The sequence below is a fragment of the Salvia splendens genome, chromosome 22, assembly GCF_004379255.2.
Source record: "Salvia splendens isolate huo1 chromosome 22, SspV2, whole genome shotgun sequence".
Lineage (NCBI taxonomy): Eukaryota > Viridiplantae > Streptophyta > Magnoliopsida > Lamiales > Lamiaceae > Salvia > Salvia splendens.
The window spans coordinates 6,815,116-6,870,774 of NC_056053.1; the positions used below are offsets into that span (position 1 = coordinate 6,815,116).

General features: G+C 38.2%; 3 protein-coding genes across 3 annotated transcripts; 1 reads left to right on the top strand and 2 right to left on the bottom strand.

Annotated features, from left to right (window-relative positions):
• The first annotated feature begins 30,302 nt into the window (after positions 1-30,302).
• LOC121785752 (receptor-like protein kinase HSL1) lies at positions 30,303-34,090 on the top strand. The gene is made up of 2 exons (XM_042184173.1): positions 30,303-32,969; positions 33,554-34,090. Exons 1-2 carry the CDS (start codon positions 30,362-30,364, stop codon positions 33,943-33,945), a joined length of 3,000 nt encoding a protein of 999 aa, XP_042040107.1. The 5' UTR covers positions 30,303-30,361; the 3' UTR covers positions 33,946-34,090.
• A 5,722-nt stretch (positions 34,091-39,812) lies between these two features.
• On the bottom strand, positions 39,813-40,421 carry LOC121786448 (glutaredoxin-C9-like). Its single transcript, XM_042185097.1, has one exon. It carries the CDS (start codon positions 40,418-40,420, stop codon positions 39,980-39,982), a length of 441 nt encoding a protein of 146 aa, XP_042041031.1. The 5' UTR covers position 40,421; the 3' UTR covers positions 39,813-39,979.
• Positions 40,422-48,654: 8,233 nt separating this feature from the next.
• On the bottom strand, positions 48,655-49,226 carry LOC121786194 (histone H3.2). Its single transcript, XM_042184773.1, has one exon. It carries the CDS (start codon positions 49,150-49,152, stop codon positions 48,742-48,744), a length of 411 nt encoding a protein of 136 aa, XP_042040707.1. The 5' UTR covers positions 49,153-49,226; the 3' UTR covers positions 48,655-48,741.
• Between the last annotated feature and the right edge of the window lie 6,433 nt (positions 49,227-55,659).

Here is a 55,659-nt window from a genome sequence, read left to right on the forward strand (position 1 = left end):
TTGATAAGTCGTATTCTAGGCCTAGGTTACTGGTCAGTATGATGTGCGTAATTGAATTATATCTGCAAAAACTAGTTGCTTAAGCGTGCAGGGTAAGCATTCTAGCCAGTAGGCAGAGTTTCAGACACTTCAAGTGAAAAGGGCGTCAGGACGATTACGTACTGACCAGTATACATGCAAATATGGCTCGAGATGGAGAAGGAGGATAGCTGGGACTGCTCAATCACAATTAAGGGCAAAGAAGTCATCTCACCGCAAGGTCTTACCCTAAAAATCAAGGGTAAGCCTCCCTATAAAAGGAAGCCACGGAGAGGAATCGAATCATCATCATCACTCTTAGGTAGAATTCTCTCGGAGTTCAGTCCTTCAGCCCAGTCCAGAATCTCGTTTCTCGCCACTGCCATGGTCACTTGAAGATCTAGATGTTCCCGGAGTTCCAAATCGTCCGTTCCAGCCAGCAAGACCGTAGTTAGAGATATCATCGCCCGGAGTGGCAAAACACTTTTATTCGCTTTCGTAGTTTAATTTACTTGCTTTCTTTACGTTGGATCTTTGTTGCTTTTGGATATTTTCTGCTTTTGAAGTACTTGTTGAAGATCTGAACGTGTTTATGCTATGAAGTTGATTTCCGTTTCGGTTATTGTGTTGATTTATTTTCCTTCCTATTTCGCCTAGTTAGCTTAGATCTAAGGTTCCTTGGTGTTTTAAGTGCTGAATCTTTCTTTCTTGTTTCCATCAAAATTCCTTTAGTTAAGTGTGGAACTGTTGATCGTGAGTGAATCGCTGCATGTGAAGTCTTGTTTGAGTTCGTTTTCGTTTTCCTGCTGACCAGTACGCGGAGTTGCATTTTCTGTGTTTTGATTTCAGATTTGGTGTTCTTATTTGTGGATCTGTGTTCGCGAATTGATAAACTGTGTTTCCGTGTTGAATCTGGAATTATTTTCTGATTTTAGTTTGTGTTGTTGAAGAAGATGATGTCCCTGTCTAATGTTGGGGACCACTTTGCTTTTTAGATGCTTTTGCTTTTTGTCCTTTACTTTTAGTTATAACCTGCAGATCTGTCAGCCTAGTCACCATGACTACCACTACCCTCTGAATATTCTGTCTAGCCCAAAATAGAATCCCGTACCTTCCAAATATTTTCTGTTACAAAAATGTCTCCCCATTTCCACGTACACAGCTGCACCCCTACACTCCTTTCCCCATTCTAGTCAGTAGGAAATTACCTTTAAGTTCTTGCCTAGGTAGAGACTCAACCCGAGCGTGGTAGCTAACCAAACCATCCAGAATATCACCACAATAGTTTTAACGCACCATCTCTGTGGGATTCGACCCTTACCACCACTATACTGATCAGTAGAAGTGGGTTGAGGAATTTTTGAAACCAGGGTCTAGGCTTAGTTAGGATCTCTATCCTGACCAGTAGGATATATCCTTGCTTGAACGACACCTAAGCACCCTGAGGAGAAATCCCATCGTTTCAAATGGCGCCGTTGCCGGGGATGGATGGCGTTACTAGTTACTTTTGTGTGTGATACTTTGGCGTATATATTGTGCATAATCTTCTTTTCCTTTTCTTTCCATTTCAGTTTATGAGAAGCAGTTCGGCTCCTGACCAGGGGAGACCGAAGATACTTCAGCGAGGATCTATACTCGTAACCACTCGTTCTGGCTTGTCGACCACCTTGTCTGACCTAGGGACGAGTAGTGACGAGGAGAAGGGCACCATAGAGGGACCGATACCAGAAGAGATACCACTGTTGGAAGGCAACCCAAGGGAAATGGCCAACCAGGGAGATGAGGACCCGGAGATCGGGACGCTGAACGCGCATACTGAAGGAGAGCCCCCGCAAGCCATAGTCGTTACTCCAGGCCAAACCGCCTGCGATGTGAAGCCTCATGTGATCGCAATCCTGCCTACATACTGTGGGAAGAGCTATGAAGGGCCGTATGAGTTTCTTCATGAGTTTTGCAAAATTTGTAGGGCGCAGAGGAGACCGGCAGGAGCGACGGAGGATGATTATAGGCTGAAGGCTTTGCCATTTGTGCTAAAAGGGGAAGCTAACACCTGGTTCATGCGCCTGCCCCCCAACTCCATCGAGACTTGGGCCGATTTCAAGTCAGCATTTCTGGGCGAGTTTTTTCCGTCATCCAAGACAAGCGCGCTGAAGAGGGAAATAACTAATGTGAAGCAAGGGTATGATGAGCCCTTGAGTGATTATTGGGCAAGATACATGGGTCTTTTGGAATCGTGTCCCAACCATCGCATGGCGGACATTGAAGTACATCATACTTTCTACGAAGGCATGAACGCGGTAACCAAGGACCTGGCAAATTCATCGTCGGGAGGAAGCTTCACGCAATTGCGGGTTAGCGAAGCAAAGAGAGTCCTAAGGAAGCTACTGAATGCAAAGAAAGAGTATGACCATTCAAGGGAAGGATATAACCGAGAGCGGGCTGCTGTTGCCTCGGTTACTGATCAGGAAAATACACTGGAGCAGAAAATGGATTTGAAAATGGATGAGCTGAAGAAGTCACTTCTGAGTGCGATCGAGAAGAGCACTCCACCACCTCCCCCAGCTGGGAATTACAAGGGTGCAGAGCAGGGAAATCAAGGACCGAACTATGATCAGCCTAATGACTTCGGGAATATGGAGCAAGTTAATGCTGCGGGGTACTTCAACTCTAGTGGGCATTGGATTCAAGGTAGGCAACGGGATGCACCATGGAGGGATCATCCAAACTTCCGATGGGGTGACGGGAGCCAAAATCAGAACCAAGGTCAGAGCCAGTATAACCCCCATCCGAACCAAAACCCTAACCGTGGACCAGCGAACCCAGACTACCAGCCCAACTGGTCAGGAAGAAACCAACATTCCCAAAACCAAAACCCACAGAACCCGAACCCTGTCTATGTGCCACCCCACCAGAGAAACTTCCAAAACTTCCAAAATCAGCCAAAACCAGGACCCCAAAAACCATCAGAAACCAAAATCAATTCCAAGGCCCAGCACCAGAATCAATATCCTCAAGATCAGTACACCCCTCCTGCCCAGTATAACCAATACCCGCCTAATCAAGGCCAGCAAACCTCCCAGAACTATCAACACCAAGGGCCAAGTCACTTCCAAAACTCGAGCAGGTCAAGGAGATCCGTTGAAGACATGATGGGTGAAATGCTAGCATCACAACAGAGCATCAAAGGAGAATTGCAATCCCATAATGAGGTCGTGCAGGGGATGCAAAACGCCCAGAAGGAACATAAGGCGAACATGGATATGATGAATAGGCAGTTAGCTCAACTGGCCAGTTCGGTGGGTGATTTGAAGGGAAATGCAGGGAAACTCCCATCTACAGTCCAAATGCCCGAAAAGGCAAATGTGAGTAAGGTTACGTTGAGGTCGGGAACCACTTATGACGCGCCTCAACCGAAACAACCTGGTGGAGGATCTAATGGAACGAAGATAGGAGGTGATACCATTCAGTGGATGAATTAGGGAGAACTATGCCTCGGATGAAGGATCCATTCTTCTTGGATGATACACCAAGTTTACGAGGTGAACCCGACACCCTATTGACCAGGAAGAAACCCCCTCAAGAGGTAGAACCCAGAATGGAGGCCCAGACCCAGGAACTACCCAAGAAAAACTCCAAGAAGGTTGCTGAAGAACCAGTAGAGGAAAAAAAAGGGGAGAAACCGTTCCCATTCCGATTTGTTACAAAGAGGAAGAAAGAAGACCCGGTTGACTACTTGTCGATTTTTGGGAAGTTGGATGTCACCATACCATTCCTCCAAGCCGTGAAGCTACCCCCTCTCGGGAAATTCATTAAGGACTTCATAGCCGGGAGAGCCCAGAAGGATGGCAAGATTATGGTGGAAGGAATAGCGTCAGCAATAGTGCAAGAGAAGTTACCACCCAAGAGAGCCGATCCAGGTATGTTCACTTTGCCTATAACTATAGGAGATGTGAAGGTCAAACATGCAATGTGTGATTTGGGGGCGTCCATAAATGTTATGCCATTGTCTATCTATAACCGATTGAAGGGAGTTAGATTGTCTAATACTAGGGTGTTGATCCAACTGGCTGATAGGTCGTGCATAAGTCCTGAGGGAGGAGTTTTAGAAAACGTGTTAGTAAGAGTGCATGATTTTACCTATCCTGCTGATTTTTATGTGATCAAAATGAGTGAGCATGAAGCTAGGGAATCTAGTGGAGTGTTGTTAGGAAGGCCATTTTTGAGAACGGCTAAGACAATAGTAGACATGGCCGAGGGGACAATTTGCATTGATTTCCATGGAGAGAAATTTACTTTTGATATCAATGAAGCCATGAAGAAACCGATTGATTCTGAAAATTTGTGTTATGTTGACGTGATTGACCCCCTTGTCCAAGATTTTCTTGAGACCGAACTATTGCAGGAGAAACTCCAAGCATTAGATGCTTATGAGCAGGCTGACGTCGAAGCCGCTGCATGGTGTGAAATGATCAGTAGCCAAGGGTTGACTGATGAAGAAATAGAAGTAGCAATCAAGGGATTCTGTCAGAAATCGGAGTTCACTGGAGCCGCAGGGGTTCAGCTACCAGCCAGTATAGAAGAACCATCGAGGAGGAGGTTTAGAAAAAGAAGGAGAGATTGAGAAAAACCCTCTACCCGAAGACACACTTCCACCTCAAGTTGAGCTGAAGAAGTTGCCACCAAATTTGAAGTATGCCTTCCTTGGAGAGGAGAACTCTTATCCAGTGATCATCAGTAGCAGCCTCACGAAAGAACAAGAGGCTAGGCTACTGACCGTGCTGAGCAAGAACAAGAAGGCAATTGGATGGAGTCTTACAGATTTAGTGGGGATTAGCCCCGACGTCTGCATGCACCACATTAGGTTGGAGGAAGGAGCGAAGGCACATCGAGATGCTCAAAGGAAGGTAAACCCTAACATGCGAGAAGAGATATTGAAGGAGATCTTGAAGTTGTTGTCGCTAGGGATTATCTATTCAGTACCGGATAGTGAGTGGGTCAGCCCGATCCACATGGTCCCAAAGAAGTCGGGCATCCAAGTAGTTCAGAATGAGAGGAATGAACTGATCCCAACGAGGCTAGTCACGGGTTGGCGAATGTGCATCGATTACCGTAAGCTGAACAATGCGACCAGGAAGGACCATTTTCCCCTGCCGTTCATCGACCAAATGTTGGAGAGATTAGCTGGGAAGAAGTTTTTCTGCTTTCTAGATGGGTACAGCGGGTATTTCCAAATTTACGTAGATCCTGAGGACCAGGACAAGACTACTTTCACTTGCCCGTTTGGAACCTATGCATACCGTCGCATGCCCTTCGGCCTGTGCAACGCTCCAGGTACGTTTCAACGATGTATGATGAGCATATTTTCTGATTTGATTGAGGATTGCATAGAGATATTCATGGACGATTTTACGGTTTACGGAGACTCGTTCGACTCTTGCCTTCACCATTTAGATATAGTTTTGGAGAGATGTCAAGCAAAGAGTTTGGTTTTGAACTTCGAAAAGTGCCATTTTATGGTCGCCGAAGGGATAGTTTTAGGACACGTGGTCTCAGAGAGAGGTATCCAAGTGGATCGAGCCAAGGTAGATGTTATATCCAAATTACCATTCCCTACTGATCAGAAGGGAATAAGGGGTTTTCTGGGGCACGCCGGATTTTATCGAAGATTTATCAAGGATTTCTCCAAGATCGCCCAGCCCCTTACTAGATTACTTCAGAATGACGTGGAATTCATCTTTGATGAGCAATGCAAGGCTGCTTTCAACCTTCTCAAGGAAAAGTTGATATCCGCACCTATCATAAGGGCTCCTGACTGGAACCATCCGTTCGAAGTAATGTGCGACGCCAGCGATTTTGCGGTAGGAGCCGTGCTGGGTCAGAAGATCGACGGGAAGAGGTACGTAATTTTTTATGCGTCCAAGACTTTAAATCAAGCCCAGCGGAATTACGATACCACTGAAAAGGAGATGCTGGCAGTGGTGTATTCTTTCGAGAAGTTCAGGCCATATTTGTTGGGATCTAAGGTCATAGTGTATACTGACCATGCGGCGATTAAGTATCTGATTGCCAAGAAGGAATCCAAACCACGCTTGATCCGATGGGTACTCTTGCTACAAGAATTTGACTGGGAGGTAGAAGATAAGCGAGGAGTCGAGAACAAAGTGGCGGACCATTTGAGCAGAATAGTGCAAGATGGAAACGGTGACGAAGTGCATGATAAATTTCCAGAGGAACATTTGTGTGAGGTGATTTTTGTGCCCAGAAAAATTGATTGGGAAGAAGTGTTCAAGCTTACTGGTCAGAATGATACAGCAAAAGGAAAAGAGAAGGTAGGGCAAGAGCCTTGGTACGCGGACCTGGCCAACTACCTGGTAACTGGAGAGCTTCCAGAAGTGCCAAGTGTTACCAAAGCCCAAAGAATGAAGATCAAGAGTGAAGCGAAATACTACTTTTGGGACGACCCCTATTTGTGGAGGATAGGGTCCGATCAAGTGATAAGGAGGTGCATTCCTGACTGGGATCAGCGGGATGTTTTGACCCACTGCCATTCGTTAGCATGCGGAGGACATTTCGGGTCCAAGAAGACGGCTAGGAAGATTTTGGATAGCGGCTTTTATTGGCCAACCCTCAACAAAGATGCGTACGAGTTTTGCAGAAGTTGTGAGCGTTGCCAACTGACCGGTGGAATATCTGCCCGGGATGAAATGCCACAGGTACCCGTAATAGTTTGCGAGTTATTCGACATATGGGGAATGGATTTCATGGGGCCTTTCCCTTCATCCTATGGGAATCTGTATATCCTAGTTGCTGTAGACTACGTCTCCAAATGGGTGGAAGCCAAGGCCACAGGCACGTGTGAAGCCAAGGAAGTGGCCAAATTCTTAAAGAGTCATATCTTCAGCCGATTCGGTGTGCCCAGGGCGATCATATCCGATCAAGGTACACACTTCTGTAATCGCACAATTGAAGCTTTAATGAAGAAATACGGTGTGCACCATAGACTATCCAGCCCTTACCATCCGCAAGCAAATGGTCAAGCAGAAATCTCTAACCGCGAAATAAAGAAAATTTTGGAGAAGACGGTGAACACTTCTAGGAAGGATTGGAGTGTAAGGTTAGAGGATGCTCTCTGGGCGTATCGAACAGCCTACAAGACTCCCATAGGCATGTCCCCTTACCGGATTGTCTTTGGAAAGATGTGCCATTTACCAGTTGGAATCGAGCATCGAGCATACTGGGCAGTACAGAAAGTGAATATGGATGCTACAGCCTGTGAAGAGGAAAGGAAGCTGCAACTGCAGGAGCTTGAGGAACTTAGATTGGAGTCATTCGATTCCGCCATGTGGTACAAAGAACGAACTAAATTATGGCATGATCGAAATCTGAGGACTAAGGAGCTCCATGTTGGCCAGAAAGTACTACTCTTCCAGTCAAGATTGAAGCTTATGCCAGGGAAACTCAAGTCCAAATGGACAGGACCTTACATCATAACTGCACTCCGGTCCAACGGGGCAGTAGAAATTTCAGGGAGTTTTTCTAACTCTGAACCTTTCATAGTAAATGGGCATAGGTTGAAAATATTCAGGGATAATAGCGAGGTGGGTGTAGTGGATGAAATTCCACTACAGCCACTTACATCGGTTTCATACTGATCAGTAAGATAGGAATTTGGAATTCCGCGCGGCCAGTTTCCCTTTGAGAATAGTATGCATATACTGGCCAAGTTGAATTCCAAATTACCTAAGAAAGTTGTAAATATTGTAAATACGTAATTAATATTTGCACGCTAGATAATTCCTAAAAATCCAAAAAAAATATTTTCGGGCCTTAATTTTAATTTGAAGTGCGCATTGACCAAAGGATTGCTTATCTGGTGCTATTTCAAAATGTTATTTAAGTGCCCATTTAAATTAGTCTCTTTTTTAGGCAAGTAGAGGAGGAATTATGGAAAGGACGAAAATTTGAATTAAAGCTTGTGCAGCTTTTGCAGGGTGACAGCAAGAGAAATGGCGCGTGAGCAGAGGGAAAAAGACGCGCGGACCAATCAGAGGCTAGCAACCTCAACCGCCCTTCCCGTCTGAAACGTCGCGACCGGCTACCCCTGATAACCGGTTACAACCACCTGCAACTGCTCTCTCTCACCCGAATTAAACTTACCGTCCCAACACTTTCCCTCACAAACCCTCATTTTCAATTCGCTTTCAAGAAATCCTTGTCCATCTCTCTCGCGGAAACATCATTCTCAACCCTCAACCCTACCTTTTCACCACTAAATCGCAGATTTCCACTCATGGGGAAGAAAGCTTTCGCCCGGAAAATCAAACCGCGCCGCCAAGAAACCCAGGAGGCACAACCACAGCAAAATCCACCGCCACCAGCACCGACCGCTCAGCCACCACCTATGATCTCCATGGATGCCATGATGGCATTTCTTCGTCAACAGGACCCTACTCGGGACTGGACGGCGGCATTGACTGGTTTTGATCAAATGGAGGGCGTAGGAAACCACACCCAGTGAACTCCCGCCTGCGCCGGACAGTCATTGCAGCAGATTCAGTGCCGAATTCGGCAGAGCTCGACGCTATCACCGCACATTACGACTCCGACTCTATGAGGAGCGTACGAAAAAAGTCGAGTCAAGGAAAGGCAACTCCAGAGGGGAGCGAAGGAACAAGAGAAAACCGCCCCGAAGCGGAGCCGGTAGTTCAAGAAGTGAGAAGGCCGGAACGGAAATAGATTTGAATGAATCGGCCAGAAAACAAGGCCTAATGACAGACGAAGAATTGACTCGATTCTGAACAGGGTCAACCAGAGAGAAGAGGACCACTGCACCAATCGGCTGAGGGTCTAGACCTCGCATTGGCGGCAAGTAGGAAACAGGGAGAAAGCCCCATCAGGAGACATTACCGGAAGGCCGCCCTTCCCAGTTGGTAGGAGGGAAGGAGAAAGCACCGAGTAAAGTAAAAGAGCCAGTAGATCCCCGAGTAGAAGTAGGGGATGGTAGAATGCAGGTAGTGAGGAGAGGAGGAAACAGCTGCAGAAACCAATGAACCAGAACCGGTGGTACCTCCGGTAGTGAAGCCCAAGCCCATAAAGCGGGAACTGGTGGTGATGAAAGCAGACCCCAAGGCAGACTCGCCCCAAACCGCGGAGAATTTCGCAGAGATGCTTGGGAAAGTGGGCAGCTAGTAGGGATCAGCCGAACACAGAGGCAGATCCCGTGGAAATCTTGAGTGAAGCTGAGGAGGAAGCCAGGTACCAGATAGAAAGAAAAAGGAAAGGAAAAGCCGTTGTGAGAACAAGCCGAGTACCAAAAACCGCGTACCGTGAACACAGGCATCGTGATCACTGAGGCTGACCAGAGGAACCCCATCAAACCGGCAAACACCGAGTGACAGTGAATATGAGATCAGTGAAGAATCTGAATCCGATAGCGATACGACCATGGAAGATGAGGAGTACATAGGAGCAGGCAACATCCCTAACGATCATCGGGAACTATTGCATCCACATGCAGAACCACTCCGATATAGCGTTGGACGGTGGAGCTCACAGATGACGTGGTGGAGGGGATGCAATTTTTTTACTCCAAGGAGCTCCAATCCATCTATCGCACCAAGAACGCAAAGGCAAGAAGGTTAAGTGTGGAAAGGTTAATTCATCTCCCCTCGTTAGATGAATTGAAGGTTCGGGAATCGTTTCTCGCCCTTTTCCACGAATTGGGTTTTGAATGGCTGTTAAGGAATGAGAATTTGAATGTTCCGGTCGATTTGGCCAAAGAATTTTTCGCGGACCTTTCGATTCAAGGTCACAACAGATTTGGATGTAGAGTGCATCAGTTTCAGAGTATTTGGAGGAGAGATTATGATGAATTTGATTGAATGGACTGTTCGGCTAGGGATATGCAGTTTGGAGGAGGCCATAGGGCCCGAGTGGGAGAGATAGGGAGCGGGGGATTCCCCGCAGGCATGTGGACTTTGAGCCCCATGGTAGCTTGGGAAGAGCTTACTCACCCCGGGGCAGGACAGTTTCAGTCCACTATCTCCCGATCTATCCATCTCAACGATCCTAATCTACGCCTGGTTCAACTCTTCTTGGGTTACAACCTTTTAGGACAGTCGAATTCGGCAGTCCGGACATCGATGACGGAATTGTATCTTATGTGGTGTGCCAAGAGAGGCAAGAAGTTGCACTTAGGGTTCTGGACTGCATACACATGTCACCTCATCGCTACCCACCCAGCACAGAATATTTCCCTCTGCCATATATTGGGAATCTTTGTGAGAAACAAAGTCACCGTTTCAGAGGACGAAGACTTAACCCCCTTGACGATGGTGGACGCCCCAGGATTGTTTGACACCCCCCTATTCGTCCGGACGAATGCGGTATACATGAGGCAAGGCGTGCCACACTTCTACGCGATGGGAGAGGAAGCTACACCCACTGCTCGGTTGGCAGCAGCTCATGAAGCACCGGCACACGACCAGAGACAAGAGGGGATGGAAAAAGCTGTGGAGAAGATAGCGGAGGGAAGCAGACAGATAAGGGCAGAAATGATCGGATTGGCATCGGACCAGGAACAGCGTCAAGCCAGAATGGAGAAGGAAATGGATGAAGTTAGAGAGGAGAATAAGCAATTGAAAGCAGAGATGGTCAAGCTAGCGGCAGTGATGGAAAGGATGTTGGAGAGATCTGCCAGAGCAGAAGACATTGGCTCAAAAGCAAGACGCAATGGAGACGTTAGTGACTACTTTAGGAGAGGAAAACCATCGATTGATCACGGAGATGGGCCGGATGGCATCCGTGATAGATGTGTTGTTGGAAGAAGTGACCAGCCGGAAGAAAGAACAAGCTACAGGAACAAGCGGCCATGGAGGCCAGGACGATGAGACCCACCCACCAGAGACAATGATAGACGAGCCCGAGGAAGAGAACGCCGAGGTGCCGGCAGCAGCCGAGGAACCGGCGAAGGAGAGTGAGGATCACACTGGAACGGAAGAGGAACCCCTGGAAAAGCAGCCTACACCACCTGCCCCACGGAGGAGCAGGAGACTTCGCTAAGACCACCCCCATCTGACCAGTTAGTTTTTCTTTTTATTTTCTCGTTTTTAGTTTTTCGTTTTTAATTGTGTTTTGTGTGTCTAGGTAGTATAATTTCTGTTTGTGCGCAAACCCCGTTCATAACACTTAGCCTATTCTATAGTCTAAGTGTGAGAAGTTAAGGGTTTGTCTTTTGGCGCATGTGTTTGTGTTTTCTGTTTTTCGTAAGCATGTTAACTCACACTTAGTCCGTTGCACGGCCTAAGTGTGAGGAGTTTTGTATATATATGTGTTTTGTTGGTTGCTGTTTAGGTTTTCAAAATCTCACACTTAGCCTATTCCATAGTCTAAGTGTGAGAAGTTTTAGTTTTAATTTGTTGTTTTTGTCTGTTTGTCTATGTGTTCATCATACTGGCCATTACCTTTTCCACTTCACAGCCCTATCTGAGGGCAGACACTTGTGAAGTGGGAGGGGGGACGCAATGACCAGTATGATGAGTATGTGTATATGTGTAGTTTTGTGTTCGTGCTTGTGTTAGTGTCCTGTTAGGTTTAGTTTTTTATTTTGTGTGTTGATTGGGCTTAAAACTCAACCGTCTTGAGCTGACGGTGAAGGGAACTGAGGGAGATAAGACGTGCTGGAAAACCGAAACCACCCTCCCTAGTACCTCCTAGTCAGGATATATGATGTGAGTATGAGAGAAAAGCCCATACTTAGAGCCAAGCGCGAAAGCCCTCTTAAAATATGAGTTATAAGCTTTAAGTGGAACCACTTTCCACATATATGGAAAAGAAAGAGAGGCTGTCACAAATTGCCTAGGAGGAAGTGACCACGGGTAGCAAAGACTGAAGGCAGTAGGAAACCCCCCATCTGAAAAAAAAAAACACCCTTAGAACCTTTCTTACTAACTCTTTACCCAGATAAATACCCCTAGCCACTGGGACTGTGTGTGTGCAAAGCGTGAGGCGAATGAAGCCTACTGGCCAGAAAGATGTACAAGGAAGCAGACTCCAGCTGGGCAAGAAGGTACGGAAGAAAATCGACCAGGGAGTTATCCCGGGTCCACAAAAAGAAAAAAAAAAGGGAGAAGAAGAAGGAATAAGGGTGGCGAAGCCACCAAAAAAAAAAAAAAAAGAGAGAAGAATGTGGAGAAAAATGGTCAGAAACTTGACCACACAAAAAAAAGAGAAGGAATAAGGGTGGCAAAGCCACAAGATGATACTGAACAGTTGGACCCAAGCCAGAAGCGCCAGCTAAAAAGCAACTGATCAAAAGCCTACAGCACACAGTTCTCCCGCATTAATAAAATAGAAATTTTGAAAACTTAGAGCCTTAGGAACATCTACCCCAAAACGCTGCAACCCAATAGCCCCATTACAAGCCTTTAAGTCCTTCAGTAGTTGCACGTGAGATCTAAGTCCGAAGCAAGCGTGGTTGAGCATATTGAGAGAATGCGGTCCTAACATTCCTGGTGAGGTATGAGAGACCGAGTGAATCTAGTGTTTGGCCGAGAGTTTGGGCGATCTTGACAACGGATATACTGACCAGGAAGGAATGGGGGGTGGCAGGAGTTCAAGGCTGTCTAAGGCCGGATTGCACCAGATCCCGAGGTAAGGGATGGTTGAAAATATAGCCCAAATCTTTGTGTTTTTGTTTTATTTGTGTTTGTGTGTTTGTGTGTCTTTTTCTGTGTTTGCCCAAGTGTTTTTCTTTGCGTCGAGTCTAGTTTAGGTAGAGTCGGTCAGGGGAGTACCCAGGCTAGAATTCGACTTATTCGTTTTTGTTTGTTCTTCACGCTTGAGGACAAGCATGTGGTAAGTGTGAGCAGTTTGATAAGTCGTATTCTAGGCCTAGGTTACTGGTCAGTATGATGTGCGTAATTGAATTATATCTGCAAAAACTAGTTGCTTAAGCGTGCAGGGTAAGCATTCTAGCCAGTAGGCAGAGTTTCAGACACTTCAAGTGAAAAGGGCGTCAGGACGATTACGTACTGACCAGTATACATGCAATTATGGCTCGAGATGGAGAAGGAGGATAGCTGGGACTGCTCAATCACAATTAAGGGCAAAGAAGTCATCTCACCGCAAGGTCTTACCCTAAAAATCAAGGGTAAGCCTCCCTATAAAAGGAAGCCACGGGAGGAATTGAATCATCATCATCACTCTTAGGTAGAATTCTCTCGGAGTTCAGTCCTTCAGCCCAGTCCAGAATCTCGTTTCTCGCCACTGCCATGGTCACTTGAAGATCTAGATGTTCCCGGAGTTCCAAATCGTCCGTTCCAGCCAGCAAGACCGTAGTTAGAGATATCATCGCCCGGAGTGGCAAAACACTTTTATTCGCTTTCGTAGTTTAATTTACTTGCTTTCTTTACGTTGGATCTTTGTTGCTTTTGGATATTTTCTGCTTTTGAAGTACTTGTTGAAGATCTGAACGTGTTTATGCTATGAAGTTGATTTCCGTTTCGGTTATTGTGTTGATTTATTTTCCTTCCTATTTCGCCTAGTTAGCTTAGATCTAAGGTTCCTTGGTGTTTTAAGTGCTGAATCTTTTCTTTCTTGTTTCCATCAAAATTCCTTTAGTTAAGTGTGGAACTGTTGATCGAGAGTGAATCGCTGCATGTGAAGTCTTGTTTGAGTTAGTTTTCATTTTCCTGCTGACCAGTACGCGGACTTGCATTTTCTGTGTTTTGATTTCAGATTTGGTGTTCTTATTTGTGGATCTGTGTTCGCGAATTGATAAACTGTGTTTCCGTGTTGAATCTGGAATTATTTTTCTGATTTTAGTTTGTGTTGTTGAAGAAGATGATGTCCAAGTCTAATGTTGGGGACCACTTTGCTTTTTATATGCTTTTTGTCCTTTACTTTTTAGTTATAACCTGCAGATCTGTCAGCCTAGTCACCATGACTACCACTACCCTCTGAATATTCTGTCTAGCCCAAAATAGAATCCTGTACTTTCCAAATATTTTCTGTTACAAAAATGTCTCCCCATTTCCACGTACACAGCTGCACCCCTACACTCCTTTCCCCATTCTAGTCAGTAGGAAATTACCTTTAAGTTCTTGCCTAGTTAGAGACTCAACCCGAGCGTGGTAGCTAACCAAACCATCCAGAATATCACCACAATAGTTTTAACGCACCATCTCTGTGGGATTCGACCCTTACCACCACTATACTGATCAGTAGAAGTGGGTTGAGGAATTTTTGAAACCAGGGTCTAGGCTTAGTTAGGATCCCTATCCTGACCAGTAGGATATATCCTTGCTTGAACGACACCTAAGCACCCTGAGGAGAAATCCCATCGTTTCAGAGCTCAAGAAAGAGATCAAGAAAGGAGCTCGGTTTTGGTGAGCTCGAGCTAGCCGTTGGAAAGTGGCAGTTATAACTGATTTTTGGAATGTGAAGTCAGTTGGTTTTGTTACTTCTTTTCATCTCTTATATAGCTTGATTTCAGTTGTAATGTAGTGCACGAGATCAACACAATACACATACACAATTAGGAGATTACTACTCTAGCTTGTGATTAGGGCTTTTGAGTAGTAGAATTGTGAGAGTGAGTTCCTTGTATTCGAGAGAGTTCCATCAATAAAATTCCGGTCATCTTCTCCGTGGACGTAGGTGTTTCTTCACCGAACCACGTTACATCGTTGTGTGCTTTATTTTTTCGTTCGTGTGCGTGTGAGATCGGCGGCATCTCGACCCAACAGAATATTTATTTATTTTCGAGTTGTTGAAATTAATAATTTTCTTAGTTACAGTTAAATTGATCAATAGTTTAAAGAGTAGATAATTAATTAATTCAATTGGTCCGTTCAGCGGAAAATTGGTCCATTGAATTCTTTCGATCCGGCGTTAAGAGAAACATACCTACAATTTTGTGTTTTCCTTCAACATATTTTTTATCCTAGTACTTTCAAAAGCTAATTGTAGTGCATAATTGGTGTAAGTATATTTGTACTGAGGGTGTGTTAGGATGACACCACTCTTAAAGTGACAATGTGACAATAAGTAAAATGCAATCTGCAATACATATGTATGCAATATGTGATACATCGGCAAACAATTCGGCATATGGTTCCAATAATATGAGATACGAAATCAGAGTACTATCATGACACCATAGTTAAAATGACAACCTAGGCAAGCAATCTGCAATACATAAGCAAGCAACTCGATATATGGTTCCAAGCAATATGTGATACGAAATCAAAGATAATCAATCAATCTACGATACATAGGCAAGCAAGTCTGTCACGTGACAGGCTAAGATTGAATCTGCCCCTAAATCTAACGATTCTCATTGGTGGTACATTGTCATTTTAAAAGTGGTTGTCATCTTAATACAATCATATAGGTATATATACACTAAATACTTTTAAACCGAAACTTAGGGTATATATTTCATATAATTTTTTTATCTCTGTGTACACTTATTTGTATATTTAGGCATAATTTGATGGCTATGATAATTTTCTACATTAGTTTATTTAACCTATATTTTTTGGTCATTTGGTAGTATAGTTTAGTTATCTCCAAAGCCCTTGATTGAGGGCTGACACAATGAAGTCCAAAATAATAAGCTCTAATTTCTCAGATAAATTTTATGGACTATATGTGTGATTATTTTTCTGCATCAATTTTGCAATGTAATTAACCTATCTTTTTATACAAATACTCCTTTTACACAAATACCCTCTTTTTTATTCAAATAGCCTATCCTTAATTCACATAGCATAATTGCTAGGAAACTGACCTCAAAACTCTAATGACAAACGTGTCTTGAAGAAACTGAAAAAAAAGTGTACGAATCTACAACTAAAACCATTGCAATTCTCAATAAATAAATGTATACATATATACATAATTAAATTTTTTAGGTATTCTATATTTCAAATCAATTCATAAATATCATTTAATTTACAATAAATAAATTTGTTGCATGTTTATATTTTTAATAATTTAGAAAAAAAATAACTATGTAAAAATAACTATGTTTGAAAATATAATTATAAAAGTTTAGTAAGAAAGTAACATAATCAATGATAAATTCCATTTGATTTTAGTTTAAAATATAGGAACATAATTAAAATTATTTATCTTTGTTTTTTATATTGTTTACCCATATAATATTTCACCATATTTTAGACAACATCACATTAATCGTTAGCATTGTACTAAGCATTCAAAAAATATGGACCATAACCTAATCCTTACATATATTCCATGTCAGATCCACCTACATAAATTAACACTTGCCAGTTAACTCTTCTTATCTTAAAAAGTCTTAATTAATTAATGCTTTTATTATGTTATCAGAAACAGATGTCAAAATATTGTGCCTATATAATCATGCATGATTTAGACATGATTTTCTTTTAGTCCTTTGAGATTAATTTGGCTGCATACTAAGTCGATTTTCTTAATTGCATAATTATAAGTTGAATAGCATGAGACGTCAATAATTAGTCCCATGATTATAGGTTAAATGCAAGATGCTCTCATCATGAAAGAGGTATTAGGTAAAGAATTATTTGATCTAATTATATATAATTATGCCCCAACTCTATTAATCTTATTCACTTTTTCACGTGACCATCCAACTAAACCCTTCTCTTATGCACGACTCTTTTAAGATCGCAATCTCTTTTAGTTGTTCAATTAGTATTTTAGTATCACCAAATTTCGACTAAATTAAACTAGCTATAAATAGATCTAGATAATAATAAAAGTAATAATAATAATAATAATAATAATAATAATAATAATAATAATAATAATAATAATAATAATAATAATAATAATAATAATAATAATAATAATAATAATAATAATAATAATAATAATAATAATAATAATAATAATAATAATAATAATAATAATAATATGATAGGCTTTCACCTATCAAAGGAATTTCTTGAGAGAAGAGTCGTGAAAATATTTACAGAGAAAAAGATAACAACCCTAGTTGAAGTTATAGGGGGTGTTTCACGCCAGAGAAAGAATGAGATTAATAATTTAATTCTTCATTCTGCTTAATAATAATAAAAGACTCTACACATATTTATACTGAGTGGAATACAAAAAGATCTCTATAAACTAGGAAAACAAATAAAATCCTAACCACTAGGGAAAGTAAATCAAAACATAATAACTAAATAATAAAACATAAAATAAGCTAACTAATTAAACGGAGAGATTATCAGCTCCCTTCCAGAATAAAATAAAATATCAGGTCCCTATCACATTACTATATAATATGATTATATTAATACAAAGTTTGATTTGGCTAAAAAAGTGTTGGAACGATTTGAAAAAGTAATATTTTATTTGTTGTAATATTTGTGTCACCACAACTTAGCAATATGTAATAGAAGTAAGCACTAGTTGATTATAAGAGTTAACTTCAAAATTGATTATTGGAAAATGGCGTTTGCACATAAGATCTTTGAATATGAAAAAATCACACATCATGTCTTTGGAAACTGCATAATAACATTTGAGGGTTTTTTTTTTCTTTTTTACTCGCAGCCCTAAAAAAGTATAAATTTCTTTCTTTTTTTTTCCTTCAATGCAGTGACTCATATTTATGTACTAATTTTTTTTCTTCGGTTACTCTTTCTCCTATTACTTAAAACATATATTTACATAAGTATTTTGAAATACATTTATGCCCTTTTATGTTGACGGATAAAAAAGGAGAAAAATAGTCTAAAATGATATTTTGCATTTTTCAAAGATTTGTAACGTGATTATTTCAATTTTAGGGACCTAAAAAGTACAAACATTATTTTTTAGAGATCAATTTTTAAGTTCACTCTAATTAAAATATTCCATAAGATAGCTAGGTGGATCGTATCATTAAAAATAAAATACAACTTGAAATAATTTCACGCGAACTTTAAAACAAGTGGCATATATCTTTTCCAACTTAGATAAGCTAGGTTGCTAACAAATGGTTAATTGCGTGTTTAAAGAAAATACATGAGCTTAATCACAACCAACAAAGCAAAAGGGCTCAACTAACAATGTTTAATCAAGATGTAATAAGTAGTCCGACTCCATCTCTCAAATCTACAAGCATATGAGATTCTCAAATTGCCATCAAAAAGAAATAAATAAAATTGACAGCTATCTCTCAATTTTTCACTAAAAATATAAAATACAGTCTCAATTTTTCACTAAAAATATAAAATACAGTCTACGGATTAATTAGGATAAGTGGGTTGTTATAGCAACTAACTTAATTGACGTTGATATAATTCAATTTAAATGTTGTTTGCTTACTAGCTACCAATTAGTTTACTGTCTACTTTCAATATGCGACATCTAGACTACCAGCTGTCGTCCTCTAATTAAGTTCATACTACAAATATATAATGACTTTGGTGTATATTAAGTAATAAAAACCATAAACATATTACTATGTGCAAAAGATTATACGTACACTGTAATATATACTCCATCCATTCCACTAAATTTGAATCATTTCTTTTTTAGCATGCTATTTTATGTAGTACTAAATTTGAATCATTTTTTTTAGCATGCTATTTTATGTAGTATTGCGTTGTGAATTAAACGGAGACAGATGGTGTTGTTTCTACTTTTGAAAATGTATCACTTTTTTATTGAGAAAACCCAAACGGAAAAATGTATCACGTCTCCTAGACTCCATTCACTAATCTATTACTTTAACTATTTATCCGTTATATGTTAATTCAGTCAATTTTCTATTTTGGGAAGTTTCAAGATAACTGAGTCGTTTTTATTTTTTGCAAAAAGTAATTATCTCTTACTTTGTTATCTATTCATCTCTCTTACTTTATTCTCTCCTACTTTACTCACTGTCCACTTAACACACTATTTTTAATCTTCGTGCTAAAAAGAAGTGTCTCTATTAACAAGGAACGAAGGTAGTATAATATTTTTAAAATGAGTGCAAAAGAAATGACTCGAGTAATATAGGAAAGAGGAAGTATACTTTAACAAAATTCTAGTACAAACTAGGAGTAATATGAAAAACTAGCCCTTATGGTGGTTATCAAGATGTAATCAATAAATGCGAAATACCATGAATGACAAATTCTTCGGTAGATGGAACTTTCAATCCTTTTTCAGCCCTTCAATGTAGTCTTGTTCGAGGAAAGGTCATTTAAATTTGTTTTAGATTGTATTTATACTTTGGGGGATGAGGCTTGAGTTTTAAGTTGATTCATAGAAGATTTTGGGAATATCAGGGGCGGAGCTAGGATATTATTGGAGAAGGGGCAAAAATATACTCCCTCCGTCCCGTGCTACTCGCACGTTTGCTTTTCGGCTCGTCACAAAGTCCTTACACTATTTATAATTTAAGTTAGAATTAATGCATTTAATTAATATGTTAGTTTAAGTTAAGAGCTCTTTTATTAAGTGATGTCTCATTACACCTAAAATTCTTTTTTAATTACACAAAAAAATCAATCTCAAATTTACGGCCTAAAATGAAAAGTGCGAGTAGCATGGGACAGAGGGAGTATTAGATAAGAAAATTTTATGTATTTGAGAAAGAGCATTTAGTGTGGTTGAAGTATATAATCAAAAATTTATGTATAAATATATAAAGAAATGAGTGGATGAGGAGGGGCAAATGCCCCCTTATACTAGACGTCACCACGGTTCGTGAACCGCCGGTTCTTCCGGTTCAAGAATTGGTGGAACCTGAACCGGCCCGGCCAAGACCTCACGGTTCCGGTTCATGAACCGTGAACCGACGGTTCACTTGAACCGGCTGAACCGTCGGTAGTTATCCGGTTCCGGGCCGGTTCGGGCGGTTCGGCGGTTCATCCGATTTTTTTTTTTTACATTGTAAATTGTAATTCAAGTTAAAAATGTAAAAAAACTTGCGTAAATAAAATTAGAATGAAGCGATGTACAAATGTAATTTTATTGATACAAATTACAACTTCAAAATTACAAATTACAACTTTAAAATTACAAATTACAAGTTAAAATTTACAAATTACAACATAAAAATTAGAAATTACAACTTCAAAATTATAAATTACAAAAGACTTAAAGTCTTCATTACAATTTACAAAATTACATATTCGAAATAAAGGGGAGAAAAAAGAAATAAAGGAAAAGCACTTGAGCTCAGCTTAAATTTAAACTTAAATATAAAATTTAAGTTGAAATATAAGTTGAGATGCCTACGTATCCTCAATGCTCAATTGCATTTTGGAATCAAAGTCCACGTAGTTCTCTTACCTTGCTTACCTATCTGGCTTGATCGGAGGAATTGGCGCCTACTCTTCTTCGTCGGGGAAGTAGTCTTGGTCGGGTTGTACTACTTGATTGTCCCAATCCGGTTCTTGGTCTCTAATTTCGGCGGAGCACCAATCATCAAGTAACTTATAACATATAACATATTAAAACTTATAACGTATTAAAACTTACTAACATATAACATAAAACATATAAAACATATTTAATACAAACGAATTTATTACTAACATATAAATAAAACACATTAAAACATATAATACTAACATAATTGTAAAACATATTAAAACTTATAACATATAACATATTAAAACTTACTAACATATAACATATTAAAACATATTAAAACTTATAACATATTAAAACATATAACATATTAAAACTTACTAACATATAACATATTAAAACTTATAACATATTAAAACTTACTAACATATTAAAACTTAAAACATATTAAAACTTACTAACATATTAAAACTTAAAACATATTAAAACTTACTAACATCTTAAAACTTACTAACATATTAAAACTTATAACATATAACATAAAACATATTAAAACTTAGAAGTTTAGAACTTACTTATACTCGAAGAGCGGCTCGCCTTCCCACCTCCTCCGCAACTTGTGCTCTAGTAGGGGCACGACGACGACGAGAGTCACTTTGATCTTGGACAATTCCCTTGCCCCGATCACCACCACGACGAGATGAAGACATGATATTATGGAAATTGGAAGTAGAGAATAGAGAGTAGTGTTTATGTGAATATGATAACGTGAACAAGAACAACGTGAGTAAATTATGAGCGCAAATAACGTAAACAACTTGAGAGAATGAGGATGGAGAATAGAGAAATTGAGATTGAGAGAGAAATTCTTATTAACACAAGAATGGGGTAAGTAGAAATGAAGAGGAGGGGGGTATTTATAGGGGAAAATTGTGATTAAAAAAATATAAAAAAATCAAAATTTCAAAAATCACGGCGAAACCGCCGGTTTACCGCCGGAACCGCCGGTTTTCGGTGGAACCGGCGATTTTGAGGACCGTTTGAAATTTCAAATTTTTAAAAATGCGGCGGGAAACCGGCGGTTTTGTCGCCGGAACCGCCGGTTTTCGGTGGAACCGCCGGTTTTATCGGTGGAACCGGCGGTTTCCGTCCACGGTTTTAGTCAAAACCGGCGGCCGCAGGAGTGGTTTCTGAAAAGGCTAGGGAGTAGGCCTGAAATTCTGTCGGAAACCGCCGAACCGCTGGTTACGGTTCGCCAAAAATTGGAACCTGAACCGGCCCGTCAGAACCGGCGGTTCCGGTGCCGGTTCGAACCGCCGACGACGACCGGAACCGCCGGTGACGGTTCCGGGCCGGTTCAGCCGGGCCGGTTCGGTTTGGTGATGTCTACCTTATACCCATAAGGTGGCTATGCCCCTGGGGAAAACGCTCTCGTCCCGTCCAGTGCTCTGCTGAGATCACTTGATGCGAACCCAATGTCCCCCAATTTAAGTGGGACATTTCTTATTCGGCACAAGATTTTATGCAATTGTTTTCAGAGAGTTACGTAGAAAGAAAATAAAATATGAGAGGGAACAAAAGTAGAGAGAATAGTGTTTCTATTTTGAGAATTGTTTCATTTAGAGTGGAGTTTCCTAAAGAAAATATGTCACTTAAAAATGGGACGACGAATATGAAAATATGTCACTTAAAAATGGGACGAGGAATATGAAAATACCATTTGAGTAAGTATCTTTACTCAAAAGATGCACAAAATCATTGCACAACAAAACTTCTCCATAATTTAATTCACATCATCCAACCGTTTATGCACATAACCTCCCGACAGGCAAGATATTCAAAGACCATAACATTCTTATAATTGCAAAAATAATTAATATTGTGAATTGATAACAACCATTTCTACTCTATAGACTATAACATTGACATTTTTTAGGAATTATGCCGAAGTACACAATATTTTAAAAGGAAAGCAATAAGTTTGTGAATTGACCTAGTAGTAAAGTGGTTAATGTTTAAGATTAAAAGTCTCAAATTCGAGTTCACGATAATGCAATTTTTAAATTTATAACCATTTATTTATTAAAAATAAAAATAAAAAGAAAGCAACAATAAAAAAAAATATCATCATCAACTATTTGATTTTGTGGTGAATCAACCTTCATCAAACTAAATTGATTTGGTGGAGGGGTTGACATAAACATACAATTATGACTTAATTGGCAAAATGTTATCGTAACTAATGAAAAAAGGGCTGCAGATGGTGGCCAACGGCAGGATGTAGGGTCAGAAGTATAAGAGCATAATTATGAAAAGTGGCTTTGTTAAACCATTAATTATTTATATGTCCATGTTATGTTTGATAACTTATTTCTAAAATGATGTGTGCACTTTGCCTCAAAGTTCGCAACAGGCCTTTTTTTAAATAAGAGTATCCACTATAAGGTGGACGTCCCCAATAGCTCCGCCCTCTTTTTTATCCATAGTCTAATTTTAATTTGTTTCCGCCACTATAGTGGACACTTCCAATAGCTCCAATTTTTTTCATTTATGTTAATTCAATTATAATTAAATTTATCGGAGTATATGTAATTAGAAGAAAATGGCTATATGTGAAGAAATTAAAATTAACCACTAAATTTTCGTCGTATTAAAGTACTGGAAAAATTATACAACGAAAATTTAATCTATTGAAAATCACAACGGTGTTCATACTGCGCCGCCTCCCCTACGTGCCCAAACTTCTTCAATCAAATCGGCCTGGAGTGTGGTATCTGTTGTGGTCGTGCGCATATCACTGAAACGTTGGATCAAATATTCATTGCTCCGGGGTACGCCCATCTGTATCGGCGCAGAGGCAACATCTGAAAATAATGAAAGGAATGAGGTGTATTTATAGGTAAATTAAATTGAATTAAAAAAAATAAACGTCAGCCCCGAACTGGCGCGCCGGGAACCGCCCCGCTATAGGCCGGCGCGCCTATGCCCCGCGGGAGAGGCACCGGCGCGTCCTGGCACAAAAATCGCCTGATGCCCGTCCGCCCCGGAAATTCCATCCCGGACGTTCTCCCCACTATAGATAGCCCCGCCGTCGCCCCCGCCGGGGCTATAGGAGCGCCGGCATTATAGTGGATGCTCTAAGGCCCCACTAAGATCTTATTGGGTACTTACAGTTGCCTCCAATATAGAATGTTTAGATTATGAAAATAAAATATAACTAATTAATAATTGACTTCTAATTGTACAAAATATATAATTAAAAATTAATACAAATATTTTATTTATGGAGACTAAACTATAGACTCTAACTACTGTCTTAACACTTGAAACACTATTTAGATCGTTAAGGTTGAGTTGGTTTAATTATAACTGAAAGCATTTAATAAAATTTTCAAGTGAGAAAGGGTATTCTTTGGAATTGGTTCCCATGATGCTTGATACTTCAGGCGTCTCATAATAAGAGTCTTATTTGGTTTGGACACGAATTTTAAAAAATATAAATAAAAGTAGATTGAATACGTTAATGAAATATGAGTATAAATTATATATATTACTTTTATAATAAAATATCAACGATAAATTGATATAATATAGGGTCTAATGGTAAAAATGAAATAGATATATTATTGTGGGACTAATGGTAAAAGAAAAATAGGACCCGAGAAATGAGTATAATTTAGTTTATTAATTCAATTTTTTTTATTATGACTTAAGCTTTATTAGGATTTAGGACTATGGCAATAATCACTAAATTCCATTTAAGATGGTTCATTGTATCCTTCACCCTATTACGATTATGAAAATTATAACTCCTAAAAAGCTCATAAAATCCTTCATGTTTTCACACTTTGTCTCAAAAATTTCAACCAGTAATATATAATATGAAAATCCAATTAAAATCCCTCCCTGAAATTAAATTCGACAGTATCCTAATATAAGAACGAAAAAAATATAAGGGAATAGAATAATCCCCCAAACTTGGCTTGAAATATGTGTACATTTCAGTGGTGTTCGGTTTGTAAGAATTTACCCATCTCGATTCGAAATTCAGTTAGGGGTGTTCGGTTTGTAAGATTGTATCTCGTGATTAAATATGTAGTGTGTTTGGTTCATGAGATTTAATTCTACAACTCAATCTTAGATGGATAATCATGAGATAATTAGTCATAGCTAACACAATCAAACTAAAATAATCTCACAACTCAATCATAGATTATATCTTGTACTACTATTTTACCTAGAAATCGAACACCACCTTAGAATGTAGAATCATGACTAGCAGACTTAGCCAAATTTTTCAAAGTTAATTAATATACCAAAGTCAGTATAGCAAAATTTACATATATATGTACTAGCCATTCACTCAAGAATGCTTTACCAATATCAAATTCATATTAAACAAGTATTTAATAAAATCCAAAATGGGATGATACAGTAAGAAATGATCGATGAGGAGATGAAGTTAATGATGATAGAGTAAAAAGAAAACAAAGCAAGTTTTACTAGGTCTAGGGGAGTTGATTTTCTTTTATAGCTCCACTTTTGGATTATAACCAATTATAGAGGCAGCTCACGCTGATGCAATTAATCATAAAGCTACAATAATGTTCCAATACAGATAAACTAAACTATTATTGCGTATACTATATGACCTACAACTCATACATATATATATAAGCAATGTTATAAAATCTTTTATATGTTTCTACGTACCACTAGTGAACTAACCTTATCATTATAAGTAAACTGGTTAATTTTGTCAGAAGATTTTGTGTTTGTACTTTCCATGGTATGTGATTATTATGATAGCAAAAATTTATATTTTTTGTTTTCATTTGCAGAGAATATTGTTGATGGTTTTAATGTCTATGGACTGCAAAAGGAGAGGGGTTATTCTTTAAAAAAAAAACTATGATTCTACGTGACCATGATATATAATTCAAATCTTCAATGCAAGTTTAACAATTAAATTATGATTTTAGGGCATCAGCAATTAAATTATGATTTTAGTGCACTGCAAAAGGAAAAAAAACTATGATTCTACGTGACCATGATATATAATTCAAATCTTCAATGCAAGTTTAACAATTAAATTATGATTTTAGGGCATCAGCAATTAAATTATGATTATAGTGGACTGCAAAAGGAAAAAAAACTATGATTCTACGTGACCATGATATATAATTCAAATCTTCAATGCAAGTTTAACAATTAAATTACGATTTTAGGGCATCAGCAATTAAATTATGATTTTAGGGCATCAGCAGTAGGGCGCCCTAAGGCGCGCCCTAAAGCCCGTCCTATGCACCGCCACATCAGCATTTTATCCTCCTACCCTTTCACCTGCAGTGGGGCGCCCTAAGCATTTTCTTTTAATATGAAATGAGAGATGCGAGAAATGTTCGTATGAAAAATAGAATAAGAAACGAGGTTTAATAAATAGACAAAATTCGGAAAAAAAAATAATAACGCATTGAATCGTCCGCGTCGCCCACAGTGGGCGGACGATGGCGCGGACGATGCCATATCGTCCGTGCTTCCTCCTCGGACTATCTGTCGGGCGAGGACGACGCATCGTCCATCGTCCGCACACTCACAGTGGCGGACGATGGCGCGCCCGAGACATCGGGCGGCCTATCGTCCGCCCCACTGTGGGTGCCCTTAATCCCTAGATTTTTAAAAATGTTGATATTTATTTTACTTATCATTTTTCATTTTTTACTTATCATTTTTCATTTTATACAAAGTTGAACATTTCTGATAATTTTTCCGCCCCTTTACTCATTTTGATTATCCATTTTATTGAATAATATTCCAAATATATAATCATCTATTTTATATCATATGCTTTGAATATTTGTTCTAAATTGATGCATGAGACTTTGAAAAGGATGGGGGGAAAATGCCATCACGGCACCCTTATCTAACGATATATAGGACCCTTCATGTTGAATTATTGAACACCCATAAATGTTAAAACAGAGAACTTAGTAGACTTGATAATTGAACAAATGCATTTAAAACTAATTTCGATTTTTTACTATGCAGAATGCAGATTGGGGTAGGACGTGGTGTAGCCAATAGTTTATAATTCTATTCAGATGATAATAAAAAATTATGATTTAAATGAATTCTTTTTTGTTAATTTCTTTGAATTATCACGAAATATACTTAATTATGTTTGTAGATTTCAAACCAAACTCCTAAAGCAACGTCTCTAATCCACCGCTCATCCCAACAAAGTTGTCGGCTGCAATTTTAGCCTATAGGTACAGAAAAAAATATTAAAAAAATAAATGAAAAAAAGTTAATAGTATATAAATATTATTTACAGATATTATTTTTAAATGAAATTTGAATGAAATAAGTTATTGGAATGTAGGACTTATTACCCTTTATATACAGTAAAAATGAAACGAAACTCTTATTCGACGGACCGATATAAAAAGGCGAGATTCTTATTCACGGACGGAAGAAAGTACGTGAAAATTTTTAAAAAGGCTACATAAGAACTGAATTATGGGTACTTGTAAGTTGAAAATTAAAAAAGCTATGCAAGATCAAACATGACATATCTTTATTACGATGCTTGTCGGATATAAATATGATAAACATTAATTTACTATTTTTATTAATATGATATACTCCATATAAAATTGTAAATACAAGTGAAGTTTAAATTTGAACAATAATTAAGATAAAAACTACTACTACTTCTCATAGTTAGAGCTTGCAAATTACACTAGATAAGTAATTAGTACTAGTAATCCCCATTTTTAGAGCTTGCAAATTACACTAGATAAGAAAATCACAATTAAAATTTATTCCAACTAACTCAAATAATAAAGCTTATTTTGCAATTACATTTTCTAATTAAAGAAACTAGAATGAAAAATAAAAAAGATGTAAAAGGAAAGCAAAAGGTTTGGCATTTAGCTATCATTTGGTCAAATTGAGACAATTTAAATGAAAGAACATGCTATAACTGTTTCGACAATTTAAATGAAACAGCATGCCATAACTGTGTTGATGGCAAGGAAACTTTGGACAAACCACTCCATTTCAATTTATTGCACCATAGTAGTATTATAATTATAACTATTATAGGAGTATAATTTTTTCCCAACTTTCATTTCACACACACAACTCTTTTGCATACCAAGCAGCTCTTGAATTTCACACTTTTTCTCTTCATTTCTTTCACCGTTGTCACTGCTATCTTCTTTATTTTACTTTCTACATTATGAATTAATAATTTAATTTTCCACCGACCAATATAATTATTTATTTTTAATCAGAAACTCTCAAAATGTAATTGATTTGAGCTACACAGAGGTTTCTTGAGTTCCATAATCCTCAATATTGAACTTCAATTGGGAGAAACTTGAACTAGTCTTTGGCAGTATATAGTTGAAACTTGAAACTTAAACTCCATTCAATTTCAATTGATTCTTTATAAAATATGCCAATCTTTATTGTTTCCTTATGCGACTGTATTGGATATATTCGCCATAATAAAAAATAAGAATAATAGAGCAAATTAACTAAAAGTATAATACAAGCGACATTTCTTTCTCATAAAACTCACATATAGTATCAAGATTTTCGTAAAGTTATATAGTACTCCTCGTCCCATAAAAATGTCTTACTTTTTTTTTAGTTTATCTCATTAAAGATGTCATATTTTCATTTTTAGTAAATATTTAATGAACTAAATAGCGGGAAAATAAAGTCGGAGGAAAAAAAGTAGTTACAAGAAAATAAAATAGGCGAGCGTAGATAAAAGAATAAAGTAAAAGAAATTAAAAGTTTTATATTTTGTCGAATTCAACTATAGTCCAAAAAATTTACTACCTAACAATCTCATGTTTCGATTTTACTCTTTCTTATAAAATTAATCTGTTTTCATATTTGATAAGTTTTTATCATAAGGTGGTCTTTAAATCATTTTTTATTTTTACCTCTCATATTTTATTATAATTGCTTTGAAATTTATATTGTTCCCAAGTTTCCCAATTTTTGGAGACGGTGTGAGTATAACTCAACATTTGGGCCCGAAACTGAAATATTCCTTCGGTCTACAATTAAGTATCACAAGTTGACTAGACATAGTAAAACAATCTACATCTCTCTGTCCTATTTAAAGTGAAACGTTTATCTTTTAGATTGTTTCATTAAAAATGAAATATTTTTTAAAATGAAAACAATTATATCTCTATTTTTTCATCTATCTTATTTTACTTTCTCTTCATCAACGCTACATAAAATGTCGTGTCAATGTCCAAATATTTCACATTTAATGGGACAGAGGGAGTAACAAAAAGTGAGTAAAACTTTACGTGTGACGCTGCAATGGCGCCGAGCGGATCGCCCAGTGCATCGCCCAGCGCCCATCGACCGCCTAGCGCTAGGCGATTTTTAATTCCGAAAAACCGCTCGGCGATTTTCGGAAGCTGCAATGGTGCCTAGCGCACCGCCTAGCCGAGCGCCGGCGCTAGGCGGTCGCTAGGCGAACCATTGCAGCTTCCGAAAATCACCGAGCGGTTTTTCGGAATTAAAAATCGCCTAGCGCTAGGCGGTCGATGGGCGCTGGGCGATCCGCTCGGCGCCATTGCAGCGTCGGGATCGCCCAGCGCATCGCCCAACAGTTTTTTTGTTTTTTTTTTTTTAAATTTTCGAGACACTATATATACGCGATTTGCACTTCATTTTCATTCGCACCACTTGTATTAACGAGTACTTTCTCTATCTTAATTTCTATACAAGATCAACACCGAGAAATGGATCTAAACAACGAGCCTAGTTCAGGGACGAGTGGTTCTCAAACTCCCCCAATTAATGTTGGAGGCGGATGGAATCAGATGCCCTGGTACTACAACATGTACCCGTGGCAGCAGATGCTACCCGGGATGCCGACCGGAGGTAGTCCGCCGGGTTGGGGACCCAATATGCAGATGATGCCGGGGTGGGCACCCAATATGCAGATGATGCCCGGGGGAGGTTCGGCGACGCAGGGGACACCGGGGGGAGTACCTGCGACGCAGGGGACGCCGGGGGGAGTACCGGCGACGCAGGTGATGCGGGGGAACGTCTATCGCCCCAGTTTTGATTTCAGCACTGCTTCGTCGCACACATCGACCCCAACGGATGCGCAGTTCACGGCGAGCGGTTTTGATGAATTTTCGTTGCCGAATGGCGAGCGGCGACAGACCCCCAGGAGAAGAGATTTCTCTTCACATTACTCGAGAGCATGAATGACGATCTGCGTGGAGGCGGTAGCGGCGGTGGCAGCGGAGGCGGCGGTGACAGTGGCTACGGAGGCGGCGGAGGCGGTGGCGACGGAGACGGCGGTGACGGTGGCGACGGCGGTGACGGTGGCGACGGCGACGGCGGTGACGGTGGCGACGGCGACGGCGACGACGGATCGAGGGAGCCACCGAGTGATTTTTTTTAAGTAATGTACTTTTTTTTAATGTAATTTTTATTATTAATGTACTTTTTAAAAATTTTAGTACTTTTTAATTTATTGTACTTTTTTTAAAATTAAAATAGTATTATTAATGTTTCCCGTATATGTCTCGTAAATTAAATTCCGTATATTGTGTTATTAGTGATGTGGCTATTGATGTGGCTGGGCTATTTATGATATGGCTAGGCTATGGCTGAGCTATTTCTGATGTGGCAGGAGGATTTTTAGTATTGTTGATGTGGCAGGAGGAGTTTGTGGCTGGACTATGGCTGGGCTATTGTTGGGCTATCACAACTGTCCCTTAAAAGAGTTGAATTTAAGAGTATTACTAACATAATAATAATCGTATTGTTTAATATGGTGAAAGATAATTAATTAATTATATGCCTCCATCACTATTACTCCTCATTTCTATAATTTATTAAAAGTTCACTTTTTCATTTTCTTTTCAAAATTTTCCACTATATAAAACTATAAATGCAAACCACCAATTTTCAAATCCGTCACTCCAAAAAAAAAAACATGTCACTTCTCTAACTTCCCACTCAAAACAAACCCACCGCCGCAAAAATGCACCACTTCTGCCGCCGATTCCACCAACTCCTCCTCCTCGTCTCTCTCTCCAGCTCCCTCACCCTCTCCCTAAACAAAGAAGGCCTCTACCTCCAAAAGGCGAAGCTCAATTTTGACGATCCGAATGCCGCCCTCTCCAATTGGAATCCCGACGACGAAACCCCATGCAAATGGAACGGCGTCGTTTGCGATTCCTCCTCCTCCTCCGTCGTCTCGCTCGATCTCTCCAGCTCCAGCCTCTCCGGCCCCTTCCCCTCCGTCCTCTGCCGCCTCGATCGCCTCTCCTTCATCTCCTTCTACGACAATTTCATCAATTCCACTCTCCCCGACGACGATCTCGCCGCCTGCGTCGCGCTCGAGCACCTCAATCTGGCGCAGAACTACCTCACCGGCGCTCTCCCTCGTAGGATCGCGGAGCTACCGAGTTTGAAGTACCTCGATTTGACAGGTAACAACTTCTCCGGAAAAATTCCGGCGAACTACGGAACTTTCCAGAAGCTCGAGGTGCTGGCATTGGTCGAGAATCTCCTGGAAGGCGTGATTCCGCCGTTTTTAGGTAACATTTCGACGCTGAAGATGTTGAATCTGTCTTATAACCCGTTTTCGCCGGGTCGGATCCCGCCGGAGCTCGGGAATCTGACTAATTTAGAGGTCATGTGGCTGACTCAGACGAGTCTAATCGGCGAGATTCCTGACTCGCTGGGTCAACTCAGTAGACTCGTTGATTTGGACCTGGCTTACAACGCGTTGTCCGGCTCGATACCGAGTTCGATCACCGAGTTGACGGCGCTGGTTCAGCTCGAGCTCTACAACAACTCGCTGAGCGGTGCGTTACCAAGTAGCGGGTGGTCGAACATGACAGCGCTGCGGCGGCTCGACGCGTCGACGAATGAGTTGAGCGGTGGAATTCCGGTGGAGTTGTGCGAGTTGCCGCTTGAGTCGTTGAATCTCTATGAGAACAATTTGAGCGGCGAATTGCCTGGTGCGATTGCTGATTCTCCGAATTTGTATGAATTGAAGCTTTTCCGCAACCAGTTGTCGGGGGAATTGCCTTCCGATCTCGGTAGAAACTCGGCGTTGTGGTGGATCGATGTTTCGACTAACAATTTTTCCGGTCGGATTCCGGACGGTTTATGCTCCAACGCGGCTCTCGAGGAGCTCCTGCTGATTGAGAACTCGTTTTCCGGCGAAATTCCAGCAAGCCTCGGCGAGTGTCGGAGCCTGCTGCGGGTAAGGTTAGGTCACAATAATTTCTCCGGCGAGGTACCGGCGGCATTTTGGGGGCTTCCTCACTTGTCATTACTTGAGCTGATCGGGAACTCATTCTCCGGCGGAATTCCGAAAACAATTGCCGGAGCGTCGAACTTGTCTCAGTTGATTTTATCGGTGAACAAATTTTCCGGCAATCTGCCGGAGGAGATAGGATTTCTGGAGAATCTGTTGGAGATTTCCGGCAATGACAACGAGTTTTCCGGCCCGTTGCCGGTTAGCGTAGTGAATCTCGGGCAATTAGTGAAGCTCGATCTTCACAACAACGCATTTTCCGGTGGAATTCCGAAGGGCATTGATTCATGGAAGAAGCTAAACGAGCTGAATTTAGCAGACAACGAATTTTCCGGTGAAATCCCCGGCAAAATAGGGGAATTATCCGTTCTAAACTATCTGGATTTATCAGGAAACAGATTTTCCGGAGAAATCCCTATTTCATTGAAGAATCTGAAGCTCAATCGTCTCAATTTCTCGTATAATCATCTCAGCGGCCACATTCCCCTGGATTACGCCGAAGAAATTTACAGAGACAGCTTTCTCGGAAATTCAGAGTTGTGTCAAGAAATTGAGGGATTATGCAACCGCAAAGAAATGAAAAACAAGGGCTACATTTGGTTTTTCAGAACACTAATTGTTCTAGCTGGGATTCTACTCATATGTGGCATAGTTTGGTTCTACATCAAGTACAAGAAATTCAACGATGTGAAGCGAAATCTCGACCGTTCGAAATGGACGTTGATGTCTTTCCACAAGCTCGGATTCACCGAGAGTGAGATATCGGAAGCTCTGGATGAAGACAACGTGATCGGGACAGGGGCGTCGGGGAAGGTCTACAAGGTGGTGCTGAGCCACGGAGAGGCCGTGGCCGTGAAGCGCCTGTGGGGGCAGTCGAAGGCGGGGGCGGACGTCGAGAGAGGGAACATTCAGGATGATGGTTTTGATGCAGAGGTTGAGACTCTGGGGAGGATTAGGCACAAGAATATAGTGAAGTTGTGGTGTTGTTGCTGCACAAGAGATAGTAAACTCTTGGTTTATGAGTATATGCCTAAAGGGAGTTTAGGGGATTTGTTGCACAGCACGAAGAGTGGGTTGTTGGATTGGCCGATTCGGTTTAAGATCGCGCTAGACGCGGCCGAGGGGCTGTCGTACTTGCACCACGACTGCGTCCCTCCGATCGTCCACCGCGACGTGAAGTCGAACAACATACTGCTCGATGCTGAGTACGGGGCTCGTGTGGCCGATTTCGGGCTCGCCAAGGTGGTGGACGATGATGCTAGCGGGAAGGGCGCCAATTTGATGTCCGTCATCGCTGGCTCGTGCGGCTACATCGCCCCCGGTTAGTCCTGAACCCTTACTAGTTGAAGCATAATTGTGGGTTTAGGTCAAAAATCATCCTAACCATGTGAGTGATTGTGGATGGTGAATTATTAGTTACACTTTTGGTGTGTGTCAGTGCAGTTTTAGGTGCCATTGGAGTCACACATGAATCATGCCAAATCATTAGCAATATCCCTTTTATCATTGATAGCATTATATTTGTACAAAAACAAGCAACACTAGTTTCGTTAATGGATTCACTCCCAACAATCCACTACTAGTGCCCGTAGGGGTAGCGCAGTTGATTCCGGAAGGGAAAAATTGTAAGAATGACCAATGATTGGTTCTCACTACTGCCGTATAATTGCAACATCTCTCAGTCACAAATGTGAGGCCTTGGGAAGTGGGCTTCTGGCAAGACAGTGGTTATGGCCCTCTCCTTAGCGAGTCACTGTGTACCCTGATTGAACACCCCTCATAATACTGTCGGCCAGGTTGTTGGGGGCCCTTGGGGTTGGGGTTTCAACCTTTTGCAAGGACTAGTTGCTATCTATCATGACCGTCGTCACTTAACTCTAACTAAACTATCCTCTTCCGATGCAGAGTACGGTTACACGCTTCGGGTGAACGAGAAGAGCGACATCTACAGCTTCGGTGTAGTGATTCTTGAGCTGGTGACCGGGAGGCTCCCCGTTGATCCTGAGTTTGGCGAGAAGGATCTTGTGAAGTGGGTGTGTTGGAAACTGGATCAGGAGGGCGTGCTCGGTGTGATCGACCCTAAACTCGAGTCTTGTTATAGGGACGATATCTGCAGAGTTTTGAACTTGGGGCTACTCTGCACGAGCTCGCTCCCTATAAGCCGGCCCTCCATGAGGCGCGTGGTGAAGATGATGCAGGAGATCGGGAGCCGGAGCTTGCACAAGAACGTCGCCAAAGAAGGGAAGCTGACGCCTTATTACTATGAAGAAGGCTCGGATCATGGAAGTGTGGCATGATAGTTTGGATTGGATTGTTGTATGCATTTTGCAACTAGTTTTGAATGAGTCATGCTTTGTATTCTTTGCCACCCAAATTTCACTGTTTTTTGACAGTGGTAGTGATAAATTATCATTATACCAAGGTAACATTATACTTATTTCATCAAATTGCTTTTTAAGTTGTTGAGAATTATGAATTGGGGCACTTTAAATGCTGATATGCTAATATATTGATGAAAATTTTGAACTGCCAAGTTGGTTCATTGATATTTGAATATCATCAATGTATACATTAATAAAAGAATTACAAAATTGATTCAAGTGTTAATATCAACAATGTTCATTCGGTTGGCAAAAAATAAGAATTTAATTTTAGCATTACAATCAAATTTCATATTTTGAATTTGTCCTAAGGCGTTACAATAATATTTCGAACAATTAAAATTGATAAATTTACTACAAATTGAAACATTGGATCATTATTGAAATATTTTAATAAATAGACCTGATCTGTTAAAAAAATAGATTTAAATACTCTCCCTGTCTGTCTGCAATTAGAAATGTTGTTTCAGTTCTGTTCGAATTTTAAGAAAATATAAAAGGTAAAAAAAATTGTGGAATGGGTTTCATTTTTATATATTTTCTTTGTCCAAAATATAATCTCATTAATGGATGTCATGATTTTTAAAATAAAATTATTAAAGCATGAGATTAAGAGATAAAATGATAAATTAGGATGTAAAAAAGAGAAAATATAGATAAAGTATGAGAGAAAGATGAAAAAATGGATAATAAATTAAGAGGGACTAAGTTGGAACTCACGGGTTATAAATTAACCACGGCCTTTAATGACTAAAGGATAAAAATGATAAACCGAAATTTCTAATCTCAGAGTGATGCAGCAGTAGTTATCTCATGCTATCATTATGATTTAGGGGTTTCCTATTTTTTTTAAAAAGCAAGAACTTAAAATGTGTAGGGCCCTTGTGAAAGAAAGCCCGACCCGTAGCCCGTATCGCATTAATTTCCCGACAGTGTAAAATTCTAAGCACATGACAGTTGGCCTGCAATGTAATTAAGCCCGCAACCTCCTACATTCGGGCCCAACCTTTTAAATCACATCTAATGTTTGGTTTCTCCATTTTATTTTATTTTTTGTTTGACCACAGGTATTCCGAAACTGTCTTCGTCGGAATCGGATTAATCCTGCTCGATCGGGCTTGCGAATTAAGGCCGAAAGTCTCCTAGCGGGTGGTGGGGTTTGAATCCATGACCTCAAGGTTGATTTCTCCTTTTTATTAGTAGTACACAAAAGTCATTAATAATTACTTTGAATTTGTTAAATTCTATCTCATATTTTTATTTTATGAAGTAAGAAAAAATGTTAAACCTTTCAGTTACAATTAGAAACAAGACATTAATTTCATCTTCGCCGACATTTTAATTAATATTATCCTTTATTTAAATAATTTTGAGTAGGAGTATATAATTATCAAGATCAAAGCTTGCATTACCCTTTTTCTCTCTAACCTCAAAGTAATGAATACAAGAACAAATTTGATATTTAATTTGATCTTGTCAGTAATATTGATATGTTTAGTGCCTATACCAATGCGTGTGCATTTTCTTTTCTAATCCCTCAGTTTCCTAAAAATGAAAACTCTTTTCTTTTTGAGCTGTTTTTTGAAAATAGAAACACTCTATTTTAAAAAAGTTCTTTCTTTCTATGTAGCGAGACTCATTTATCACTAACATATTTACTTTCTATCTCTCTATTTTATTTTACTAATTTTGCATTAAAACTCGTGTCGTTCTAAAAGTGTTTATTTTCTGGAAACGGGTGAAGTATATTTTATTGATTGTATTGAATATCATAGGTTATGATCTTACGAGTGACAAATAGATAAAAGACATCCATATATACCAATTATATAGGATAATCCGAATTTTACAAGGATTGTAAAAATTCATTAAGGAAAAAAATGTACGTTATATTTCTAATACGTCCATATTTATTTTGATGATCAATTACTGATTGAATTATACAAACAATTTATCAGGATGAAATAAGCCTATATATTTGAAATATCCCGAAAGGGGAAAATAATTAAATAAATCTACATAATTGGGACAATGGAAGTAAAAAATTTGATGATTGAATTATAGTTTTTTTGTTCTAGAAATTAATGTGATCTGTACATTTAATGGACTCCATTATTATGTTTGCCCGTGCTATCGCATAGTATATTTCTAGTTTAACATTTAATTCATTGAGACTCTATCTCTAGTTGAATGTAAGTGGTTATTTCATGGGAATAGAAATTTTGCTGAGACTATTTATTCACAATAAATAGAGCATTTCTCATCAGCAAACACAATTAATTCTCACATGTGAAATGTTTTTTTGACATTAGTTCATTCTCTTATTTTACTGTTTAATTCACAAAATAACCATGCTTAAAATTTCATGCCGAAATTCAAATGTTTCATATTTATTAGAACAGAGAGTACTATTTTAAAGCTATATTGTTAATATTTTCTTTGTTTTCATAAATTATAGTTAGAGTTTTTAGTTTGTATAAAACATAAGTTTGAATATATGACAGGTCCAATTGTTCTATCACAAACACTTTGAACATTATCTTGGGTTAAACATATGCATGGGCAAGGAGTGACTCATACTATATTATAGAATCTAGACCTTGGTCCGTTAATAATAACCCATATTAATTAAGAAAAACTGTAATAAACAAATAAAAAAGGTTCACCATACAAAGAGACACATTGAGTGGTGAACATAAAATCGTACGTTTGCCCATCCCCAATTTCCACATTTTGGTATTAATTCGTTTCCAATCACCCTATTGCCCATCGCCATCACCACCTAGCTCCTCCTTAATTATATTGTTTCCATTAAATGCGGCCTAAATATTCAGGTTCATTAAATTATAATTAATGATGGGTTTGTGTCGGATTAGTTCTTCAAGGAATTGTTCAATTCACAATATTAATTATATCTCATGAATAAATATATACTCCCTCCATCCCATTAAATATGCAATATTTGGGAATCGGCGCGTGATGTTATTAGTATTGTTTTGTTAGTTAATAAAGAGAGAATAAAGTAAGAGAGATGAAAAAGTAGAGATACAGTTATTTCTATTTTAGGAAACGTTTCATTTTAATGGGACAATCCAAAAAGGAAAACGTTTCATTTTTAATGGGACAACGAGAGTATTATATTTAGTTCATGAAATTGAATCTAACAATTAATCCTAAATGAATAATCATAGGATAATTAGTTATATCTAATCTCCTCTAACTACAATAATCTCACAAACTCATTTCTTTATATATTTTAGTAGTATTATTTTATCTAAAAAAAATATCACCTTAATGTACAAAATATATATACTCTTTTTTAGAGTTAAAAAATATATTTATTCTTATTAACTAGTAGTATTTAATTTTTCTTACTATTCCATATATAATTCATGTACTTATTTAATTATTTTGAATGGTTATGATTTATAATGTTCTTTCAATAATTAGAGATCATGACAACTTGTGATCTTTAAAGTATACTAGACGGGGTCGGATCCAGTGGATCCATAATTTTTTAGTTAGGGGTATGACAATCATACAATCTTGAAGATTTTGGGAATAAATAATTCAAATCTTAAAGATTTTAGTATGAAAAAATATCAATAGAGTTTAAACCATAAATTATTTATTGCGGAGTTGTAATAACTTTTGTTTCATTTGTCAATATCCTCTTATGAACTTTCTATAATGAACTTTGGCAGGATTGGACCTTTTAAATTGAGTTAGACCAGCCACCTATTGAATATACCCAAATTTAAAGCCTATATATGCTATTAGATCAGTCATTTTTCATTTTCGGTCCTGATATAAAGCTGTGTCATGCATTTTTTATTTTTGGTCAGACCAACTATTAGATCAATTAAATTTGACCTATAACCGACGACTTGTTATGATACTATGATAGAAATTCAGAGAGTTCCATCCTCAAACTAATTTGTGATACAAGGAATTACTCATAAGACTGATATAGTAGTTTATGATTTCTCTTTATAGCCATATAAATTACGAAATATTATTATAATTTATTTTATTTCATTTGCCAACAAATAAGACCATGGAGTATTAAATAACTACTTTTGTATATAATATATTGGAGTAGAACGTAAAATCGCTCTTAGAGCATCTCCAATGGCGGACGTCCGGTCGGACATCCGCGACGGGCGACCGGGACGTCCGCCATTGTAACGAAGGCACTCGGATACGGATGTCCCGTATGGACGTCGCATGTCCTTGGACGTCCTGGCGACGGGAGCGAGGACGTCCGCCATTGTGGCATGGGTCGGACGTTCGGGTCGGACGTCCGATATTTATTGTGATTAAATAATTGTGATTTTTTTAATTGCGGGAAGGGCGATGGGAAGGGCGGATTGTGCAGGGGAAGTCCTAGTGACGTGGCAGTGGGATGGGAAGTCCTAGTGACGTGGCAGGAGGTGTTTTTGGAAAGTCCTAGTGGATGTCCGAGTGGGACATCCGTGCATTGAAGATGCTCTTACTATTCCTTTTCCTAAGCAAAAATGAAAGTTTGAATATCGGGTTTAAGTATAACAAAACACACACACCAGCACCCAAACAACTCATCTTCCTCTTTAATGATCTATTGATTATACATGTACTTTTAGACCACTTATTATACTCTCTATACCTCACATTACTTGAAACACGTTTTTTTGCATTTATTTTTATAAAAAATATATTAATAAATAGTAAAAGTGGAGAGAGAAATGTTAGAGAGATAATACGAACGAGAATGTTCTTTTATACATTATTCTCTCTCTTACTGTATTATTCTCTCTTCACTTTAACTATGTATTAAAAATGAATGCAAAAAAAATGACTCCAATAATGTGGGACGGGAGGAGTATTATTCAATTGTCCAAACAAAGAAAAGTAGCGACTCAAATGTTACCTTATATTCATCTTAACATACACAAAAAATGTTGTATAACGATTGACGGAGATCTGATGTTGAAATATACCAACTAGATTTATTCGCATTTAATTTTGTGACTTGCTAGTTTTAATTATCGATAAGAAAGTAATTGTCTTCTTATTTCTACTCCATTTTTTTATTTTTTATTTTATTTTTTATTGTTTTTTTTTAATTGTCATCAAGCCTACATAGTGTGTTTCATATAGTAGGAGTCGAGTAGCATTTATATACTTCGAGTCAGGACACTAACCATGAAATTTCTCAAGATGCAATAAGATTTTTTTTCCTTTTTTCCAGTATAATACATTACTATTATTATTTATGAGTAGATTTGTGGGAAATGATCAAAACAAAAATGTATCTTATTACATAAATGCAGCCTAAATCGTGACCTTAATTTAGGTGAGTGGATGGTCAATAATTTACCAAAAATACTAAAGGTCATTATTAATGTTTTAGGTCATATTATAAAATTCGGATTTGGTGTCATTTTTAGATCATTTTAGGTCATCGTTTATTAAAATAACCGAAAAATAATCTAACAATAACCTAAACATGCCCTCCGTATTATTTTATTTTATATTTTTGTATTAAAATCTAGTTTTGCATAGATCACCTTCCTAGATTAGTGTGTACAAATGTTTGATAAAATTTCAAATTTTTAACCATTTATAATTGTAAAATAATCCAATTATTCTACAAAATATTGTAATAGAAGAGATAACCAATTGTTTCACGATAAATTTTTTCATTTGTGTGTGATGGAAACATAATTTTTTTAATTACGCCACGCGTTCAATCTTGAAAGCAAGATCAGATTTCATGCAATTAGTGTTAATGGACAATTGGATTGATTAAACAATGGTCAAATCCATTAAAATAAATAGCCAAAGTCAAAAGTAGCCACTAATATCAAATAATTTGTACAAGAAGTTTATCAGCTTCTACAATCCATTAAACTTTATAATAGTAATTATTATTATTTGAATATTAGTGGTTAATAAAAAAAATACTAATTCAAAGCCAAAGAGCTCTAGCTTCTCTAAGCCTAGGGACCAATTCACCAGAAATATGCGCCCCCATAATTTTGTCAATCCCTCCAAACAGGTCTCCGGCGAGAAACACCGCCGGCAGCTGCAGCGCGGCGGCGCCGATGATCTTTGACAGCTCCTCGTTTACCTCGGCTTCATTGTGGTCGTCGACGTGGAAGATGGAAGGATAGACGCCGTGGCCGTGGAGCAGGAGCTTCACCACGTGGCACATGCAGCAGCCTCGCCGCGCAAAAACAACCACGGGCTTCTCCGCCACCTGCTCCCGCACGCTTCTGCCATCCAAGGCAGAGGCGGGCGGAGAGGAGGTGGGCGCCCAATTTCTATATGGGATAGCTTGTTGCATGGTGTGTCGCTTTTGGAAAAGGGGGACTGGGGCATTGGGGTAGTTATAGCAATTCAGCAGCATAGTGGGATGGTCCGAAAAGAAAAAAGAAATACTACTGTAAGTATCATTTTTGTTCTTTTTAAGTGACACGTTTTTTTCTTTTTTTATATCCCGCTCTAAAGTGACGTATTTTTAAAATGAAAATATCATTGTCTCTATTTTGTTCTCTTTCCATCCAATTTACAAAATAAAATTATATAAATTTCATAACGAGTATGAATGTTTCAAGAATTGAACGGATAGAGTATAGTAGAACTACTGTGAAACTGGGAGAATATTACTATTTCCTCTGGTCCCCATTAAATGTCTCATATTTGACTGGTGCATGTAATTATTTAATTTTGTAAAGGAGAGTATGTGGAAAAGGTTAGTGGGATGTGGACTCTACTTTTAAATATTAGTTTTATAATAATTGTGAGTAGAATGAGTCAGTGAAATATGGATCCATTTATTAAAAATAGTAAAAGTGAAATGAAAGTTTTATTAAGAAATATCCAAATAAGAAAATATGGGACATTTAATGGTGACCAGAGGGAGTACTATTCTATTTATATGATACAAGTGGTAATGTATAAGAAGGCATATTAGGCCAAATTTAAATTTAAACATCGTGCTATAGAAAACCTCAACTTCAGATGCCAAATAACTTTAAAAGATCGTGCCATAAAAAAACCTAAACTTTAGATTTTTGACCTAATACATTAACATCACTATTGCTTGGCCAACTCAAAAGAAGAAAAATATAGTAAGAAAAAAGGGCAAATTATACTCGCATCATAAAAATGAATAGCATTACCATATATACTTTAATTAGGGATTGCCTCACCGAAAAATACCTTTAACTTGTAGTATCTTGTATTTTATTATTATACTACGATGTATTTTATTTGAGGTGTTTTTTTGTCTGAAATTTAAGAAAGTTGTGTTTAATGAGTTAAATAAAGTAGAGGAGAGAATAAAATAAGAGAAAGAAGAGAGGGTAGAGTAAAAGAAAGAATAAAGTAAGTGAGATTGAATATTTTGTTTTTAGCAAAAAAAAATGAAATGACTCAAGTAATTTAGGATAATCTAAAATGAAATACGACTCAAATAACATGGGACGAAAAGAGTATTAAAGAGTCTAATACGAGTAATGATATAGGTTATAGGTACATGTAATTTCTAGACAGACGCATTGCCGAGCAGCCACGTCGTATGCCGACAACAATCCCATTTTTAGATATTCTTCGCTCACTTTTCTTCATATTGCATTTTGGCCGATATGTCATAATAATTGAGGTTGAATATGGTAGGGGCATCTTACAATAGAATGGCTCATATTGTCCACCGCCACATTTTTAATATTTTATTTTCGTCTGATCACAATTCTTATAAGTAGATCATTATTTCATCCGTCCTTCATTAATTAGCATCAATTAACTCACTATAGATTTTAAGAAATGTAATAAAAAATCAATAAAAAAAAGTTACAATATGAATCTTATTTATATATATATATTAACTTTATAATTAGTGGACTACTTGATCTATTACCAAAAATAGTACATTTGTTGCGAACAAATGAAAAAGGAAAGCGGTGCCAATTAGTCCATAACAACTCAACAAATTCTTGGAGAAGCTTCGACAAATTTAACTTCATCTATCACCAATTTCATCCAGAAAAACCACCAACTTTTCTCACACCCACAACAACAACAATGGTCGCCTCCACACCCACATCCTGACCTACTTCTACAAACCACCAACGCGTTCTGCAACACAATCGGATCTCAAAATCCACCATCGTCATCTTGTTGTTTTTGGTCAAATTGGGACTCTAGAATCGACAATTCCGCTGTTGAATTAAACGATTCCAATAAATCAGTGGAAGCCAGAGCCGCCGCTGGCTCACAATGGAGGGGCATAAGACCTTGAATTTTTGGAGTTTTAGAACCTGCGTCCACTCTTCTAGAACCTAAACCTCACTCCCAAAATTCGTCGACGACTACGTCTTCGATGATTACCTCAAATTCTCCCGCCTCACTCTACCCGATGTTGATCCTAAGCCGACGCCGAATTTGTGGATGTGGATAAAGGAGGAGGCGAAGGCTATCATCGTTAAAAAAACCATATTCATCCGTTCGCCATTCTCATCTTCAACTATTTTCTCAAATTACTTTGTATGCTACATTCGAAGTTCATGGGAAAAATCAGAATTTTTAAAACGTTTATGACTTTTAATGCAGTTAGCCCAAATTAGATGTAGCAAGTTAGCACCCACGTTAGCTTAAAAAGACACGTCATCTCGCTTCGTAGCCGGAATACCCAACATGGGAAAACGACGCATAATTGATAAATTCATGACTTTGTATAATTGTATGAGTACTTTATTTGGTCATGGGAAAAACCAAAAAATCACAATTGTTCATACCTTCTAAGGCAGTTTGCCCAAAATATAATCATCATAAATTACGTCAAAAATTTAGGGATGTTATCATTTAAAATAAACTGAGTACCATTTAATTTTTTAAAGTCGTTTACAAATACTCCTTACGTCCACCATTTAATGAGCTCTTTTGACTCGGCCCAGATTTCAAAAGATTGTTTAACTTTCTGAAGAAAATTAAAGAGATCCATTAATATTGAATGTGGAATCTTCCACCATCTGGTGAGTAGAATGTGAGATCCATTTAAAGTACTATTAGTTTTATATTGAATTGTATGTGAGAGTATAAAAAATTAGTGGGATATAGGATTCGCATATTAAAAGAAGAATAACCATTTTATAAATCGTGGATAACTTAAAATAATAAAATGAATTTTTAAATTGTGGACAAATGGGATATTTATTTTCAGTGTGTTGGCATGCCACATATTGACATGCCACAAATAAAAGGAAAAAGCAATGACGACAAAGTAGAGAGCTATACATATAGGAAATGCAGAATAAATTACTATGTCCGCGAATAAACGTGTTGAAGTTTCTTATTGGAAATTCTATGTTTATACGGCAACGCCTATTTTTCCATTTCATGCTTCTGTATACACTGACGTCATAACTAATATTAGTCAGAAGATTCCACATTAGATTTGATCCGGTTATACTTTTCTTCCAACTGTAAGATATATAAAAACATGTGACAAAATATTATTGAGTATCTTGTAAGAATTTGGGAGATAACTCTATGAATATGAATATGAATATGAATATGAATATGAATATGAATATGAATATGAATATGAATATGAATATGAATATGAATATGAATATGAATATGAAAGAGAAGACGAAGACGAAGACCAAGACTTGTGAAATAATTCAAGAAATTGACGTTTGATTAGTATAGTATTTTTGCTAATTATTGCTAACTAATTAGGAATCTAAAATTAAGACTAATTTTTAATCATTATATTAGGAGATTTAGTGAATTATATTTTAAATTTAAAAATTATTAAATAAAGTTAAAGGGTATTAATATCAATTCTCTCTTATTAAAATTATCCTAAAATTTTAAAAACGTAACTCTCTCGATATAAATTATTTTTTCGCAAAGAATATATAAAATTAAAGGTAATTTTATAAGGATTTTAACAAGATTTCAATTGCATATGTTCCGACGATGTTCGGATGATGAAATTTGATGATTTTTATTTCAGTTTTCGTATATGTTGATAAGCAGATTTTTATCAACAAATACATCAAAAAATATCAATATAATGCATGTAAAATCTCAATAAAACTATGTTGATATTTTTCATAAACTTGTGTTGAAATACTCATGTCATTGTTGATATTTGTAATACATTATGTTGATATAAAAAAACACGAAAATTATGATATGATAACAGAATGACAATCTTACTCTTTTGTTGATATTTTGTCTACTATAGCTCTTTATTGAAATTCGTAAGATTTAATCTCATCCACTCATTTTAAAATCCAAGTGTGGAGATTTGGTCTTAATTTTGGATTATGATGCTATAAGCAATATAATAGGACCCTATATAACTAATTATATTTAAGATAAGTAAGGAGGATGCTTATACAAGGATGAAGCAAATCTTACTTGATAAGACGTTTCTTATTCATCTGATATCAGAGATTTGAGTCACTACAATAGTTAGGAGTAGACGAGAAATTATTGTTGATTAATTCTCTTTAAATATGAAGAAATAAGGGCATGTGGATATAAAATGTAAATATAATTGAATGAATAATAAGGTCGCAATTTAAACAAACCCCAAAAATCCTAAAACGGCTATTCCTTTCGTTTTATTTGAGATTATTTTTTTCATCTTTTTGCGAATTCCTAGTTACAAATGAAGAAATATGCAACAAAAAAATATAATGCATCGAGAATTTGTTCTTGTGCCGGTTTTAAAATTATTGATATTTTTAATTCATTTTCAAATTTAATGATATTTTTTTACACTGTATAGAATAGACATAGCATAGGAATTCAAAGTTTCTAAAGGTAGTAGGTAGTAACATCAATATGATAATAAATGCCAGTAAAATTTGGTATGAACTGTGAACTATACAATGCTTCAATCATCTCAATGAATACTACACCATGATCAAAAGCAAATGAATTCGATTCTAAACGTGAGGGAGCTTGAGGCATCTATAGAGAAGAAAGGGATGGTATGAGAACAAAATTAGCAAACCACATGGCACCAAAATCAGATCTAAATATTCCTTTCGATACTTCATTGCTTTTTGAAACTAATTCATCCAACCCTCAAGATTATACTGTAGTAAATTTTTACAATTTAAAGATCTGGGTGTAGTGAGAATCAAACACATTCCTCTTTGCCCCATAAAATATGAGACTTCCTTTTTCTTCCGTCCCTTGCATTTCATTTATAAAAAGTTCTCTCAAATTTATTACCCATACATAATTAATTTCTTTATCAGCATATACCATTAGCTTCTACTATTAAACATTAATAATAATGTGGGTCACACTATTCACTAATATTATTTTAACTACTCTTCTTCTTCTCATATATGTTACTTTATCAATCATGCATTCATTCGGGTGTCACCTAAATGTCCTTATTTTTTATGGAACGAAGGAGTACAAATTTTAAGCACAAGACGATTTTAAAAGTTAGTATTTTGGATTATTTGAAATATTATTTTAGCCATTCTAACAAAATACAGTAGTAATATTCATTTCATACTTATACTTCTACTAAATACGGCATTATGCACAAGATATTATGATGTGACAAACGCTCTATATTTTATTAGGTCTAGACATGATTTCAAAGTCATTTTTTAGTCTCGAATTAGACAATTAAATTCGAAGAAATGTTACACGACAAATTACGAAATTAGACAACGAATTTCGAAGCAATATTACACGATAAATTACAAAATTAGTTGTTTACCATTATGAAAATAGAGGGAAAAAAGGGATCTTGAACTGAATTTTTAATCTTAAAAATGGCTACAAAATAAGGTCTTATACTTCAAATCACAACGCATGTAACACCCCAAGTTTCGCTTTAATGCTATACCGTCCTCTAAAAATAGATAAACTTGTAAATGACATGGGGTTTTAATGTGCAATAGGTAAAGTAGTAGAGAAATGATAAAAAGTAAGAGAGAAAAGGAAAAGAAGTGGAAGGAATATTAGTGAATTGTGAGGTCTACATTATAAAATGATGTGTACGATTATTATTTGTTGAAAATTTTTCATATTTAAACTTTGTCTAATTTTGGTGGATGGCCCAAAGTGGTAAAACTATTCTATTTTTATTAGGACGGATGGAGTATTATACAAATTTCATATTTATAATTTGGTACATTTGTTAAGATTAATCCCTCTCTCTCGGCTAAGATGACACATTTCTTAGTCGACACAAAATTTTATGAGTTGTTAGTTAATGTGTTTAATTTGAAGAAAAAAAGGTGGATATAAATATTAAATGGAGAGAGAAAGAAAATTGAATATTTTAAATTGAAGAAAGAAAAAAATATGGTTGGTTGTAGTAATTAGATCGAAAGAATTACTTTATTATTTTTTTAAAAAATGTACTTTCTTCGTCCGAACTAAGTTAGGGCACAACTTTTCGGGACGAATATTAAGAGATTGTGTTAAATTGGTTCATTGAAAATAAAATACAATATGTGAGTGAAACAAAGTATGATAGATAAACTTCGTTTCTTTATAGTTTAGGCAAAACTTTTCGGCACGGAGTTTAAGAAAGTGATGTTGAATGTGTTAAAAAAATAGATAAAAAAGTAAAAGAGGCAAAAAAAAAGTAGAGAAAATAAAGTAAAAAGTGAATAAAGTAGAGAGAATAAAGTAAACAAGAGTAAAGTAAGAAAGAGAAAAAAGTTACTATATAGGGAAATGACTCAACTATGAGAAAACTTCCCAAATGGAAAAATGAGTTAACTATAGAGAAACAGATGGAGTATAAAGGAAATAACTCAACTTAGTTTGGACATTTCAAAAAAGAATGCAACTAAACTTAATTGGGACAGATGAAATATCATCTTATTTGAGACAAATTATTAAGAAAAGTGTATTGTTATAGTTGAGACGAAGGAAGTATTATAGATCAGTGCCATGAATCTAATAGAGAATTGGGCTCATACGTACTCCATCAATTGTTACATTTTTCCAATTTTACAAATAATGCAATTAGGGATGTCAGTTTAGCCCAAGCCCGATGGACTGGTCCGAATAACCCGCTAAATTTAGAGGGTTAAGGCCAAAAAATTCGGTAAGCAATCGGGCTAATCGGCCCAGCCGAACGGGCTAGCCCGAAACCCGCTGGGCTGAGTACTCCCACAAAATAAGTTCTTAGCAGCATGATGCATCTTGGTTGAAGCACTTGGAAGAAAATGTCAATATATACAACAATTACAAGTGCTGAAAACTCAATCCCCAATCAACATATACACAACATATATACACAGGTTATTCAGCAGTCGAAGCTTACATTATACCCTTTGGAATTAGCTCTCTTAAGCATTGCTGATGCAGAAGACTCATCCTCATACCTAACCGATTTGCAGCTCAACCTTGTAGATGGGCATTTCAAGATCCCTTTCAAGGGCTTCTCCGAAGACCCTGTGTCATCATCGCTTCCACGGACATCTTGACTGGACAGATCATCACTATCTCCTATCCGAACCAAGACGCTGCCCACGCGTTCAAGCCTGCCCGTCTTCTTCCTGTTCTTGAACAGCCCTTCCGCGAAGGAGCCAAGGGAGTTCAAGTTCTTGAGGAACGAGCTCCGCCTGCTGGGCGATGCAGCTTCAAGCTTGGAGCCATCTGCATTCAGCAGTCCAAGGCCGATGATGCTGGTGATGAAGAGCCTGCATATGGCGGACTTGACGGCGTGCCTCTCTGCAGAGGAGGCGTCTGTCAACCCAGCCATCCTCTTGATCCCGAGGATCCTCCTTGCCAGCATAGGAAGGTCCCATTTCCTGCATTTGGGCTGATTAAACGTCTCAGCAGCCAAATAGCCAACATCGACCTTCCTCGTTTTCAGCCCCAACTCCTTGAAAGGGAACAACTCCCTCTTCTCAGGAATCCCGAACGCTACAAAGTGAATCCTCTTGTCCGAGAGGAACCTGCAAATCGAGGAGGGCAGAGGCTCCCCTGCTGCAAACCTAAGAATCACACAGCCAACGCCAAAGCACAACAACACGAGCAGAATGGATGGATCACGAGGGTGGCGCATAACATCCACCCCCACAACGGGAGGGCGATCCCAGATCTTCCCATCCGGGAAGAGGAAATCCATCCTGCATAGATGATCAAAATCCTTCGGCTTGAAGGTAATCCCTTCCAGCTTCACATCAAACCGGTCAGTTCTTAGATAGACCTTCCCCCCCATTTTTCTTCTTGCATATATAAACACAATTCACAAATGAGAATGTTTATGTATATATACAGACACCAAATCAAAGTTTTCGATAATCGAAGCACTAATTCACGACGAAACAATGATGGTAGGGGGGAATGGGGTTTATGGGACAAGGTTTTTACCAACCTGCAGCAGTATTCAACAGATAATGTGAAAAAAAATAGGAATATGGATGATTATGCATAATTTTAGCCTAAAAACAGGAAACATGTTAAAACCACACAAATTTAACAAATCAAATTACCAAAGTGTGACAAAGTAATTCATACTAGGAAAAAAATCATAGGATATAATGAGACAAAATCAGCATTAGCCACTATTGATAAACTTAAACAATCAATCAACAGAGAATTAATTCGGAAGATAGATTAGTAACGAATCAATTGAACATAAAATCATAAACATTCATTGACAAAGTGAGAAAACGTTACAATTTCATTCAATCGATAAACAAAAGCATCTAATCAAAATCAGGCCCTCTCTCCTCGAATCCTCCTAGCCAACTGAATGTCCTTGGGCATAATCGTGACTCGCTTCGCGTGAATAGCGCAGAGGTTAGTGTCCTCGAAGAGTCCGACGAGGTAGGCCTCCGCCGCCTCCTGCAGCGCAGCCACAGCGGAGCTCTGAAACCTCAGATCCGTCTTGAAATCCTGAGCGATCTCACGCACGAGCCTCTGGAACGGCAGTTTTCGGATCAGAAGCTCGGTGGACTTCTGATACTTTCGGATCTCACGGAGAGCGACGGTTCCGGGGCGGAAGCGATGGGGCTTCTTCACTCCGCCGGTGGCGGGGGCGGACTTCCTGGCCGCCTTGGTCGCGAGCTGCTTCCTCGGCGCCTTTCCGCCGGTGGATTTGCGGGCGGTTTGCTTGGTGCGGGCCATTGATGAGAAATGCTAAGGTTTTGGATTTGGGAAATTACGCAGAGAAGATTGAGAATTTTGAGTGAGGGGAAAGAAGAAAATGGGGGAATTTTATAATTGGTGCTTTCAAAATTGTGGCGGGAGGTAGAGCTGTGTGAGCCGTTGATCGGTGCTTTATCTGACGGATGGTTTTTATGGAGAAGTTGATTCGGATTGGTGATGTGGAGTTGCTTCAGATTCTTGACGTGGCAATCATATGTGTCCTTTTGCAGAGGGTTTTAGGCCGTTAGATTGTAATTAATCTATAGCTGCTATTTGTACTCCCTCCGTCCCATTCAAAATGATAGTCTTTCCTTTTTCATTTATCCCAATCAAGATGACCACTTTCCAATTTTATAAATAACCTACTCTTTCCTCATTAAAATATTCAACTATATTTTTCCTCTCTACTTTATTTCACCTACCAACACTTTCTAAAATCTCGTGCCACTCAAGAATGTGGTCATTTTAAGTGGGACGGAGGGAGTATTTAGGAAGCCTCTAAATTTGGAAAATTAAAATCCGTTGTATGAGGCTTAAGTTATTTATAGCATCCGCAGCAATGCTCTTGGGGAAGAGCAGTCGCCGTGCCGTCCGCGCAGCGAGTACCATGCTTGTTGCTGTGCTCTTGCCGACGGCACGGTCGTGCTCAATATCAAGAGCACCGTTGTGCCGAAGAGCATGTCTATGTGGCGCCTCCTGATTGGGCTCATTTTTATTATGTTAATTTTTTTTAATTCATAAAAAATAAAAAATAATCCGGAAAAAAAGAATATATATATACATATAGGGAAGCGTTATTCTCTTATTCATCCCTTAGATCCTTTATTCTTCTTAATTTGGGTCGTTAGATTTCATTCATCAACGGTCCAGATGATCTGCATTATTACACTATAATGATGCATTATTAGTCGGTGTGCATTATTCAACTGAAAATCTGCATTATTACACTGTAATGGTGCATTATTAGTTGGTGTGCATTATTCAACTGAAAATCTGCATTATTATATGACATGTGGCACCAATATAACCGTCGGATGACAAAATCGTGGGGCTGAAATTAAAAAGAATAAAAACAAAAGATACAAAAAGGAAATGAATACATCCTTATATATTCGGATTCCAAAAAATATACTATATCTCTTTTTTTCAAAATATTTTGATTTTTTTTAAAAAAAAATTATCTCAAAATCATCTATAAATACCCACATTCATTATCCATTCTTTACGTCATATTATTTCTCATTCATACTTCAAATTTTTTTCATTATGAATTTAACTATGTAATTTTCAATTTTTAGGATTTTAATTATGTAATTGTAAATTTTTTAGTAATTTGTAATCGTATCTCAAGTATTTTTAATGCATTTTAATATTGTGGAAATGTTTTTAGTAATTGAAGTATTTAAATTGAATAATAGAATGGTGGGACCCTTGAGCATGCTCTTGCGGAAGAGCATGGATGTGGGTGTTGTACTCTTACGAAAGAGTAGAGAGTAAAAAATGAATAGAGAGTAAAATAAAAGTTAGTAAGTCATGAAAAAACTTATTTGTAAACAATCTTAACCATACAATAATAAGAACAAAAGAGAGATCATCAATTGATGATTTATGTTGTATGCATATGCGCAAATTCAAAATTTTTTTTATGGTTTTTGTCTTCTTGGCTCCCTTTCGTCATTTCGTTGACATTAGGTGTTTTTCTTTGCATGAAAATAATGGAAGTGATGAAGTTGGAGACGAATGTTTAAAGTTGTAGCTTCAAATTATTATATATAGTCAACAACTTATGTGATTTCTTTATTTGTAAAAAACAAAATATTATAGCCTAGTCAGAAAAATAAAACAAATTAACATGAAGAAAATACTTAGATATGAACTAATGTCATTAAAATATAATGATCTTCAAAATAGGATTTAAAAGTGCTACTTGCCTTTTACCATCTTTTGCACAACTCTCTCTCCACTACCTCCGACTCACATCTTTGTCTCTTCATCTTTCACTCTCTCGCATAACACCTGCTCCGCCTCATTTACGGTTTCCACCAGGGACGGAGATACCGACGGCCAAGCCACCGCTCCAGCGAGGGCTTGGCCGGAACCGGAGCCATACCCCCCACTATGCAGTCGCGCCCAGCCAGATTTCCGCCCCGGCTTCGAATGGCCTGAATTTCTATGTATAATGTGTCTGCGAGTCTGCGATAGCGAAATTGGAAGAGGAAGAGCCGAAGAGGCGAAGAGCAGATGAACAGCAGATCCCCAATTTGAAGAAGACGAAACCGCAGAAACCGCAGATCCCCAATTTGAAGAAGACGACCCATGATGAAATTGGGCTTCTAATTGGGTCATTAATTATTTGTATTGGGCCAATAGATACTACTCTGCTAATAGGCCAAATTGCATAAACAAAATTTGTTTTTTTGTAATGGGCCAATAGATACTACTCTGCTAAACGGTATTCAGATCTTAAGTAGTACCAGAAGTTGACCTAATCCCTAACAAAAAGCAGCCACTAATTTGCTTCTAATCATATTAATTACTTTACTCTTTACCTAATTCTGTTTAAATATCCTTTACTTTCGGGAAATGGGTAAATCTCATGCTACAGAAATTAATACAACTTTTGGAAAGTCAGTCCTATTAAATTTATGTACCAAATTTATAATACAATTATATCTCCTCCTCAAAACATATAAGAGGCAGCCGCACAAATTTACTTGCCACAGATTACAGCAGCAGCCTACTAAAATCTATGCATAAGTGCAATATTTAGCCTCTACTTGCAGAAAATTTAGAGATTTGATTCTTTAATTGTGATTTAACTTTTGATTTTAAATTAATAGTTTGAAATTTGAAATTATTTATTTATGATTTTAACCGTGTTGCTTGAATAGGAAAAACCTAATTAACTTTTTTGAGAATTGAGAAAATAAAAGTTTTTGAATCATTACAATTTGATATATAAAAATATGTAGTTGTGACGTGAATTTGACATAAATATTTTCTTAATGTAGTTTCTTACTTTCTTATTTCTTATACAAGTAGTAGATTACACACTGCAGAGGTGATTTAAAATTATCTAATGATTCTAATTAATTTTGTTTATTCTTGATTGCAGTTATGCATCGATATTTTAAAAAAATCAAGGAATGATTCAACTTCTAGTTCGAGTATTGCAACCTCGAATCCGACTGTGAACCAAGATGGAATTAATGTTGCGACCACTTCTGTTGAGAGAGTATTTTCTTCGATGAAATTTATCAAGACTGATTTGAGAAACAGAATGGGAGATGGTTGGATGAATGATATCTTAGTTGTAGACACTGAGAGGGAAATTTTTAACAAAATTGAAAATGAGGCCATTCTTCGACGGTTTCAAGAAATGGCGTCACGTCGAAAACAATTATCATCTAAAGCCTCATAAAAATTGTAAAGACAATATATTTGAATTGAAATTATTATTATTATTATTATTATTATTATTATTATTATTTTTTTTTTTTAAAGATTTGAGCACCGGCTTATTTGAAAGTCTAGTTCCGTCCCTGGTTTCCACGATGATAAAACATGTATTTATAGACAAAGATCACCAACAATTTCTAAAACCTTTCAAAACAAATATTAATTTGATATAAATAAAAAACGTTAGAAATCATTGGTATAATCATATTCAATTCGTACTCTTAATTGATTATTATTAGCTTAATTTGGCAGTTTAAAAAACATCCAAGATATGAAATGAATTAAAAGTAATCGATGGGAACAATCATTGTAACTGCTACATTAAAATTTTCCACAACTAAATTTATTTAATCAAAATTTATTTTTACTTAAATTAGTAGTTTTTATTTATTGCATTTACATCCCTTGCACAAAATAGTTATTCAAAACCTCCCAAAACTCGCCTTTTATATATGTATATATAGATTCGTTGAGTATTCACTTAGCATCAAAAAACGTACTAAGCATTTTGCAAGTGCGAAAGCATGCAAGGATTGTTGGGAATTTCAAACTTCATCTAATGATATACAACAAAAAATATGGATAGGATACCGATGTTGTGAAAGATCTAGAATTATAGTTAATATTACATGTTAAATATTCAATAACACAGATGTGCGATCAAATACTAACTTTTTACAGTAATAACTAATAACTAAATATCAATTTTGTATGTTAAAAATATCAACACAAAGACATAAATTTATCAATCTTTCTTGTGTTGATAAATTATGTCTTTATTTTGATATTTAAGTCTACATGTTGTATTGATATAATTATGTCTTTGTGTTGATAATTTTAATACGCAGAATTAAAAGTTATTAGTTATTACTTTAAATTAATTAGCACACTAACGCAACCCAACAAACACAACATGTAAAGAAGTTACTTGTTTCGTAGTAGTTTTATTTTTCGTGATTGATGGAATCGCCATTTGAAATCGCTATTTTGAGTATCCACATGCATTGTCAGGCCGATGCAAGAACACTTCTCAATATAAGAGCATCTCTAGTAAGACTGGACGTCAAATAGCCCTCACATAGCCTTCACACTGCCACATCATCAGCACTACAATTCTCCTGCCACATCAGCTTGCCACATCAACTGGACATCAAATAGCTCTCACATAGCCTTCACACTACCTATCCACATCACTAATAACAATTATATAATTTAATTTACACTCGTATCAACATACGGAATTTAATTTACGAGACAAATACGGAAAATTCGAATAATAATATTAAAACTTAAAAGTACAATAATTTTAAAAAAAGTACAAAAATTAAAAAGTACATTAATTTAAAAAAGTAAAACAAAATCACTCCTCGCCGCCGTCCTCGTCTCCGTCGTTGCCCAGCGTTTCTTCACCGTCGTTGCCGCCGCCTCCGTCGCCACCTACGCCGCGGCTATTCCCGCCGGTGTCCCTCCTCATCGCCTCCAATTCTTCACGCTGGCTCTGGAGCAATACACGAAGAAAATCCTTCACCTCGGGGTCCACCGCCGCTTGGAAGTCGGCTAAGGTCTTCACCATTTGAGCGCGTGTTTGTTGGCGCGCGAAGAATTTGAGCTCCTCGGTAGACCTGCCGAGGGGGGATGTCGAATGGACCCCCTGGGAACTCGGGGTGCCCCCCCTCGCAACCTGTTGCGCCCGCCTTTGGCCAACCGGGCGAGGTCGGCGACCGAACGAACGAGGAGTCGGGACCTCCTGGGCCGTCTCGGGGAGGTCTGTCGAACCACCGCTGCTGCCGCTATAATCTCCGGTATAGTTCAGTTTCTGCCTCTTCGGCCAGCCAGCGTCGACGCCTACCCGGAATTTCTCCGACTCGTTGAGCACAACGTAGCAGTTCCAGTAGGTGAACTCATAGTACTTCTTCTGCGGATCGGGGTAGGCTCTCTCCACAATCCTCCTGCAGTCTTCCTCTGTTTGGCCACTGGTCTACATGCGGAGGGCGTTGGCGTACAAACCCGAAAATCGAGAGACGCCAGACCTGATTCGGTCCCAGCACTTCCGGACCTCCTCCCCGGTGCACGGTCTCCCTTCAGGGCAAAATGCCCTGTAGGCTGCGGCTATCTTGGCCCACAAGTTGACGATCCTCTGGTTGTTCGAAACGAGAGGATCGTCGCAGACACTCACCCACGCCTTGGCAACCGCAACATTCTCCGCGTCCGTCCACTTCCTCCGGCCTCGGATTTCGGCATCCGGCTGCGACGACTCGCCGACCTTATTGGCCTTGCCCTTCTTCTTACCCCGCCCTACTCCCTGGCTTTGAATGAGAGTTTCCGGAACCTCGTTAATATCAAAACCCAAGTCCGCTAAGGAGAAGGTCTCCGTATACTGTGCATCCGTTGGGGTCGATGTGTGCGAAGAACCGGTGGAAAAATCAAAAGTCGGCCGATAGGCGTTGTCCCCCCCCGTGCGTCCCCTGCGCAGGGGGAATCATCTGCTGCGCCGGTGGAATCATCTGCTGCGCCGGTGGCTGCATCCCGGGTGCCCCCCCCGGCATCATCTGCATAGGGGGCTGCATGCCGGGTGCCCACCCCGACATCATCTGCTGCCACGGGTACATGTTGTAGTACCCGGTCATCGGAGGCCAACCACCTCCCCCGGGAGTCGGGGGCGTCTGAGACCCTACACCGGGAGGCGGGGGAGTCTGAGACCATCCCCCGGGAGTCACTGGAGTACCTTCGTAGTTGTTCTCCATTGCTCGTTATTGATCTTGAACAGAAAGTAAGGTAGAGAGAGTACTCGTTAAAACAAGTGGTGCGAATGAAAATGACGTTCAAAGCGCGTATATATAGTGTTTTCGAAATTTTTTTTTTTTAAATCTGACGCCGGTTTGACGCCGAATAGGGGTCCTACAATGGCGCCGTGAGGATCGGCGTCGGAACCGGCGTCATCGCGCGAATCGGCATGGCCACGCCGATTTCGCCGACGCCGGTTCCAATGGTTCGGCGTCAGAACCGGCGTCGGCGAAAAATCGGCGT

What these genes read in the sequence shown, in the direction of transcription:
- LOC121785752 (XM_042184173.1), top strand. Translation starts at nt 30,362, where the DNA reads ATGCACCACTTCTGCCGCCGATTCCACCAACTCCTCCTCCTCGTCTCT. An exon ending in GTGCGGCTACATCGCCCCCG is followed by an intron (nt 32,970 to 33,553) that starts GTTAGTCCTGAA and finishes CTTCCGATGCAG; the next exon opens with AGTACGGTTACACGCTTCGG.
- LOC121786448 (XM_042185097.1), bottom strand. Translation starts at nt 40,420, where the DNA reads ATGCTGCTGAATTGCTATAACTACCCCAATGCCCCAGTCCCCCTTTTC.
- LOC121786194 (XM_042184773.1), bottom strand. Translation starts at nt 49,152, where the DNA reads ATGGCCCGCACCAAGCAAACCGCCCGCAAATCCACCGGCGGAAAGGCG.